At 37.8% G+C, this 60,948-nt stretch overlaps 1 protein-coding gene and 2 pseudogenes across 9 annotated transcripts; all 3 read left to right on the forward strand.

Annotated features, from left to right (window-relative positions):
• Positions 1–20,126: 20,126 nt before the first annotated feature.
• On the forward strand, positions 20,127–20,540 carry LOC308639400 (histone H3.3C-like; annotated as a pseudogene). Its single transcript has one exon. The product of its transcript is annotated as a histone H3.3C-like (transcript).
• Positions 20,541–33,295: 12,755 nt separating this feature from the next.
• Positions 33,296–51,003, forward strand: LOC308639130 (KRAB domain-containing protein 4-like). Of its 7 annotated transcripts, none has more exons than XM_081277157.1 (7): positions 33,296–33,401; positions 34,121–34,230; positions 36,029–36,073; positions 38,781–38,907; positions 39,225–39,335; positions 46,736–46,779; positions 48,365–48,499. In XM_081277157.1, the coding sequence occupies exons 3-6, from the start codon at positions 36,059–36,061 to the stop codon at positions 46,777–46,779; spliced, it is 297 nt and encodes a 98-aa protein (XP_081133283.1). In that variant the 5' UTR covers positions 33,296–33,401; positions 34,121–34,230; positions 36,029–36,058; the 3' UTR covers positions 48,365–48,499. The 7 variants fall into 7 exon arrangements, 4 of the variants coding, with proteins under 4 accessions (XP_081133283.1, XP_081133284.1, XP_081133281.1 ...); XM_081277158.1 differs by having other exon boundaries at positions 39,225–39,320; XM_081277155.1 differs by lacking the exon at positions 46,736–46,779 and having other exon boundaries at positions 48,365–51,003.
• Positions 51,004–59,280: 8,277 nt separating this feature from the next.
• On the forward strand, positions 59,281–60,082 carry LOC308639402 (mRNA decay activator protein ZFP36-like; annotated as a pseudogene). Its single transcript has one exon. The product of its transcript is annotated as an mRNA decay activator protein ZFP36-like (transcript).
• The last annotated feature ends 866 nt before the right edge of the window (positions 60,083–60,948 follow it).

Raw genomic sequence — 60,948 nt, forward strand, 5'->3', positions numbered from 1 at the left:
CTTCCTTTAAGCTACAATTTAAATATTACTTTCTCTGAGAAGTCTTTCCCAACTAAATCAGATCCCCTATAACGTTTTTCATTGTTTCATTCAAATATTGTACTTCATAATAAGATGTGTGTGTATGTGCATGTGGGTACACATATATGATTCTTTTACACATCTGTCTACTTCACTTGACATAAGCTCTCTGAGGGCTGGGAGCTAGTTGATCTTTTTCACTGCTGTATTGGTATTCCCAATACCAAGCAGATTTCTTTGTAGGTATCTTTCTTTCTTCTCATTCTTTCCTGGGTCTCTTCCTACTTCATCATCTGCTCTTCCTCAATCTCCTCCCTATTTCCTCTTCATTTCCCTAACCATTAAGTGTTAAAAGGCCCCACAACTTAGTCCTCAGATGACTTCTCTTTCCACACTCACTTTTTTTTTTTTTTTTGGTACTGGGAATTAAATCCAGGAGTGCTCTACCACTGAGCCACATACCCAGCCCTTTTTATTTTTTATTCTGAGACAGGGTCTTGCTAAATTGTTGGGAGCCTCACTAAGTTGCTGAGCTGGCCTCAAACTTGCTATACTCCTGCCTCAGCCTCCTGAGTTGCTGGGATTACAGGCATATGCCACCAAGTCCAGCTTCCACACTCAATTTTGAGGTAATTTCATCTCATTTCATGGCTTTAACTGTTGCCTATATGCTGACAAAACTCAGCTTTCTATCTTTCCTAACTATAAACTTGTATGTCCAAAGACCTACCTCATTTTTTGAAATCTCTATCTCATTTTTTGTTAGAGTGTCCTGATCTGTTTTCTATTGGTATAACTGGACACCACAAATTGGGAAATTTATAAAGAATAAAGTTTTATTCAGATAACAGTTCTAGAGTCTGGGAGATCCATGATCAAGAGGCTGTATCTGCTGAAGACCTTCTTTCTGGTGGGGACTCTGCAGAGTCCCAAGGCAGCACAGGACATCACATGGTTAGAAAGCACACACAAGAGACAAAGCCCAACTGAATTTTATAATAAACCTACTTTAGAGATAATCAATTAATCCACTAGTTCATTAATCCCTGAATGGATTAAGGAGGGCTCTGCCCTCATGACCTAATCTCCTCTTAAAGATCCTACCTGGTCATACTTTAAATTTTTTTTTCTTTTTAGTTGTAGATGGACACAATAACTTTATCTTATTTGTTTATTTTTATGTGGTGCTGAGGATAGAACCCAGTGCTTCATATATGCTAGGCAAGCACTCTGCCCCTGAGCCCTGGCTCCACTTTTTAATACTTCATAATGGAGATTGAATTTCAACATGGATTTTGGTGAGCACATTCAAATCAGAACAGTGTTTTATTTCTGTCTAGATAGGTAATAGGCACAGCCACTTTGTGAACTTTTAATGAGCACTTGTCTGTTAGAATGCTATAGTTTAATTAAGAATGGTTTTTAGAACAAAGCGTGTGTGTGTGTGTGTGTGTGTGTGTGTGTGTGTGTGGTGCTGGGGATTGAACCCAGGGCCTTGTGCATGCAAGGCAAGCTCTCTACCAACTGAGCTATATCCCCAGCAAGAATTGTTTTTAAAGTAAAAACAAATTAATAAGTCCAAAAAACAAAACTCTTCACCTGCTCCTGGCACCATCTTCTCCACCTTGGTACCCAGCAACTCCATTCTTCCAGCTTCACAGGGTAGAAACATTGGAGTCATACTTGAATTCTGATACATAAACCCATGTCCAATTCTGCTTTACCTTCAAATTATATCCAGAATATAACCACTTCTTCCCACTTCCCAGTGTAAACCACCATTATCTCCTCCCTTCACCCACTCACAGACTATTCTGCATCCCTGTCACTCCTCTGCTCAATATCTTTCAGTGACTTCACATTCCACTCAGAATAAAAATCCAAGTCCTTTCCATCACCCAATCTTATCCCCTCTGCTTTCTCCCTCACTTGTTCCACATCACTGTCCTCCTTGCTCAAGCATGCCAAGTATCGGGACTGGGGTTTTAGCTCAATGGTTGAGCACTTACCTTGCATGTTTGAGACACTGGGTTTGATCCTCAGCATCACATAAAAAAATAAATAAAATAAAGATACTGTGTCCATCTATAACTAAAAAAAATATTTATAAAAAAGCATGCCAAGTATCATCCTGCTCTGGGCCTTTGTACTTGTTATTGTCTCTACTTGGAATGTTTTTCCCCCAAATACCTGCCAAGCTCAGTCCATCTGTTCCTTAAGATTTCTTCTCAAATGTCACTTTTCTGGGGAGGCATTTTTCAACCACACAATAAAAAAAAAAAAATAGCAACTTAGCCAGGTGCAGTGGTGCATGCCTGTAATCTCAGAAGCTCTGGAGGCTGAGGCACGAGGATCACAACTTCAAAACCAGCTTCAGCAACTTAGTGAGACACTGTCTCAAATAAGAAATAAAAAGGGCTGGGGATGTGGCTTAGTGATTAAACATCCCTGGATTCAATCCTTAGTACCAAAAAATGAAATTTAAAAAAAAAAAAACAGTAATTTACCTTTCCCTGGTACTCTCTAACTCCTTTACCTTGCTTTGCCCCCTCCCAATATTTATTTGTTGTCTGATATACATCCACTTCAGTCCACGAGATTGAAGACTTTGTCTATTTTTTTTTTGGGGGGGGGCGGGTATCAGGGATTGAATTCAGGGGCACTCAACCACTGAGCCCCATCCCCAGCCCTATTTTGTCTTTTATTTAGAGGCAGGGTCTCACTGAGTTGCTTAGTGCCTCACTGTTGCTGAGGCTGGCTTTGAACTCTGGATCTTCCTGCCTCAACCTCCCCAGCTGCTGGGGTTACAGGCGTGTGCCACCACCTGACTTTGTCTATTTTGTTTACTGTTCTATCCCAGGGCCTAGACAATGCCTGGCACATAGTAGATGAACAACAAAGAAATTAACATAGAAAGCACATTTAACCAGTTGCTAGGAAAGCTGTATAACAAAATAACTTTCAGAATACTGTAAAAGAAAGAATTTATTCTGGTATCTATGGAGAGATCAAAATCAATAATAGAGTAAAAAAAGAACTAATAGGGCTAGGGCTGTAGTTCAGTGTCAAAGCGCTTGTCTAGCATGCGTGAGGCACTGGGTTTGATCCTCAGCACCATATAAAAATAAACAAATAAAGGCATTCTGTCCATCTACAACTACAAAAAAAATTTTAAAAAGGAACTAGTATTTGAAAACAGTCATAGAAAATTAGTAGTATTTCTATTCTATAAGAAAGGATAGAAGCTATTCCATAATTTCTATATAAGCAAAAGTATCACACTATGACTAGAAATTAAAATCTGAAAGTAAATGAAATGAATAAAAGGAATTGTCACATATTATAAAACAGGATCTTTCCCTATCAATTGTGAGACTAAGGTAGTTTAGGGGCATCAAGATGGCAAAGTCAGGGTACAAATAAAATGCTGACTGGAGAACAAGATGGATGAGTCATCATGTTCCTGTTTACAATAAGTCCTATTACCATGACAACTTCTGCCACTGAGTGCTTATCATCCATGGCAACTCCTGCCACAGGTTCTGTATTCTAATTAGACAGAAATAAAGTACCTAATGGGAATAAATGAAGCAAGATATTCAATCAGGTCCATGCAGAGAGGGGACAAGTGGCTCAGCTCAGCATGTAAGACCAGATTCACCCAGACAGCAGGGCCTGGAGCCACTCCTTCGCTCAGCCCACTCTGCTCTACTTTACAGAATGTTATTCTCACTTTCACTTTCAATAAATCTATGTTCTGCCAGCTTCTTCTTTGTGTCTTGCTCAATTCTTTGTTCAGGAAAATCTGGACCCCAGCTGGATACTCCACTAGTATTAGGACTAGTTGAAGATAAAGGGCAAAAATTATGCTAGATTAAACAGTCTTAAGAAATGAATTTTTTAATACTGGAGATTGAACCCAGTGGTGTGTTTTATCACAGAGATATAGCCATTATTCTTTTTATTTTTTATTTTGAGATAGGTTTTGGTGCTAGGGATTGAATCCAGGGCCTTGTGCATGCAAGGTAAGCACTCTACCAAGTAAGCTATACCCCAATCCCCAATTGAGATAGGTTTTGGTAAGTTGCTAAGGGTCTCCCTAAATTGATAGGCTGGCCTCAAACTTGTGATTCTCCTGCTTCAGTCTCCCATGTCACTGGAATTACAGGCATGTGTCATCAGGCTGGGAACTATCATTCTTGTTTCTCCTTTTCTTTTTCTTTTTCTTTTTTTTTTTTTTTTTTTGTATCAGGAATTGAACCCAGAGGTGTTTAACCACTGAGCCACATCCCAGCCCTATTTTGTATTTTATTGGAGACAGGGTCTCACTGAGTTGCTTAGCACTTCACTATTGCTTAGGCTGGCTTTGAATTTGTGATCCTCCTGTCTCAGCCTCCTCAGCCACTGGGATTATAGGCATTTTTCCATTATGCCCAACGGAAATGTGTCATTCTTAATGGAATCTGTTTAAAGGTAAATGATTCACTAACTTAACTGTTCTTCAGAACAGAAATGTGTTAAGATTACATCATCAATGCCTCTTGAACTTGAGTTCATAAGTATGCCTCAATCTGGTTTGAATTTATTCTAAGACCATGCTATAGGAAAGCAAGCTTTTTTGACTACTGGCTTGAAAAGTAGTTTCTTATAATAAAACTAGATTAACTAAAAAAACCATGAACATTTATAAACATGTCTATTCTTCTAAGATTTCTAAACCTACCAATGTAAAAGCCACATAAAAGCAACTTCTTATATGTGCTTCATGTAAATAACAGGGCAGAAAATGGAATTGCAACATTTCTTTGTTATACCAGTGTTGGGAAGAAAAGGAGAAAAACATAAAACCAAATGACTCTAACATAGAACTCATTTGATAAATATATCACCTCAAAATTTAACACTGTTTGTGTGGCCAAAGTGGGTAAAACTTGCTCAGAAGACAAAGACCCACATTCTGATAGTCTAGTCTTGGGTTTGCCATTTATTCGTTTGGACAAGTCTCTGGGCCTCATTTGACCGACACTATTTACAAAGTCAATTCCTGCTCTTGCGTTTTATCTGTAGGAGGTAATGCATTTGGAATTAAATCAAGCAGTCATTACGGAAGCTTAAATGTTTTGAAATGCTGGTGCAGAAAATCATACACTTTCCCAAGGTAATCTGAGATTCAAGAGGAAGTTATTTTAATTGGTACGGATTCTGATGTTGACGTGCCTATGGCCTTACACCATGGGTCATTGTTTTCACTTCTATATTCTTCCCACAATGAACCATGGAATGTTTCCATCCATCACTGAAGTCTTAAAATAATCAATTCATATACCTGGTAAACGGATTGTGAATCTGAGAACCCCTATATGATCAAGATAAATTAAAAGACGCCAGGCTACATTCAGTCAAGTTAAAGTAAAATCACATGCTTTCTGTTTCTCCTCTAATTCATTTTCATGTGACAGCAGGTGGGGGGGGGGGCACCTCCTCTTTATGTTATGTCCCTACAAATCTGCTTCCTAACTGGTGTGGAAACAAACATAAGGGCATTATTCAAGTTGACACTTACTGCTTCTCTTGCCTTCTGCTTAGAAGACAGTACATGCAACAGCCTGAAACCTGACCTCAGACATGGTCTCTATGTGACCCATGAGCCTACCCTGGGATGGTTTAGTTACACACATTTATGAATCATGCAGCTATCAGTTTCCCCTGTCACAGCTAGTTAACCTCAGGGAATTACCATGGGAATGCTCTTGCCCCATCAAACACTCCCAAGATCCAGTGTAGATACTGTGTACCTGCCCCAGTTGAGCTCCTGGGAAAATGCTGCTCTTCTCCAAGCCTGTGTCTCAATAAGAGGAGAGCTTTGGGGCTGGGGCTATGGCTCAGTGGTAGAGCTCTTGCCTCACATGTGTGAGGTACTGAGTTCGATCCTCTAAAAATAAATAAATAAATAAATTGTGTCCTTCTACAACTAAAAAGTATTTTTAGAAAAAGAAGGCAGGCTGGGATTGTGGCTCAGTGGTAGAGCACTTGCCTAGCACATGCAAGGCCCTGGGTTTGATCCTCAGCACCATATAAAAATAAATCAAATAAAGGTATTGTGTTCAACTGCAACTAAAAAATAAATATTAAAAACAAGAAGAGAGCTTTGTGAGCCACCTATGCGCCCCAAGACTTGCACATCTGTAATGAATTCTGAATCCCCAAGACTTACTTCCAAGTTTTCCTACTGTTTAGATTTGAAACCTAGAAGTTTTCTCATTATTATATTAGCTTAGGAATTTCAAATATATTTTAAAAGATTAAAATATATATATATATATATTTTAGTTGTCGATGGACCTTTATTTTATTTATTTTTTATATGTCATGCTGAGTATCGAATCCAGTGCCTCACACATGCCAGGCAAGTGCTCTACCACTGAGCCTCATCTCCAGCCCAGGAATTTCAAATATTTTAATCCAGGTGCATCACAGGGGTAACTTCAATCCAGAGAGAGGGTCCTTCCTGGGTACTGAAGCCAGGATCATGCCAGTGGCTTCAGCATGCTGAGAACTCACTGTAGAATTTCCAATGGCACATCTACAGGGGTACAGTGCAAAAGAAGATTCTGAAGACCTATAGTCCCCTGATATTGCCTGGGTCTGGAAATAACTTGAAGTCTTTTGTTGCTTGAGTTAAGAATATGCTTAGAAAAGTATATCATTCAGCTCTCAAACAGAATGATGTAGGTGCTAAATAGCTCCCATGACAATCTGTCTCAGAAAAGAATGCATTTCACAGAAATATTCAGGGATTCCATTTTAAAGAGTTCTTGTAAGCCAGCAAGAACTGCACAATAAGATATTAGGAAAAAAAAACATGGAGAAAACTCCTTTAAAAGGCATTTCTGGGGCTGTGGTTGTGGCTCAGTGATAGAGCACTTGCCTAGCATGTGTGAGGCACTGGGTTCAATTCTCAGCACTACATATAAATAAATAAAGGTCTATTGATAACTAAAAAAAAAGGGGGAGGAAACTTCTGAGAAATTCAATTTAGAGTCTTTAAAAAATTACCACCATTCACCACAACCAGAGATTTTTTAGAGAAGAAAAGGTCCAGTTTGGGGAGAATTTTAATTCACTTTAGGAATATAACACAAAAATCAATATTGGTGGCATAGGTATTTACTTAAGATCATGGCCATCAATTGATATAACATTTACTGAATATTAAGTGCCCACAACAAATACTTAATGGCAACTTTCTCAGAAAGTGGGGCCAAATAGCTCCTCAAGTCATCAGCTACCACTTGCATACTCAAGGCGGTTCTGGAAGGCTCTGCCAAAGAACACATTGTCAAGCCACTTCTAAATTCATAGACTTTCACTACTACCTGGTTCAACAAGGCTTTTTGGAGATCAGAGACACAAATCCAAGCCAGAAGGAGAGTTCTTTGTCTACAGATAAGCATCCAACAACTGTGAGTCACCAAGGATGAAGGATGATGGACTGTGAACTTTTATGTTTACAGAGAAGACAGCAAACAAAATAATTTTCTTCCCCCATGATACAGACTTTAAACACTCTGTTGCCATTCATTCTTAAAAATGTCAGAGAAGATGTGATGAAGATAGTTCATGGGTAAACATAGGTTTGAGGGTAGAAAGAAAATATATGGTTAGAGATAGAAAAAAATGACTAAATAAAAAAAGCATTATTCATTCCAGAAACCATCTTCACTTATGTCAGGTTTCTTTATTCCAAAATCAGGCATGTGAGAATTCATTTAAAAGTAGAAAACCACCTATTCCCCACTAGATCATAAATTCCAGGAAATGCCAGGTGCTTTGATTATTATGGACCATATGCCATGAATTCATTAAAACACAGACCTGTTTAAGTTACAGGAAGTACAACTTTGTGGAATGAGCACCAGGCTGATTCCTGGCTTGACTGTTCTTTTTAAGTGATGCAAGGCAATTCACTTAAACTTTCTCTGTGTTCTGTCTCTCCAACTGTAAGAAGAATAGGGGGAAGGGGAGAAAAAGTGAGAGGGGAGGTAGGAAGGAGGGATAAGATAGGAGAAAGAAGAGAGGGCAAGGAAAGAAATTCTCCATTTCTCCTCCTTGTCATTCAGGGATCCTGTGGGAATTGAATAGCATCCTTACCACACTGAGAAGCTTCTGGAAGCTATTCACCTTTATGCCACAACATTGGCTGTTGATGACGTAGGGTCTCTCAGAGCTGCATGCCTGGAGCTGGACCATATCCCCATTGGACCCCACAGTGCCTAAGATTTTGACAGAGATTCACACTACAAACTTCCTCCCTCAGCAAGTCTCACTTGTAAATGATGGTTCATTGGTATTCTATGATGTTCCTTGTGTAGGAGGTAGAAGCTGACTGCTTATTTTTAAAATAATTTCCTAAGAAGAGTTTGAAAAAATTATATCAAAGCATTTTAACTGGGGAAAGAAAGGGAAGGGAAATATCTCATTCAGTGATAAATGGATTAATCCATTTACTCATTCCAAAAACATTTATGCTACAGCTCTAATGTACCAGAAACTCCTAGACTCTGGGGATGCAAAATCAAGTGAGGCAGGGCTCTGACCTCAGGGAGTTTATGATCTCAAAGGAGAAAATGAACAAGACTCTGATCCTAGTACTGTGTTGAGGATTAAGACTGGCTGCTATAGGAGTCCATTGGAGCTTCATCTACATTGTACTGGGGTTTCCAGAACAGGTCATGTTTTTTTTTTTCATTTGTTCTGTTTAGATATATATGACTCTAGAGTCATGTATATGACATATTATACATACATGGAATATAACTTATTCTAATTAGGATCCCATTCTTGTGGTTGTACATGATGTAGAGATTTACTGTGGTATATTCAAAGGCCATGTCTTGAGCTGGATTGTAAAGACAAATAGGAATTATATTAGGGGAAATTAGATGGAAAAGAATAAAAGAGTATTTCAGGCAGAGGGACAAGCATATGAAAACAAATGAAGGAAACAGCTTTGCTACACAGCAAAACATTAAATGAGATCATGTATGAGGTACACCCAAGGAAGAGTAGGTATTTAAAATACATTGAGGGGCTGGGGCTGGGGCTCAGTGGTAGTGTACTTGCCTAGCATGTGTAAGGCACTGGGTTCGATTCTCAGCACCACATATAAATAAAAAATAAATAAATAAAGGTCTATCAACAACTAAAAAATTAAAATAAAGAAATAAAAATACATTGAGACAGAGTTGCAAGTGTAGTTCAGTGGTAGTGTGCTTCTTTGCAGGCTGAAGGCTTTGGGTTCCATTCCCAGTACAACACCAAAACAAAGCAAAACAAAACCTCACTGAAAGAAATGGGGGATGTTAATTAAAGGGCCAGGCAGCAGCCAGTGCTGCCACAAGTATCTCATCTCATTCGTGAGGCCCCGAACTTGGACTACTGGGGAGTGCTATCCATAGGATGCCAACCTTGCCCCTGACACCTCATCTTTCACTCCCAACCATCCAACTGGAGTTCCTGCCCCAGCATCATGTAGGGGGGAAAAATGACTGTGAGCCAGGCTCAGCGCTGCACACCTATAATCCCAGCTACTGGGGAGGCTGAGGCAGGAATATCATGATTTTGAGGCCAACCTGGGAATCTTAGAGAGACCCTATCTCAAAATAAAAAATAAAAAGGGCTGGGGATGTGGCTCAGTGGCAGAGCACCCTGGATTCAATCTCCAGTACCACCCCCCCCCCCCGCGTCACACACTGTGTATCAAATATGCTTTTTCCAGAATTATCAAATCACAAGGCACTGTGAAATGCTGGGTACTGAATCATATCTAGATTCATGAGGGTAGAACTGTAGAAAATGTGCAGTTCTGCTGGACAGTGTGAGCACCCTTAGTTAAAGAGATGCAGCCCCCACTGGATGAGGTGATCTATATAAGAGATTGTGCTTTAGTGATTTGGAGCAGCTGCGTTTTGAGAACACCAAGGACAATTCACATTTATTGAGCTCTCACTAAATGCCACCTGATAACTAAGAAACAGTTCTGGACCCTCAATGACCTCTGAGAAGCTAGCCATCAGAAGGGCATAACACAAGGTTTTGAGGGCTGGGGGTATTGCTCAGTGGTAGAGCACTTGCAGCAAGATCTTACCAACCACTGATGAGCATGTGAAATTTCTGGTGCTGATATTTTAAGGATAGTCATTTCTTCCAGTTGGGCAGTCTGGAAGGCATTTAAATCAAAGAGAATCATGTGGAAGGTCTCCATTTAGTATAGTTCTGAGAGACAGTTTAGGAAAATCAGGTATCTGCTGCCCCCAAGTGGCCATAGACATCAATTGCTTTCTGCTATTACATGGAAGTACACCATCAGAAGCGTGAAATTAAGAATTTTGATGAATAAAGCTACAGCCTTCTCTAAGAGTTTTTTCCTTTTCCGTGTACCTAGGGAAATCCTATAATAAAATTAGAAAAAATCTTTCCAATACAGCCTAGAAGATCCCAGTGGTAAATCCTGGTTTATTCTTTTTGAATTGAAGACCTTATTCTGGCTCTTTAACATTTTCTGTAATGTCCAAACTATTAAAGCGGTTCATTTTCTTGAACTCAGTAAACAAATTCTGGAAGCAATTTTAGTCACTGTGAAAACTGAAAAGAATTTCAACCAAATTTCAATTTGGGTATTTTTTTAGGTCTTCAACTCTCCTCTCCATCCTACACACACCCCTTAAAAATCTGTCACAGAATAAACTTAGCCAGACAAATACATTTGTCTTTTTCCATGCATAGGTTATCAACTACCAAATCAAATTTCCCACCACATTTGTTTCATTTTTTTCTTGAAATATTTATTTGTTTTACCACACCAATTCCTTCTATTCTAGGAAATTTCTACCCGGCAATTAATCTGACCGACCCAGAAATTGTGCCAGACTTCACCTAGAAACTTTTAGTCAAGCCAATGACTTCAGCATATTCCACCTCAAGGTAAAAAAACTAGGGACAGAGAAAGAGATTTAAAAAAAAAGAAAGAATAATAGGAAGTTTTGTTATTAATATACCTGCATATAAAATACTCAAAAGCAAGAACTACTTCTAGTCTTTCCAACTTTATCTTTTCTTACACTGTTTTACACACACACACACAGACTTTTTCCTTATGTTTCTTGGTGCATTATGGTTGTACATAAATGGTGGGATTTACTGTTATATATTCATACATGCATCCAATATAGCAATATAATTTGGCCAATTATCATCCCTCAATAGTTCCTCTTTTCCTCCCCTCTCTCCTGCCTTGGGTCCCTTTACTCTACTGATCTCCCTTTGATTTTCATGAGATCCCCCATCATACCTTGCTTTTTCTTTTCTTCTCTATCTTCCTTTCATGTGAGAGAAAATATAGGACCCATGACCTTCTGAGTTTGGTTTATTCTACTTAACATAAAATGGTCTCTAGTTTCATGCATTTTCCTGCAAATGGCACAATCTCATTCTTCTTTATGGCTGAATAAAACTCCATTGTGTATATATACCACATTTTCTTTATCCATTCATCCACTGACAGACACCTACACTCCTTCCATGGTTTGGCTATTGTGAATTGTGCTGCTAATAAACATGGGTGTACATGTATCACTATAGTATGATGACTTTAATTCTTTAGAATGAGTGGTACAGCTGGGAGAAAGGAAGACTTCATGAGAGCATAGTAGTTCAGGATGCCACCTTTTCTAAGAACTTTGGATTTTGAGATCAGGAATGAAATGTAATGAGGAAGAAAAAATAATAGCACTTTGAATATACACATACAAATAAAATTAGTTCAAAATATTACATTTGTTTTCAGGTATGTCTGCCTCCTCTGTTAAATACTAGGCACCTTGCACCAAGTAAGAACCATGCTTCCTCTTTTTAAAAACAGATTTGTTGATGAATAATTTATATGCTGCAAAATTTAAGCATTCTGAGTGTACGATTTCATAATTTTTCATAAATTTATAGAGTTGGGACCTAATCAATACAATCCAGTTTAAGAATATCATTTTAAGAATTTCCATCATTCCAAAAGGATCCTGTATGACATTTTCAATTGATACTCCTACCACTTAGGCAGCCATTAACTTGCTCTCTGTCCCTATAGATTTCCCTATTTTGGCTATTATGTCATAAATGGATTCATACAATATGTGGTCCTTCGCTTCTGACTTCTTTCCCTTCATATAATATTTTTGAAGTTCTTCATTTCTTTATTACTGAATAATTTTCTATTGAGTGATGTTCCATTGTATGGATATAACATATTTTGTTTCTCCATTATCATGTTGATGGACATTTGGATTCTTTCCACTTTTGGACAATTACTTAAAATATTTCCATGAATGTTGGTGTACATATTTTTGCATATTATGATTTCATTTCTCTTGAGGAGATATCTACAAAATTGCAAGATTTTAAAGTGAATTCTTAAAAAGAAATTGCCAAGGAGTTTTTCCAAAGTGGCTATTACATTTTACATTCTCACCCAAAATGTGCGAAGAATCCAGTTTCTCTACATCCTTACCTACATTCTAATGGGTATGAAATAGTGTCTCATTGTGGTTTTTATTTGCCTTTCCCCAAAGATTAATGATGTCAGCGCTGGAGTTGTGGCTCAGTGGTAGAGTACCCTCTTAGCATGTGCGAGGCCCTGGGTTCGATCCTCAGCACCACATAAAAATAAATAAATAAAATAAAGATATTTTATTGTGTCCAACAACAACTAAAAATAAATATTTAAAAAAGATTAATGATGTCAAGCAATTTTCCATGTGCTTGATGTTCATTCATATATCTTTTTTGGGAAATATGTAAACTTCTGCCCATTATTTGAGTTGCTTGTCTTCTTATTATTGAGTTATAAGACTTTTTTGTACATTCTAGACAGAGATCCTTTACTAGCAATATAATTTGCAAATATTTTTTCTGGTCTGTGGATTATATTTTCATTTTCTTTCTCTCTCTCTTTTTCTTTTTTGAGGTATTAGAGATTGAACACAGGGCCTCGCCCATGCTAGGCAAGCACTCTACCACTGAGCTATATCCCCAGCTCTTTTTAAATTTTTAAAAATTTTGAGACAGAGTCATGTTAAATTGCCAAATTACCAAGGCTGACCTGCAGTTTGTGAACCTCCTGACTCAGCCTCCTGAGTAGATGGGATTATAGGTACATACCACTGCAACTGACCTTATTTTCTTGAGAGTCCTTTGAGACACAAAGTTTTATAATTTTTATGTTCTACTTATCAATTTGTTCTTTTTTTTTTAAAGAGAGAGAGAGAGAGAGAGAGAGAGAGAGAGAGAGAGAGAGAGAGAGAAGAGAGAGAGAATTTTTTAATATTTATTTTTTAGTTTTCGGTGGACACAACATCTTTATTTTTATGTGGTGCCGAGGATCGAACCCAGTGCCCCGCTCATGCCACATCCCCAGCCCTCAATTTATTCTTTCATGTATTGTGTGTTTGGCAATATATTTAAGAGATTTTTGCCTCACCCAAGGTCACCAAGATTCTCTCCTGTTTTTCTTTAAAAATGTAGCAACTTTTGAGTGAAATTTGTGTATATTGTAAAATTAAAGTATAAATTCATCCTTTTGCATGTGGATATCCAATTGACCCAGTACCATTATTGAAAAGACTATCCATTTCCTATTAAATTGTCTTAGCACTTTTGTCAAAAATCAGTTGACCATAAACTTGACAATTTATTTCTGAACTATACCGTCTCAGTTCTATACCATCATCTATCCCCATGATAATATCATATTGTCTGTTTTAGAGAGAGAGAGAGAGAGGTTTTTAATATTTATTTATTTATTTTTTAGTTTTCAGCAGACATAACATCTTTATTTTTGTATGGTGCTGAGGATAGAACCCAGTGCCACACGCATGCCAGGCGAGCACGCTACCGCTTGAGCCACATCCCCAGCCCTATCATATTGTCTTTTTGTTGGAGTTTTTAAAACTTTTTAAAGTTTACTTTTTATTTGACAAATAAAAATTATATGTATTCATGGTGCACAACATGTCATCTTGAAGTATATATACAGTGTGGAATGGTTAAATCAAGCTAATTAACATATGTATTACCTTATATACCTATCATTTATTTGTGGTTAGAACATTTAAAAATCTAATTTCTGAGCAATTTTCAAATAAACTATATATTATTATTAACTATCATCACTATGCTATACAATAAATCTCTATTCCTCTTATCCAATTGAAATTTTGTATCCTTTGAACAATGCTCTTTTTTTAAATTTTTGGTACTAGGGATTGAACTCAGGGGCACTTGACCACTGAGCCACACCCCCAGCCCTATTTTATATTTTATTTAGAGACAGGGTCTCAATGAGTTGCTTAGCACCTTGCCATTCCTGAGGCTGGCTTTGAACTCTTGATCCTCCTGTCTCAGCCTCCAGAGCCACTGGGATTACAGGTGTGCACCACCACGCCAGGCTCTCTTGATTACTGTAGCTTTATAGTAATTTTTGAAATCAGGAAATAAAAGTCCATCAACTTTGTTTTTTTTTCATCTAGGCTATTTTATTATGTCTCTTTAGATTCTCTATTTCTACTTGAATTGGTTTCGGTAATTTGTGATTTCTAGCAATGTGTCCATTTTTATCTACATTGTCTTTAAAATCCATTGTTTGAATTGTTTGATATATTTTAAAAATGTATTTTCTTAGTTGTTGCTTTAAATATTATACTGTCTCTAAATTTACTTGTCACTATTTCATATTAATACTAACTTATCTGGTAAAATATAAAAAATTGCACTAATATGTATTTATTCCCCCCTCATGGTAACATTTTCACGTATATTACAAATTTATATGCTATCAGCATAAAAGAGCTATAAAATTTTCATTTTATGCAATCATGTATTTTAAATCTGTTAAGAACATATTTTTAAATGTTCTGATACAGCTAGGTAGGATGGCATATACTGTAACCCCAGCTACTCAGGACACTGAGGATCACAAGTTTGAGGCTAGCCTAGAAAACTTAGCAAGACTCTGCTTCAAAATAAAAATAAAATGGGTTGAGATATAGCTTGGTGGTAAAGTACTTGCCAAGCATTTGGGAAGACCTGGGTTCAATCCCTAGCACTGCCAAAAATGTGTTTATTTTGCATATTTACCTTTTCTGAAGCTTTTTGTTTCTTTGAGTGAATCAGAGTTACCATCTAGTGTCATTTCCTTTTAGTATGAGGAACTTTAATAATTCCTAGAAAAATATATTTGTCTACAAAGAATGAGATTACTTTGGCTTTACAAACTACTGGCAACCCAATCCCAAGGCAAGTACAAGGCTAAAACAGGAAAGGTACCAATATTATATTTGTATTCCCATTTACTCCAGGCACTTTCATGTCCTCATGTAGTATCATTACATATTCTGGAAAATGTAACTCTGAGGTTGCCAACAAGTCCTTGGATTATTAGCCCATCATCCAATGTGAGACTGGATTGAACATTCTTTTTTTTAACAAAGTATTTTTGAAAGAAAAATTTGCACTAAAGAATACTTTGTGGGGGCTGGGGTTGTAGCTCAGTGGCAGAGCCCTTGCCTAGCACATGTGAGGCACTGGGTTCAATCCTTAGCACCACATAAAAATAAATAAATAAAATAAAGACATTGAGTCCATCTACAACTAAAAAAATTTTTTTAAAAAAAGAATACTTTGTGGGCTGGGTTGTAGCTCAGTGGTAGAGTGCTTGCCTAGCATATGTGAGGCATCTCAACACGACATAAAACTAAATAAATAAAATAAAGATATTGTGTCCATCTACTAAACAATATTTAAAAACAATACTTTCCTATAGACCTCACTACAACTACCTGAAGCTATGAGATAGCTTAGCTTGATAACTTAGACTAATAGAGGTGGCTTTTCACATGGGGAGATTGACATCTGCTGAGCTGTAGAAGCACAAACTACTCAACCCTGTCTCTGGGATACAACTTGAGATAGTTCTGATAAAACCTGACATGTATCTCAGGGTTTTAGGATGTAGGTAAGGAGAAAGACTGATGACTACTCCTACCTGGATGAACCTGTAGAGAAGACACTGGTATAGTAACCTCACATGGCAGGGTGAGGAAAGAGAGCAGCATTCTAGACAGAACACATCCAAAGTTTGGTGGGGTGAGTGTGTGTGGGTTTTCCCAGGGGCCAGGGAAATGCCACAGAAGACAGCCAGCTGGAAAGATTGTGAAGGATCTTTACCCAAGTGGATAGCCTTTCAGGTGGAAGATTGGAGCTGGGGATAACTCCTATAGTAGAATCTGAAGTGATAAGTAATTAAACTAAGGAGTGTTTGTAACATGCAGTGTTGTTGAGCTCTTAGGACCATGAGAATTCTTCTATATTTCCTCTAGTATTCTTTTGGTTTTTTTAATTATTTTTTATTTTTTTAACTTTTTAATTTTTTTTAATTAGTTATACATGACAGCAGAATGCATTTCATGAAATTGGACACAAATGTAGCACAAATTTTCATTTCTCTGGTTGTACACAATGTAGAGCTGCACCATTTGTACAATCACACATGTACCTAGGGTAATGATGTCAGTCTCATTCCACCATCTTTCCTGCCCCCATGTCCCTTCTCCTCTCCTCTTCCCTTTGGATTGCCCTCTACCCCCATTATGGATCAGCATCCACTCATTAGAGAGAACATTAGGCCTTTGGTTTTGGGGGATTGGTTTACTTCACTTAGCATGATATTCTCCAACTCCATCCATTTACCTGCAAATACCATAATTTTATTCTCATATTTCTAGTCCTTTTCAGGTTTTATTTTGATGCTGAGTAATATTCCATTGTGTATATATACCACAGTTTCTTTATCCATTCATCTATTGAAGGGCATCTAGTTTGTTTCCACAATTTAGCTATTGTGAAATGTTCTTGGATAGGAAGAATTAATATTGTCAAAATGGCCATACTACCAAAAGTGTTATACAGATTTAATGCAATTCCAATTAAAATCCCAACAACATTCATTATAGAAATAGAAAAGGCAGTCATGAAATTCATCTGGAAAACTAAGAGACCCAGAATAGCCAAGCAATTCTCAGCAAGAAGAGTGAAGCAGGAGGCATCACACTACCACACCTTAAATATACTACAGAGCTATACCCTCTTGTATTGCTGCTGAACCTGCATAGGATTCACAAAGGTCTTGCAATTATTAATGGTTTGGTTGCATGCTGGGGTTCCTGGGGATGCTTATCACTTCATTTTGTTCAAACTGCAGTCTGTTATTTTTTAATTTTCATTTCTTGTTCTTTTTTTTCCCTTTTGTTTCTGTTTTTAAGATATTCTTTAGGGAAATGAAAGACTATGCTGCCATCATTACCTCGCCCCAACCTGTCAGTTCAATTTTGTTAAGAGTTGGCTTATAGAATGCCTCACATTCTGTATAATTTGATTGTTTCTTCATAATGTCATCTAACTTTTCATTTATATACTGTATTTTCTGTAGACTTTAAATTAAGTCAAGGGGTTTGATTAGTTTTAGGTTAAGCATTTTTTAGGGGGGGGGGACCAGGGTTTGAACTCAGGGGCACTTAACCACTGAGCCATATTCCTAGACCTTTTCAGGTTTTATTTTGAGACAGAGTTTCACTGAGTTGCTTAGGGCTTCACTAAGTTGCTGAGGCTGGCTTTGAACTTGTGATCTTCCTGCCTCAGCCTCCTAAGCCATTGGGATTACAGGATTGTGCTACCAGCCTGGCTAAGGTTAAGGATTTTTAACAAGAATACTTGGGGCTAGAGATGTAGCTCAGTGGTATAGCACTTGCCTGGCATGTAAAAGGCTCTGGATTCAACCTCTAGCAACACACACACACACACACACACACACACACACACACACTTAATAATGGTCAAGAATGCTTCAAAGGTAATAATCTACTTTAATGATGTTAAATTTTCTAATTAGCAAGTAATCTGTGGAATGATATTTTGGTTCTATGTTAGTGTTCTATTCAAAAACAACTTTTCATTGAATGCTTTTAACATCACCTAAGGTCCCTGTCTGAATCAATTATTATACTGAGTCTTGCAAAAATAGTGATTTACTAATTATGTCATTCTTTCTATGCTTATTAGGTGGCATTCTTATATAAATAATTGCTACAGCAAATACTGTGGTTCTTAGCTCAGATCTCCTACTCAGGATCAACACACCATCACCAGGCTTCTAGAAAAATCAGATACTGGTCTTACAGCTATGCCCTTCATTGGGACTTGCCCTCAGCTACATGGAACTGCCTCTTCAAGGTTGCCTATCCCTCCCACCTCTCAGAGAACAAGTAAGTCAATGAGTATCCGATGTAGGAAGCCAAGAATGCAATCCACTCTCCTCAATTTGAGACTACTGTGAAGGGCCATCTCAGCTCCAGAACTCCCTTGTAGGAGTATCTCAGGCCAGAGTTGTAGCTGTGCCATGGGCAAGCTTTTCCCTCTGTACAATCCTGTCTTCCTCACACTCTTATAGATGTCTGTTTCATAGATCTTTCCCCAAATAAACCCTCTCTCTGTATGCATCTCTCCATCTTAGGGTCTGTTAACTTGGAACCCATTCTAAAACAATAAGACAAAGAACTTGCTCCTTTTTCCCTTTCAATTTTTCCTCCTTTCTGTTCTTGTGGTTTTTGAAGTATCACTTTGAATTAATGAACTTTTATTTATCTGACATGTTACAATAAATTGCAGACATTATTGTTTGACATCCAGATGATCCCAAATGTGGCCAGTGAAGGCCTTTAATGATGCTTCCTACATCCTTTAGACAGACCTCATTAGTCTTTAAGTGCTTCCTTGCTTTTTAGCACCATAATATAGGCCATGATCATCATGTATTCTTCCACTCCCTAGACTCAGAATCAGACATTTCCCTAAAAACCTCTGGTTCCATTTTAATGGGAATGGTGGTTAGAGATCAAGATCAAGGCACTAAGTGTAAAATATTCTAATTTCATTTTCTAAATGTCTTTTTGCTGGTATACAGAAATACAGTATACATCTGTACAGGTCACATTAGAATTAGAGTCAAGTTCTGATGAATCTCAATCTATATAAGGAATATTTTCAGCTGCAAATAATAGGAAGCTAACTCATAAAGGCCTAAGGAAACAAGATGTTTAGTTAACTCACCTAATAAGGAGATCCAGATTGTTACTATTTAGCCACTTAGTTTACTGTTTGTCCTCATGTTTCTTGACTTGTTACAAGAAAACTGGCCTGCTAACATGTATTGTCTACTTGCTGGGCAAGAACAAGGAAGGATAAAGGAGATAGTGGTTAAAAGGGAAATAATGGAGAACGATATTGGCCTAATTATATTGTTATACCATGTGCATGTGTACACATATGTAACAATGTCACTCTTATGTCTAATTGTAATTAAGCAATAAAAATATGGAAAAATAAGATAAAAAAGAAAAGAAAATGAACATTTTCTATGTGTATATGACATTGGCAGCAGTAGCATGTACTTTTTTTGATTGACATTTTATTAATAACTGCTGCTTCCATCACCTTTTTGTAAACCTGAAAGTGGCTAAAACCAGTATCTTCTAAATTATTATATATGCATCCCCTTTTGTATAATTTGTAAATTGTTTTTCAAAAAGTTGTTCCTGAGGCTGGGGTTGTAGCTCAGTGGTACAGTACTCATCTCCCATGTGGAAGGCACTGGGTTGGATCCTCAGCACCACATAAAAATAAAATAAAGGTAGTGTGTCTATCTACAACTAAAAAAAAAGTATTTTTTTTTTAAAGTTGCTCCTGTTTTTTAAAAGTTGATGTCCAAAAGAAAGGAGCTTTTAACTGTTTTCAATATGCTAAATATATTTGATATGACATTTTAAAGGAAAATATCATTTAAGCCTGTTAAAATACAAGAACATGTTAAAATTTAAATCTGTGATTTCAAAAGTTATTGAGGGCAGCTGCTGCCATGCTGCCATCATTCTCTAAGCCAGCACTGCCTCTAGCTTGCAGAGCTCCAGCCAAAGGACAAGAGGGGTGAGTAAGGATGTCTTTATACCATGGCTTGTACAAAGCAGACTGCCTGCAAAGCAGACTGGTGGTAAAGCACCCAGGAAACAATTGGCTACAAAAGCCACTTGCAAGAGTGCACCCTCTCCTGAAGGGGTGAGGAAAACTCATCATTATGGACCTGGTACTGTGGCACTCTGTGAAATTAGATGTTATCAGAAGTCCACTGAACTTCTGATTTACAAACTACCCTTCCAGCATCTGGTGCAAGAAATTGCTCAGGACTTCAAAAACACATCTGCACTTCCAGAGTACAGCTATTGGTGCTTTGCAGGAGGCAAGTGAGGCCTATCTGGTTGGTCTTTTGAAGGCTATCCATGTGTGCTATCCATGTCAAAGGTGTAACAATTATGCCAAAAGACGTCCAACTAGCACACCACATATGTGGAGAACATTCACAATGATGGGAGCTGGGGATGTGGTTTAAGCGGTAGCGCGCTTGCCTGGCATGCATGCAGCCCTGGGTTCGATCCTCAGCACCACATACAAACAAAGATGTTGTGTCCGCCAAAAAAACTAAAAAATAAATATTAAAATTCTAAAAAAGAAGAATTCACAATGATGGAAAACATTTCATTCTCAAAAAACATTTTCTTTCTCTTCTTCCTGTTATCAGTAGTTCTGAATGTTAGATATTTTTTTCCATGGGGTCAAAAGGTACCTAAATATATGATTGCAAATGGAAAAATAGGCGACAGAAATCAAGTATTGGCCATTTTTCCATTTTCATTAGTGTGTGGGTTTTTAATATAAATGTTGGGATGTAAAGCATTAATGCAAGTCAGAACATTTCAGTGAAGAAGTTTCAATAGTTCAACTTTATAACAATTATAAATAAAACTTAAATTTTCCTGGACAATGCCAGCATTTGGATTTTTTTAAACAAGTAAATTTCTTATTGATGGCAACTAAATGGTGTTTGTAGCATTTTTATCATACAGTAGATTCTATCCATTCGCTATACTTTTCTGGGTTGTCCTACATGCAAGTACATGTTTTTAATGTCTTCTGTGCTGTTCCTGTAAATTTGCTATTAAAATACATTAAACTATAAAAAATGTTATTGAAGATGTCATGGAATAGCAACTGCTATGCTGTTAATCTATACAGTTGTGTAAAACTATACAGCTTTATTAAAAGCAGTCAGGAGAAAATTTGTTTGGAGATTGAACCCAAGACCAAGAAACATGGGGTCTGCAGGTGATGTAGGAGACTAAGAATTAGTTCCCCACCACAGAAGTGGAACCCAGAGCAGATCCCTGGGGTAAAGTCTTCCAACATGGACCAGCAAGTACTGGGCCCTGGAGGTGTGCTGATTTCAAATCTCTAGACCAATTGGCATTCAGAGAAGAGCCTGGACCCCACATAAACCTAAACCCTGCCTCCAGGAATTCCAAGTACGGGATTACCTCTCACTCCAGCAATCCAGAGGGTGGAGCATCACTCTCCAGAAGACCCCACCTAAAACTGCTGAAAAGAGAAGCAGAGAATATTTTGAATTCCAATGGAAATAATTCTTTAACTTTTCATCAACATTTTTTTCTTTTCATTTTTTTTTTACTCTTTTTCTCGGTTTAATTGTGACATTGAAGGTCATGGACATTTGTACATTTTCATATTTTTTCTAAATTCTAGCATTTTTAAGCCAGCTTTTTTTCATAGATTACTTTTTTGTGAACTAAGATGATTGATTAGTATATATTAGTTTTGTTTTTTATTTTTATTTTTAATTTTTACTTCATATATTTTTTCCTACCTGTTTCCCTTGATTCTCTTTTCTTCCACCGACAGCAAATCTCTATTTTTCTCACTTTCTCTCTTCCTTTAATCTTTTACTTCTGTCCTCTCTCCTCCTCCTCATAATCATCATATCCTACATCACTTCTGTTCTCTCCCTGTCCACCATTTGAAATTGTAAACACTTTTGTGAATTTTCTGTTTTTATTATAGGAAACAACTGATCTTATTATTTCTGTTTATTGTGATAATTAACATTGTAGACATCATAGTAGGAACTATTTGGTTTAATGCTATATATTGCTTGCTTTGGTTATTGTTATTATTTGTCTCCCCCTAAACAATGAGGTACTGGAAACTTTCAGGGACACTTTAAGTCCACAGGGTAGAAACTCTACTGCTTCAGATCCATACTGTTAGATGGGTAGACACACAAACAATATGAAAAAGCAAGGGAAAAAATCATCCCAAGCAAACTAAGATACTCCAGTAACAGAATTAATCAATACCAAAGTAGAAGAAATGTCAGAGAAGGAGTTTAGAATGTCCATAGTTAAACTGATCTGCAAAGTAAAGGATGGTATAAGGAATGAAATCAGAGAGAAATACAGGAAATGAAAGATTATTTCAATAAAGAGGCAGAGATAATGAAAAAAAACAAGCAGAAATCCTCAAAATGAAGTAAATAATAAACTAAATTAAGAATTCAATAGAAAGCATCACCAACAGACTAGACCACTTGGAAGACAGAACTATAGGCAATGAATACAAAACATAGAATTTTGAAAATAGACTTGACCATGCATGGAGAGAAGATGTTAAGAAAACATGAACAGAACTTCCAAGAATTATGGGATAACATGAAAAGACCAAATTTAAGATTTATTGGGATAAATGAAGGCACAGACATACAAACCAAAGGAATGCACAATATTTTCAGTGAAATAATATCAGAAAATTTCCCAAATCTAAAGAATGAAGTGGAAAATCAAATACAAGAGGTTTATAGGACACCAAATGTACAAAATTACAAGTGACCCACACAAAGCCACATTATAATGAAAATGCCTAGCATACAGAATAAGGATAGAATTTTAAAGCCTATGAGAGAAAAATATCAGATTACACATAGGGGGAAACCAGTTTAGATCTCAGCTGATTTCTCAACCCAGATACTCAAAGCTAGGAGGTCCTAGAACAACATATACAACTTCTTAAAGAAAATGGATGCCAACCAAGAATCCTATATCCAGCAAAATTAAGCTTCAGATAAAGACGGAATAAAAACATTCCATGATGAACAAAGTTAAAAATAATTTGTAACTAGAAAGCCTGCATTACAGAATATTCTCAATAAAATACTCCATGAAGATGAAATTTTTTAAAAGTAAAGACCAGTGAAGGGAGGAACTACACTAAAGGAACTGTCAATCAAAGAAGAAATTAATTCAAATTAAAAACTAGAAATAAGCCAAAATGACCAGGAATACAAATCATATCTCAATAGTAACTTTGAACATTAATGGCCTAAATCCATCCATCAAAAGACATAGACTGGCAAATATGTTGTCTCCAAGAAACTTATCTCATAGACAAAGACATCCACAGCCTGAAATGAAAGGATGGGAAAAAACATATCACTCATAAAGATTGCATAAACAAGCAGGGGTTTCTATCCTCATATCAGATAAAGAGGACTTCAAGCCAAAGTTAATCAGAATGGACAAAGAAGGACATTTTGTACTGCTTAAGGGTATTAGACATCTAAAAGTTGTAACAATAATAAATATGCCCCAAACAATGAAGCATCTACATACATCAAACAAACCCTTCTCAATTTCAAGAATCAAATAGACCACACACAATAACACTGAGTGACTTTAACATACCTCTATCACCACTGAGTAGATCCTCCAAATAAAAACTAAACAAAGAAACTATAGAACTAAATAATACAATCAATAATGTATACTTAACAGACATATATAGAATATTTCATCCATCAACAAGTGAATACACTTTTTTCTCTGCAGCACATGGATCCTTCTGTAAAGGAACTCTTAGAAAATACAAAAAAATAATACCCTGTATTCTATCATACCATAATGGAATTAAATTAGAAATAATGGGGCTGGGGATGTGGCTCAAGTGGTAGCGCGCTCGCCGTGCATGTGTGGGGCCCGGGTTCGATCCTCAGCACCACATACAAACAAAGATGTTGTGTCCGCCGAAAACTAAATAAATAAATAAATAAATATTTTAAAAAAATAAAAATAAATTAGAAATAATGATAAAACAAAAAGTAGAAGCTACTCTAACACCTGGAAACTAAATAATACACTATTGAATGACAAATGGATAGCAGTAGAAATCAGGGATGAAATAAAAAATATTTACTGGTAAATGAGAATAGTGATAAAACATATCAAAATCTCTGGAACACTATGAAGGCAATGCTAAGAGGAAAGTTCATTGCATTGGGATCATTCATTAAAAGAATAGAAAGTCAATGAATAAATGACCTAACATTTACATCTCAAAGCCCTAGAAAAAGAAGAACAAATCAACACCAAAAGCTGTAGAAAACAGGAAATAATTAAAATCAGAGTGGAAATCAATGAGGTTGAAACAAAAGAAACAATTCAAAAAATTGATCAAAAAAGTTGGTTCTTTGAAAAAATAAATAAAATTGATAAACCCTTAGCCATGCTAGTGATGAGAGAGAGAAAACTCAAATTACTAAAATTTATAATAAAAAAGGAAATATCACAATGGATGCTACTGAAATACAGAAGATAATTAGAAGCTATTTTGAAAATTTATACTCCAATAAAATAGAAGATCTTGAAGACATCAACAAATTTCTAGAGACATATGACCTACCCAAACTGAATAAGGAGGACATACACAATTCAAACAATGAAATAGAAGATGCCATCACAAACCTATCAACCAAGAAAAGCTCAGAAACAGACAGATTCTTAGCCAAGTTTTACAAGACATTCAAACAAGAATTAACACCAATATTCCTCAAATTATTCCATGAAAAAGAAAAGGAGGGAAGCCTTCCAAATTCATTCTATGAAGCTAAACCAGATAAATATACATCAAGGAAAGAAAACTTCAGACCAATATCCCTGATAAACATAGATATAAAAATTCTCAATGGAATTTTGGCAACTAGCATACAAAAACATATTAAAAAGATAATGCTGGCTTGGGAGGCTGAGGCAGGAGGATTGTAAGTTCAAAGCCAGCCTCAGGGGGCAAGGTTGTAGCTCAGGGGTAGAGTGCTTGCCTAGCACCTGTAAGGTGCTGGGTTCGAACCTCAGCAACACATAAAAATAAATAAATAAAAATAGAGGTTTGTGTCCAACTACAACTAAAAAGTATATTAAACAAAAAAAGCCAGCCTCAGGAAAAGTGAGGTGTTAAGCAACTCAGTGAGACCCTGACTCTAAATAAAATACAAAATAGGGCTGGGGATGTGGCTCAGTGGTTGAGTGCCCCTGAGTTCAATCTACAAGACCAAAATAATAATAATAACAACAACAACAACAACACACCACAATCAAGGGGGATTTATCCCAGGGATACAAGGTTGATACAACATATGGAAAACAATAAACATAATTCAGCACATCAATAGACTTAAAGACAAGAATCATATGATCATCTCAATAGATGTAGAAAAAGCATTTGATAAATTACAGCACCCCTTTATGTTCAAAACACTAGAAAAACTAGGGATAGTAAAATCTATATAGCCTAAACTTAAGGCCAACATTATTCTAAATGGAGAAAAATTGAAAGCATTCCCTCTAAGAACTGGAACAAGACAAGGATGCCCTCTTTCACCACTTTTATTCAGCATTGTCCTTGAAACTAGCCAGAGCAATTAGACAGAAGAAATAAATTAAAAGGGATACAAATAGAAAGAAGAACTCAAATTATCACTACTTGCCAATTACATGATTCTATATTTAAAAGATCCAAAAATTCCACCAGAAAACTTCTAGAACTAATAAATCAACTCAGAAAAGTAGTAGGATATAAAATTAACATCCATAAATCAAATGTGTTCCTATACATCAATGATGAATCCTCTGAAAGAGAAATTATGAAAACTACCCCATTTACAATTGCCTCAAAAAATAAAATATTTGGGAATCAATCTAACAAAAAAGGCAAAAGACCTCTACAATGAAAACTATAGAACACTAAAGAAAGAAGTTGAAGAAGACCTTAGAAGATAGAAAGATCTCCCATGCTCTTGGATAGGCAGAATTAACATTTTCAAAAGAGCTATACTACCAAAAGTGTTATACATGTTTAATGCAATTCCCATTAAAATACCAATGATATTCTTCATAGAAATAGAAAAAGCAATCGTGAAATTCATTTGAAAAAATAAGAGGTCCAGAATAGCCAAAGCAATCTTTAGCAAGAAAAGTGAAGTAGGATATACAATTCAAGTACTAATCAAAAGAAAGTTACTATACCTGTGGGTTGAATGATTACCCAAAAGACATGTCCATGTCCTAACCCTGAGAACCTATGAATGTTACCTTATTTGGGAAAGGGGTCTTTGAACAATTAATTAAATTAAGGATATTGAGATGAGATCATCCTGGATTACTTAAATGAGATGTAAATACAAGGATAAACTGTCCTCATAAAACACATGAGAAGAGAAGACAGCCGGGTGTGGTAGCACATGCCTGTTGTAATCCCAGTGGCTTGGGAGACTGAAGCAGGAAGATCATTAGTTCAAAGCCAGCTTCAGCAAAAGCGAGGCCCTAAGCAACTCAGTGAGACCCTGTCTCTAAATAAAATACAAAATAGGGCTGGGGATGAGGCTCAGTGGTTGAGTGCCCCTGAGTTCAATCCCGAGGAGGAGGAGGGGGGGGAAGGGGAGGGGGAGGGGGAGGAGGAGGAGGAGGAGGAGGAGGGAAGGGGAGGGGGGAGGAGGAGGAGGGGGGAAGGGGAGAGGGAGGAGGAGGAGGAGGAGGAGGAGGGAAGGGGAGGGGGGAGGAGGAGGAGGGGGGAAGGGGAGGGGGAGGAGGAGGAGGAGGAGGAGGAGGAGGGAAGGGGAGTGGGGAGGAGGAGGAGGGGGGAAGGGGAGGGGGAGGAGGAGGGGGGAGGAGGAGGAGGGAGGAGGAGGAGGAGGAGGAGGAGACAGAGATGAGGAGAAACCATGTGAAAACATAAGCAGAGACTGGAATTATATACTATGAACCAAGGAGTGCCTGGAGCCACCAGAAGCCGGAAGAAAAGGAAGGAAACTTTGGAGGGAATATGACACTGCTAACACCTTGATTTTGGACTTCTGCCCTCCAGAACTGGGAGAATCAATTCTACTTTTTTTTATTAGTTACACATGACAGAATAATGATCTTGACATTTCATAATTTGAATCAAATGGGGTATCATTTCTAATTTTTCTGATTGTACAGGTTGCAGAATCACATTGGTCATACAGTCACGTATATACATACAGCAAATTCTATTTTTTAAGCTACTAATTTTGTAGCAATTTGTTATGGCAGCCCTAGGACACTAATACAGATTTTTGTACCAGGAAATAGGGTACTCATGTAACATATGTCTAAAAATGCAGAAGCTGTGGAAATGGGTGATAGAGGCTGGAAGAACTTTGAGAAGCATAATAGAAAGATCACAGACTTATTTGAAGTGACTGTGGAATATGGACTATGATTCTGGTAAGGGCTTAGAAGTACATAAGAAGTATTAGTAGTAATTAGTAGTATTATTAGTAGTATAGTAACCTTTTATCATCATGGAGAATTACATATATTGTCATAAATAGAATATTGGTAGACATAGGAACATTAAAGGCACTTCTACTAAGAATGCAAAAGGAAATGAGGGACATGTTATTGAAAATGGAGGAAAGGGGATCCTTGTTAAATAGTGGCAGAAAATTTGGCTGAGTTATATTCTACTGTTGTGTGGTAAGCAGAACTTCTAAGTGATGAACTTAGATATTGATCAAGGAGATTTCCAAGCAAAGTGTTAAAGGTGTAGCGTAGTCTCTCCTCGATGCTTAAAATAAAATGCAAGAGGAAAGAGACAAATTGTGAAAGTAATTGTTAAACAAAAAGGAAGGAGATTTGATGATTTGGAATTTTTTTTAATATTCAGTTTGTAAATGATGCTAAAATTAAGAAATTCACTGTCCAGAGAACATGCTCTGCAGAGAAGGAAAAGGGTATATAGCTAGATAAGTTTTTGCTGAAGAGATTCAGTGTGCAACACATGAATCTACTCAACTATTTCAGCAAAAGTCAGGAATCAAAGGGCAGAATCCAGCACCTGTAGTGATCCACCAGTAAAAGTTTTGTTTCCCATCCCTGTGACCTTATACTTTACTGGCATAGAGTTCTTAATTTCAAAGGGAGGAAAGCTTCCACCAGGAATACACAACAATGATTGCATTATACTGGAAGCTACAACTACCACCCAGATGGTTTGGCTCCTCATGCTTCTAAATCAACAGGCAAAGAAGGAAGTTGCAATACTGGCTGGGATGACTGTCTTGATTACCAAGGAAAAATTGGGCTGCTACAAGACAATGGAGGTAAGGAAGATTGTGTCTCCACTGTGACACCAGGGTATTTGCTGTCTGAAATGTGAGTCTGTGAGTGCAAGATTCCTTAGGGCATCTCTTAGTACTACTACACCCTGTGATCAAAGTCAACAGAAAACTATAGCAACCCAATTCAGGCAGGATTGCTAATGAGTCAGACATTTAAGAGATGGTTTTGGGTACCAACACCAGGCAAATAACTAAAACCAGCTGAGCTGTTTGCTGAGGGTAATGGGAACATGAAATGGTAATGAAAAAAGTTAGTTATAAATAGGTACCTAATTATGACCACATGACCCATTTCAAGAATGAAGACTGTAATTGTTACAAGTATTTCTTCTCTCTTTTGATATGAATATGTGATGTATATGTATATGTACGTGTATATATACATATGTATGTGTGTATAATATTTTTGTCTTCTGATTTCTTATCATCTTATCATCTAACATAAGGCCAGGTGTGGTGGTGCACATCTGTAATCCTAGTGATTCTGGAGGCTGAGGCAAAAGGATTGCAAATTCCAGGCCAGCCTGGGCAAGTTGGCTAGATTCTGTCTCAAAATTAAATAATAGAACTGGAGATGCAGTTCAGTGGTAGATTGTCCCTGGGTTCATTACCCGGTACCAAAAAGATCATCTAGCATATTAACAAGAGTTAATTTTTACATCACAGTAACATCACCACTCCAGTGTTTTGAGGCTATTATTAAGTTATAGGATATCAAGAAAAGTGAGCATCATCCAGAGAAAAAGTTTGCATCTTCCTCCAGAGAAAAGATTGGTGTATTTTTTATTGTATGCAGGAGAGTTAGATCATGATAGGTAGAAGTATGACTTTGTTCTTGTCCTTATTTGGAGATTAAGTATAGTTCAAGGAATTGTAATATGTTGCCAAGGTGCCAAGGGGTGAACTGTGATGGTTAGTTTTATATGTCAGCTTATCTGGGCTATAGTATCCACTTTTCAAACAAATACAAATCTAAGTATTGCAGAAATATGATTAACATCTAAAATCAGATGATTTTAAGTAAAGATTATCCTCAGTAGTTTGAATGGAGTACAATTACAGTAGTCTCCCCTTATCCACAGGGGAAATGTTTTAAAACCTCCGAGTAGATGCCTTAAGCCTCAGATAGTACCAAACCCTACACAAACGCATACAAATCGAATGCCTTTTCTATCTTAATCAAGGACTCATTATGCACTGTGGATATAACTCTTACAGTTTGAGGTATGATAAGTACAACTAGCACAAATTGGATAGAAGATTCATTTTTACCATAAATCTTACCAAATTCAGCATACATTTTTTTTCTTTATTAATTCAAGAACTTTCACCTTTTCACTTAAAGGAAGTACCTTACAGTTTCTCTTTTGCCAGCATCACTACACTTGTGTTTTGGGGACATTACTAAGTAACATAAGGGTTACTTAAACATAAGCACTTGCAATACTACAACTGTTGATCTGATAACCAAGATAGCTACTAAGAGACTAACAGGCAGGTAGCATATACACTGCAGATATGCTGGACAAATGGAATGATTCACATCCTGGGCAGAATAGAGCCAGACAGTAGAAGATTTCAAACATGCTACTCAGAACAGCATGTAATTTAAAACTTGTAAACTGTTTATTTCTGGAATTTTTCCAATTGATATTTTTGAATCACAGTTGACCACAGTTAACTGAAACTACAGAATGTGAAACCACAGATAAAGGGAGACTAATATATTGACAAATGATAGCTGCTGTGGATGTAGAAGACTGTAATCACTCTTCTCAATCCAGGTTCTTTAGCTTCATTTCTCTGGAAAGAGATTCCTCTAGGTCAGAATCAGTGACTCAAGAATTCCTTAAACAGGAACCCAACTCATGAAATGGGAGTCTTATTTCTTTATAGTTTGTTTATGTTTGCTGAATATTCACTGGGTAAATGGGGCCCTCAGGAGGGCAAACAGTTTCTTTCCATTGATGGGTATACTCTTGACAGTGCCATACAAAATAAACCCTGGACTCTTTCTCCAAGCTCAGCATACAGGAAGATGTTCCATGCCTGATGTTTCTATGACTGCAAACTCAGCCTCCGACCTCCATGGCATTTGGGAAGAATCTAGGAAGTTCTCCCAATTCATCTGAAGCATCCTAGGTCCTGTCCCCAATGAATTAGTTTAGGGCTTCACCATGACACCAGGGGATTTGCTGTCTGAAATGTGAATCTGTGAGTGCAAATACATGCTCATCTACAAGGACAAATGTGTACAAGTGTATATCAGAAGAATGGGGAGCACAAATTAGGACTCAATATCTAGGGGGACTAGGGTCTGGAGAAAAAGACAATGACACAAACCAGTTTTGCTTGCCTCAGCAGCTGATGCCTCCATTTGCGGAGTAACACTGAAGATTTCTGCTGGCCTTGAATTCAATCTGGAAGAAGGAAGAAGGAGTCAAATATTTCAATTTTAACAGGATTCTCAAATATGTACCAAACATTATCTGTTGGCATTCCGCAACATTCCCACTGCCATCTTCTTCTCTGGATTATAGGAGCTGAAAATCTTGAGACACTTCTCATACTCCCTTGTCAATGAAATCTCTCTGTACAAAATTTGGTAAAGGGAGGTAGAAGCCATACTTTTGCTCTAACAGGAAGAGCAAATAAGTGTTTTTCAGTAGATGTGAATTTCCATGGCATCCTGCTGAACTCCTTTCTAAGCTTGGAACCATGGGACATTCATGCTATCAGCAATAGTTTTCTGCAGTTTTCTGACCTCTGGGTGGCAGAAACAACTTCCTGACTTTCTGAACTGTGGTGATTCTGAAAGCTGGTGGTGATTCCTGATCTATGTTCCTCCATACTCTTTCTCACTTCCTGGACTGGTGATGAGCAGAGTGCCTCAGAAGTCTTTTTGAGGAAGGCAGAGTTCACAACAGCCTCTTTAGTGTGGTTTAGAACACTAAAATCTATTCCTCCTATTTAACAGCTTTTTGCTACTCCTATCCATACTCCCTTTATCCTTCCTGTTTAAGCTTAACTTTTGCATAAAAATGTTTGCAGCTGGATGTAAGTGGTGATCCAGGGCAACAATGGTGCCAGGAACAGACACAATTGTGCAGGGAGAGGGCAATTTCCCACAATATGGAAAAGTCCCGCCAAAGTACCAGCATGTTTCATATTGCGGGGGAGAGGATAACAAAAACTAGCCCCATTTACCAGGTATCTGCCAAGAGCTATTCTTGGGGTTGGAGTTCTAGAGATGTTTAAAGGAACATCAGCAGGCTGTCTAGGGAAGGTGGTACTTGGCTGAGGCAGAAAAGAGGCCCAGTAAACACTGGATCCACGCCATCTCCTCCAATAGATTAGTAGATCCCAACAGCCCAAACAGTGTTTAATTCATGTGTTTAATTCCTGAATGCTATGCCCTATCCAAAGCATTAACCCTTCTCTTTGTGTAAGAACCTGTTCCTGCAGAATGGGGACAATCTGGCTAGCGCCACAGACCAGATGCTTCTGCAGCTTGGGGTTTCTCCACTGTCCTCAGGACACTGTCATAATAACATAAGTATTTTCTGCCTAGTGGAAGTGATGTATGAAAAGACAGTTATTTGGACACCTCTCCTCTAAAAATAAATAGGTTGGTATCTCTAAACCTGGCCATCCTTGACATATGCACAGAAAATAGAGTGAGAAATAATTCATTGCTCACATGTCCTAGTGAAAACATGCTCTTTTCCTAGGACTTCTGCACATGGCTTAGATGGAACTAGTTCCCAGGAGATTTCTGTACTGAGTTTTCAGAACTGGGCTCTAATTCATCCAAAACACCTGGAGAATATGAGGGAAATTGCTGAGGGTAAAGAGAATGAGGAGGAAGATACATATGTAAATAGAAATTAAATATCTGATTGATTCCATGATCATCTTTGACACGTCTATGAAAAGTGCCTGGCATGTGTTAGCTCCAGCACAAAAGGTGTACCTCAAGGTGTACCTGGGCTGGGACTCTTTTATTCCTGACCCAAGGAGGCATGTCAGTGACCAGTCAGTTATAATAAGCACAGAGTGCACACTTGGCTTTTTTCTCCCAGAAAGTGACAGGCAAAAGAAGACTTTTCTCAAAGCCACTTTGTCACTGGCTAGCACCCCCCAGAGCACACAGTTCTCTGCTACTTTACAATGTATTTCCCCCAAAAAAGTAAACACCAGATTGTTCCAGGACATCTATGGTGTCAGGAACCTTCATTTATGTTACAGGAGAATGATTCATCTAGATTTCTTCCCTCATTTCAGAAGGTTCCTGGTCCTGCAGCACAACTTCAAAGCCCCTCTTCCTGGGCAACTTCCCGCCAGAGCGGGAAGTTGTGCTGGGGCTGCCAGGACTCAGCCTGACCCAGGTTCTGGCTCCGCACAGCCCCGCACGGTCTGTACGTGGCCTTGCCCTCCTGCTGCTATTGACTCCAGAAGCGTGACTTCTTCCTATTCAAAGGAGCTAAAGGAAGCCGAAAGTGTGGTTTCGGTGATAGAACAGCGCGGGACTACAGATAGAAAACTGGCTTTTGCCCCGGCGCGGGAGGGAACAGGGCCGCTGGGAAGTCCGCGCGGCGTCGGCTCCCCTCTCCTCTCTCCAGGCCTTTCCTACAACTCGCTACGGAATACGGTCGCAAGCTCTAGTCGCTCCCTCCAGCCTCAGTGTAAACACTCAGGACCACGTTCCCTAGCAGGCGCCAAGCGCGCCATTGGCAGTGTTGCCACGCCCTCGCCTCCCGCCCCCAAGCTATGGCGCATGCCCAGTTCGGCTAACTCATGTTCCCAGGGGGTGACGGGAAGCGGAAGTACTCGGAGCGCCCGGGAGGGAGGCTCTAGTTCACAGAAGCTGTTGTCATACGCCACTGAGGTTTTGGGACTTGGCAGAGAAGTAAGGGGAGGGGTGATGGTGATGGGCTTGATGGGGAGGAATGGCGGGGCTGTGGGGTCGTGTGTTGGCGCACCTTTGGGGATTGAGTGACCCCGGCAGTGGGGTATGTTGGAGGCTAGGCTCTTGGGTCAGCGAGTCATGGATGGACTGATGGCATTGAGTCATTCAGTGACTACTACTGAGTCCTACTAAAGGCCAGGCTTCCAGACCGGTTCTCACACTAATCTGCACGGGAGCCCTATGCAGTGGTGCTACAATTAGCTTTATTTTAGAGACAAAGCAGGACAGTGTGGCTCAGCACCTGTCTGAAGTCACGTGGGTGTTAATCTCTAGAGATCCTTTTTCTTTTCCGGGTAACACTTAGCCCTTTCCAATGTGTCCTGTCCTTTATTTATTATGTTTATCTTTTCCTGTCTCCCCTACTAAAATTAATAAGCTCCAAAAGAGAATGGAAATCAGATTTTGTTCACTTATATGTCTCCAATACATAAAAGAGGCACATAAAAGTTACACAACTTATGCCTTAAATTAATAGAAGTGGCACAGCTGGCCATCAGTTGGTTCTAGAGTCTGGACTCCTAGTACAGCAGTGTTGAACTCTGGCAATACTGGAGCTCATCATGAATGTTAAATCTTGAAACTAGAAAGAGTCACTATGCCTCCATGAAAAGTAGCAGAGGGGTCGCTAATGGAATCTCCTGTGGTCATTGTGTTTCCAGGGCAGAGTGTACAACTGAGACCACTGCTAACCAACTTCAGACTCCAGCTTATCAGCACCCTGGCTTCCTCAGTCAGTCTAAGAAGCCCCAGCCTGAGACCTCTGGAGGAGGTGAGCTCTCTGGGTGGGAGGCAGAAATCTACTGCTGCAATGATGGCCCCAGCCATTTGCATTTGTCTCTGAGACCCTTGGTACTGCCTACTTGGGAACAAGAGAGTTCCTCTTGGGTGAGTTGGAGGAGAAGCCTCAGCCCAGAGTTGGAGACTCACAGAACAGCAGTCCTAGAAAAGTTGGACCTACAGTGGCCTTTGACCCTCCATTCAGCTGAGAGAGCAAGGCTGACTTAACTTCCATGTGCCATCAAATTCCATGTGCCAGTAGGTAGTTTGATCCTAACAGGGAGAAAGAGAGATGAATGTCATAGGTGGCTGGAGGCATAGATGGAACAGCTGCCCTGCTACAGTGGCTGCAATGGCAGGATGAAGCTGGGAACCATTACACCTTTCTCCTCTCCCTAGCACATATAAGTTCACAGCATTATGCTCCCTTCTCTTGTCACTGAGCCTTCTGGATTTGAGTTGGTCCCTTAGCATTAGCATCACACACTCTGAAGTACATGCTGAATCTCCATCCTGACCAAAATGAAGAAATACATTTTATATTTTTAGAGTTTGGAATTTCAGAGCAGTCTCCAGGCATGCTGTCATCCAGTTCTGTTGCCTCTTTCTGATGTTTTCGAAATGGCCTGAGAAGGTGCCTTGTTAAGCTCCCCAGGGCTGACCCTGTTGTCCTGATGCTGCCATAGTGACTGTTGCAGTGTATGATGGTTACTCTGCACTGGAGCTCCTTGCTGGAACTTTCTTTGGAAAACTGCCCAACAAGGAAGAGCGTGGCAATCCAAATGCCAGTGGTGTGAAAGGAGAAAGCGACAGGGTAAGGATAGATGGTGAGGAGCCAGTAAAGAGTAGAGGGCCAGGAAGGCAAACACAGATGCACAGTAGTTTTCAGCTTCCCAAAGAACTGACAGTGCTGGAATCTGACCTGTCCTCAGCTGTCCTTTTCCCCAGCCCTGTCAATCCCATTTCGTTTCTAAACCACATCAAGGGATTCTTCTCATTCACCGTCTGTCTGCCAAAGGTCTCTTCATCCGAGTGTGATTATAAGTGATGTTTAATATTTTTAAATTTTTATATTTCTCAAATAAAAAAAGAAAATTGAAATCATCATTCAAAGGTAATCAGTGCAATTTAAAAAACTGTTCTTTGGAACCATACACATATATTGATTAACATAAATGAGATCACATTGTACTTGTTTTTTTGTAACCTGATTTTAAAATTCTAAGCACAGTAATTTAAAAAGCCTATGTAATGGGCTGGGGCTGCAGCTCAGTGGCAGAACACTTGCCTCGCATGTGTGAGGCACTGGGTTCAATCCTCGGCACCACATATAAATAAACAAATAAAAAAAAGGCATGCTGTTCATCTACAACTACATTTTTTTAAAATAAAGCATATGTAAATGTGTCTTTTTATATTTCTTATTTTTAATAGTATCCTTTGCTGGAAGTTTAGTTGCTTCCAAAATTTGGAAATGACTACAGTGAACATCCTTGCAGATTTGTGCACATTTATTATTGTTTAGTTCTGATAAATTTCTTGCAATAAAATTGTGGAGATAGAGGAGGTATCTTTAAACGTAAGTCATACTTCTCTCCAGTAAGGAAAACAAAAATCCCTGTGTAAAACCCACATGATCTTAGCGTAATCCCAAGGAAACAGACTGGGTCTACCAGGCCATGTTTCTAGATCATTCTCCCCAGGGTTCAAAGATGACTATTATTAGGCTGGTACTGGTGGTGTTATGGCTGTCCCCACTGATATTGACCTTCCTAATTCTGCCCTTTTAGGCCTCCATCCTTTGTCCAGAGCAGAACAGGATGGCCATTTCCCAGGTAAGTCCCTGATTTCTCCCTACTTTGTCTTCTAGTAAAATTGAGCAGCTTTTTGTAATGTGTATAGTAAACTTAAAAAAAAAAAAAACACCTAATTATCCCCTCTGTCCTGTTTTCTACTGAACCTATCTACCTCAGGGACAGAGAGATGAAGACAGAGAGATAGATACAGGGGAAAGGGAAGACAGATTCTCTACTCCTTCCTTTGGCATATGTACCTCATCTTTCCATATATTTATCAAATATACATTTCCTTAAATCTGTATTTACCTATATAGACTCATCTTGCTTTTTCCCTTTCTTCACTTCTAGGTCACTTGTTCTTATTCATTACATTTAAAATATAAAGGTAAATTTGCCCTTAATGTTTTAATGTACATACACAAAAATAATAGTCAAAACTATCAATTTCTCCTCCCCCAGTCCCACATTCTTCCTCAGAGATGCACGCTATTAACATGTTAGTGATATCCTGGTGTAGATGCTTTTATGTCAGTTTAATTAAGCAAAAATATATATGTGTATGTGTATATAAATGTACACGTTATATATGCATATGTAACTATGTATGTGAATACCTATAAGTGTTTACATTACTGCCATCATACTCTCCTATCCATCTTTTACCACCTTATTATTATTATTATTATTATTTTTTTATTGTTGGTCGTTCAAAACCTTATTATTATTAATAGTAGTGTTCCTTGTCAATATGTAAAGATTAATTCAGTTCCAGTTTTATAGAATGGATATTATCATTTAATTATTTGTCTATTGATAGATAATTAGGTTTTAATTTTTCTTTTAATATTAAAACAGTGCCTCATAAGCAATATGCTACATTTCTATTTGTTTTGTAACATGTTTATTGAGGATATACCTGAAAGTTGGATTTTTGAGACAAAGGTATTCATACTTTAAGTTTGCCCTAAGTCTTTACTAATTACTACTTTCACAGAATGTTAAAATACCAGATAATTTCTGTGTTCAAGGTTTCCAGGCTAATGAAAGATCAAAGGGAATCAAATTTATTTTATGAGTGCATTTAACCTTAAATGTGATGAAGATATTACAAAAGAGAAAATTATAGACCAATTTCACTTAGGATGTAGATGTCAAAATTCTAAAACCATATGCTGAGTTGAATGTGAATAAGTGTAATTGAGCATGTTTCAAGGTAATTTTTACTCATGGCAAAATTTCAAGCAAAAGCTTTGTTAAACAAAAGAAGAAAAATAATTCTTCCTGTCACCCATCCCCAAGTCTTTCTCTCCTTCAGTTTTCATACATTCTATCTAGATACATGAATCAGTTTTTCGTTTCTTTTTCCTTTTTTTTTTTTTTTTTTGATACTATGGATTGAGCACAGGGGCACTTTACCACTCAGTTACATCCCCAGACCTTTTAATATTTTTCTTTATTTTGAGGCAGGGTGTGGCTAAGTTGCTGAGGCTGACTCCAAACTTCCTGTCCTCTTGCCTCAGCCTCCCTAGAGTAGCCAAGATTGCAAGCATATGCTACCATGTCTAGCTTCTTTCTCTTTCATATGTATAAGTGTTATTATTTTTCCTTTTACCAGATTTAATCTTCACAAGTTCAGGAGATTTATTTATTTTATTAATCTTGACATCCACAGGACCTAACACTTTGGTGTCTATTCAGTAAATATGCATTGAATGTATAAGATATTTTAACAATCTACTTCCCCTACAAAGTTTAACATAATTTAAGTATATAATCCTGTGTATACAGTAGTCCCACTTTGCCTATGGCTTTGCTTTCTGTGGTTTCAGTTTCATGCAGTTAACTTTGGTCTGAAAATATTAAATGGAAAATTCCAGAAATGAACAATTTATAAGTTTTAACTTGGATATAATTCTGCATAATGTGATGAAATCTTGTGCTCTCTTGTTTCAACCTTGTCAAGCTTACATCGTCCCTTTATTCAGTCTATCCACATTGTGTATGCTAGCCACCCATTAGTCTCTTATTAGTCATCTCATTTATCCGATCCACTGACAGACTATCACAGTACTTGTGTTCATATAACCCTTATGTAGTAACATTATATTAGATGCCTATGTCATTTTCCTCATTTCATCTCATCATATAGACACCATATCTCACATCATCATAAGAAGTATGGTACAGTGAGATATTCTGAAAGAGAAAACACATTCACATAACTTTACAGTCTATTGTTATAATTGTTTTGTTTTATTATTGTTGTTAATCTCTCACTATACCTAATTTATCATTAAGTATGTCTGTATTGGAAAAAAACAGTATGTAAAGGGATTCAGTATTATCCATGATTTCAGGCATCCATTGGAGGTCTTGAAATATATCCCCTGCAGATAAGGGAGGACTACTATAATACTCTGCCATATTGCAACTAGTGAACAACATAAGAACAAATGTATAGAGAAAGACAAAATACTGTAGTGTCTTAAAAGGGGGTGCTGAAGACAGACCACATAGATTTTAATCTCTAGTTCCAAGCTATGATCTGGGATAGTTACTTTATGTTCTGTGCACCTTATATTCCTCATCTGTCAAGTTTCTCCTAGGATGGTGATGAGGATTAAAATCTTTAGTACAGGTAAAGGTCTTAGAATGGGCACAGAGTATGCACTCAGTGTGCATGAGGTGTCATGTCCCAATTCCCCCACTGATCCCTGTGTTAAAGAGGAATGTGCTGTTACAGGAATCCCTGACCTTCAGGGACGTGTTTGTGGACTTCACCCTGGAAGAGTGGCAGCAACTGGACCCTGCTCAGAAAAACCTCTACAGGGATGTCATGCTTGAGAACTACAGCCACCTGGTGTCTCTGGGTGAGGGACTGCTGCACAGGGTGACATGGAATGCCCCCAGGAGTATCTCCCTCTCCAAGCTGCTGCAAGCTCAGTGGCATTGAAACCCTCAGTGAATTTGGGCAGGAGGCTCAGTGTCAACAATTCATAGTTCCATTAGTTCACTGGATAGGACATTTGTGCCCTCGCCTTCTAGGTGACTGCTCTGTACAGGGGCAGGTTGCTGCGTGCATGGGGTAGACACCAGGGCTGCACCATCTTCAGCCTGAAGGGATGGACCTTGGTCTGGAATGCCCGCAGCATTAATGCCACAGTCTTATGTCATTTCCCCTGAACAGGGTATCTACTTGCCCAACCAGATGTGATCTTCAGGTTGGGACAAGGAGAAGAGGCCTGGAGGGCAGATGGAAGGACTCCGATACAGAGCTGTCCAGGTGAGCAGAATCCAGGTGCGTCAGGCCAGGATAAGGAACCCAGTTGTGTGTAAGAGCTGGGCTCCTGGGCTGCACTTAGGAGCTCTTCTCAGCCCCCAGACTTGTGACATGACTCTGGTCTGAAGAATGAGCTGTGGTGATATCCAAATGAGGCCCCTACCTTGTTGGCCTTTTGTGGTCTCTTGTGTTCTTCACCTGGCATTCACACAGAGGGTGGTCTTTCTGATTCTGAGATCCCACCTCTCTTCCAGCCTCCTGGCTTGCTAGGGAGAAGTGCCAAGCCCATTTTCATCCCTTTCCCTCTCCTTTCTGGAAGCTTTTAAGACTTTATTCCCCCTTCTTGGACTTTTGTGTTTTTACTGGAATAATTGTAGGCAAAACACCAATTTCCTGTCTATTGAGCATGCTGTACAGGGGCAAGTTGCTACGTGCATGGGGTAGTCACCGGGGCTGCACCATCTTCAGCCTGAAGGGATGGACCTTAGTCTGGAATGCCCACAGCATTCCAAGCCCTTTCAGTCTGAAATTTGGAGTCTTTGTTTTAGCCTCAAGAAAATTATTCTACCTGGTTACTTGCCGTTGGTATGGACGACAAAGGTTTGCTAGCGACCTTTAACTCTTTTAGGCCAGGTACCCACTATGTTCTCATCTGTCTTTGCTTTGAACCCAGGTACCATAAACCTTCACACTGTTTCTGTTTTCTTATTTCTTCTCAGACTCTTACAAATCTGACTTGATGCCACTGCCATCCATCCATTTGCTTCTCTCAATAATACTTCCTTCCTTCTCAACTCTTTTTGTATTATTCAAAAAATACATAAACTTGAGAAGCCATTGCTTCCAGGTAGAATATTTCATTGAACCATGTTTCAGTCCTGGATGGATGGAGCTGCCTTTTTCTTTGATTAGTTGATTGTTTATTTTCATTTTGAGCGGCTTGTGGGGATCCAGAAACTCCAGATCTATTGGTCTCCTTTTGCTCTCCCATTTGTACTAATCCTCTCCATGAGCCCATCCCAGAGAAATTTGATTAGAATGCTCTTACTCTTCATAGTGTGGCCCATGAACCAGCAGCCTGTGAATTTCTGGGACTCTATGGTGTCAGGCCTCACTGAAGATTTACTAAATCAGAATGTATATTTCAGCAAGCTCTTCAGAGAACTTGCAGGCACAGGACAGCTGAGGATACTGCTCTATTTTTCTTTTCTTTATTTTTTGTGGTGCTGATGATAGTATCCAGGGCCTTGCACATGCTAGGCAAGTACTCTACCATTGAGCTACACCCACAATCTGAGAAGCACTGCTTTTTAGAGATTCATTTCAGAGCAACATTCTTGGTCAAATGTTGGCCACATGGACCTATAGGTGATTCCCCAGGTGGTTTTCCCAGTGCCTAGTCCTACTGGGCAAATATACTCACTCTCTTAGAGGCACCCTGGACCAGTTTTTGTGGCCCCCACTGCTCTCCTGCTTCTCCTTGTTGTTTTTTTTTTAGCTATAGTATTGTTGTTATAGCTCAGTGCACCACCATATCTGCTGTCTCACAGAGATGCATGAGGATTCCAGGTGTACTGATGGCACAATTTCTTAATTTCCAGTGATACCTGGAGTTAGAATGAATGTTCTCATTTCACTGGTATCCTGAAAGGGATGAAAACTATATTCAGGATAGTCCACCCTCCTGAGTCACAATGCCTATTTATTTATTTAGTACCAGGGACTGAATTCAAGGGCACTTAACCACTGAATTATATCTCCAGCCATTTATATTTTTTAATTTTGAGACAGGGTCTCTCTAAGTTGCTTAGGGCCTGGCTAAATTGCTGAGGCTGGCTTTAAACTTGCAATCTTCCTGCCTCGATTTCCCAAGTCACTGGGATTACAGGTGTATGCCCCCACACCCAGCACAATGTCCTTATATTAAAACTGCATTCTATTAAAATTTAATATAGACATGCACATGTACAGTCTGAGTGCAGAACATAGGATAAAATGTAATCTTAGATTCATTCCCAGTTACACCTCCCAAGAGCAGCCTTAACTAAAGGTTTCTGTTTTCAGTTCTTCTGTTGAGCACCACCCTAGGTCTAGGGAATATCTTTATTCCTACACTTCTTGAATTTTCATTTGTATCTCCCCTCAATGAAAGATAAGAATTAGCTTACTTACCCTTTGGCTTTCTGCTCTCAGCTCTTCATGTTACTTAAATTCTTATCTCCTTTGTTACATTTATAACTTTAAATAACATTTTTTTTGCATTCCACATGGTAATTTCAAATGCAGTAGCTCAGGAGGCTGAGGCTAGAGGATTATGAGTTCAAAGCCAGCATAAGCAACTTAGTGCAGCCCTGAGTAACTCAGTGAGGCATTGTCTCTAAATAAAATACAAAAAGGGACTCAGGATGTGGCTCAGTGTTAAGTGCCCCTGAGTTCAAATCCATGGTACCAAAAATAAAATGCCTAGCACACAGAGGAGTGTGCCTGTAATTGCAGCAACTTGGGAGGCTGAGGCAGAAAAATTGAAAGCCTGAGGCCAGCCTCAGCAATTGGTGAGATCCTGTCTCAAAATAAAAAAGAAAAAGTCTGGGGATGTAGGTCAGTGGTAAAGTCCCTTGGTTCAATCTCCAGTACCCCCCCACACACACACACACATATACAAAAAAAAAAAAAAAAAAAAAAAAAAACTATAGCTTATTTCTCTACTGAACACACAGAACCCTAGATAGAAGAGTGTGCATCTCATTCTTATTTACCCAGTGTTGGACTAGTGGAAGATAATGAATAAATATTATATCGTTTTATACCTGGGCAGAGGAAGGAGACTTGTTATTCATCCACACACAAGTGGCTAAGAGTATGGACTTTGTGGCCACATAGTCTGGGTTCAAAATCTGGCCATTTCTCTCAGTAGCTGTCACTGTGGACAAATGGCTTTGCCTCTCTTCACTCATTGTAGAAGGGGGCTAATGATAAAACTTAGTGATTATCAAAAGTTAATGTATTGATGTATGTAAAGCAACTGAAATGGTACCTGGCATAAAGTAAGCACTCAAAATTTCATCACTGTTTTTACCCATACAGAAGGGGAGTTTTTTCTTTGTTTTGTTTCATGGAGTGATTGTTAACCAGAGATATATTACATAATTGCTATGGAACTCTCACAATAGTCATGAGTAGGCCCCACTCTCTAGAATTTTTTTCAGAAACCTGGAGTAGGCCTGGTTAGGATTTTGAATAACATTCCAGAGAGTTCTAATGTCCATTTTTAGTTAAAGGTATGTTGCTTAACATATCTGCTAGAGGGATTTCAAGGAAATGGGAGACATAGCAAAGCCAGCATCCAAAAGCATGGGATCAGGATGGGATAGGAATACAGGAGCATGTGGACTTGCTCATAATTCCCAAGGGTGGATGCAAAAAGCAACTTGAATTGCTTCCCATTCTTCCATACTTAATCTATTTGGGGACTGTAACCCCCCCCCCCCCCATGCCTGGATAGGTCTCTGATAGTTCTCTAGGTTAATTTCAGATAATAAAAGTCTCCTAGGAACTGTTGGTCTCAAGAGTAACCTCACTATAATAATAAAAACTATCATCAAATCCCATGTAGTAGTAGAACCTCTGAAATTTATGTAACATTTATTGATCTTTTCACAGAACGAATTTTTAGCTTTGTTAATTTCTCTGTGGTTTCTCTTTGTTTTGTTGATTTTTCTTCTTTTACTTTTATTTCCTCTTTTCTATTTAGGCTGGATTTGCTTTGCTATTCTTTACCCAGATTTTCCCCCCAACATTTTATTATGAAAATTTTCATAAAGAGCAAGTAAAAGAGTTACAGATTGAATGCACATATAATATCTCCACCTGGATTCAATAATTAACATTTTGCTATATTTGATTTGTCTCCTGTCTGTCTGCGAATTCCTCTGTCCTTCCATCAGTTTACCTTTTTTTTTTTTGCAGTGCTTTTCAAAGTAAGTTGCAGAGACTAGTACACTTCACCCCCTGAATTCCCTATAGGCATATCATTGGTGCTTATGAGGTATTTTAATAAAAGGATATGCTTTATTGGCATGTGATCTTTGGCTATATGTTGTAATATTCTAATATAATTCTCTGTATATATTTTCTTTGTATGGTCATTATATATTTATGCTGATGTTACTGTGTTGCTTTTTTTTCCAAGTGAGATTTATTGAGGTATAATAATGTCCAGTGTGAAGTTAACCTTCCCTAGGTACACAGTTCTATAATTTTGACAAATATAATTATGTAACTATCATCACAATTAAGATATTCAACATTTTCATCTCTCCCAAAACACCTTTGTTTCCTTTTATAATTAAACTTTCTCTCCACCCCAGGCTTCAACTCTTTCCCTTCTAGTTTCTTTCTTTCTAGAATTTCATATAAATGAGTCATATATGACTTCTTTCACTTACTTTAATGCTTTTTAGGTTCATCCATGTTGTGCATACATCAGCAGTTTGTTCCTTTTTATAGCTGAGTAGTGTTCCAGTTTATCGATGGACCAGTTAATGCACATTTGACTTGTTCCCAGTTTTTGGCTATTATGAATGAAGCTTGTGAACATTCTTGTACAGGTATTTGTATGGACCTATGATTTCATATCTCTTGGGAAATATGAGATTTAGAGTGGGATTGCTTGGTCTTATGGTAAGCATATATTTAACTTTGTAAGATATTGCAAAGTATTTTCTAATGTGGCTGTATCATTTTGTTTTCCCACCAGCAACACACCTTTCTAGTGGGTATGTAGGGGATCTCATTGTGATTTAAATTTGCATTTATATAATAATTAATTATATTGGGCACATTTTCATGTGCTTATTTGCTATCTCTGTACCTTCTGTGGTCAAGTATCTGTTGTAATATTTTGCTATTTTGGTTTATTATTAAATTGTATGGGTTATTTATATATTCTGGCTATAAGTTTTCACCAGCTATGTGTTTTCCAAGTATTTATTCCCAGGCTGTGGCTTGTTTTGTTATTAATAATATCTTTCATAAATGTTTTTGTTTTTGATAGAGTCTAGTTTATCAAGTTTTTCTTCTGTGATCATACTTTTTTGTGTCCTATTTAGCAACCTCTAACCCAGTAACAAAGATTTTTTTCACATGTTTTATTCCAGGAGATTTATCATTTTAATTCTTATATTTAAGTCTATGACTGATAAGGAGTTAATTTTTGTATCTGGTGTGAGGTAAGGGTTAGCATTCTTTTATATTATTCTTTGCATATGCATTTCCAAATGTTCCTGTAACATTTTTGAAAAGGCCATTCTTTCTTAATTAATTTACTTTGGCATCATTTTTGAAAATTATTTGAACACTTATGTTTCAACCTATATACCAGTCACACTGTCTTAATTACTGTAGCCTTATATTAAGTGCTCAAATCAGGTAGTGTGAGTCCTCTAACTTTCTTTCCCTTTTCATAATATTTTGGCTATTCTAGGTCCTTAATATTTTCTTACAAATTTTAGAATCATCTTTTCAACTTCTGTCAAAGGCCTGCAAAGGATTTTGTATGAGATTGCATTGAATCTGTGGATCATTGATACGTTAACAATATACAGTCCTCTAATTCATAAATATGGTATATCTCTCCATTTACTTATGTCTTAAATTTGTTCTCTGTAATATTTTGCAGTTTTGAATGAACAGGTCTTGCAATATTTTCTTCAACTTACCCCTATATTTTATGTTCATAGAAGGTAATATAAATGGTGTGTTTATGCATATACACATACATATTTGTTTTATATTTCAATTTCTCATTGGTCATTGCCAGTTATAGAAATATAACTGATTTTTTATGTGGTTTTGTATCCTGGAACCTTTCTAAGTTCACATATTAGTGCTAGTAGCTCTTTTATATATGGCTTGGCATTTTCTATATAAATTATGATGTTATGAATAAGGACAGTTTCTTTCTTCCCAATCTAGATGCCTTTACTTTTTTTCTTGCTTTATTGTACTGGCTACGATCCTCGCTATAATATTGACAAGGAATAGGAAGGGCAACATATTTGCCTTGACCCTGATCTCAGGACAAATACATTCACTCTCTCACCATTAGGTATAAGTTTACTTATAGGATTTTTCATAGATGACCTGATAAAAGTTGAGGATATTTCCTTCTAATCCTGGTTTTCTCCAAGTTTTTATCATTAATGAATGTTGAACATATTTTTTATGGATCAATTGATACATTGTATTGTTTCTCCCTAAGATAGTTGCATTTTATATTATTATTGATATTATTAGATTTAGGCCTATCATTATTTCTTTTCTGTTTGACCTCCTTCCTTTTGTTTGTTGTTCTGCTTCACTGTTCTACTCTTTGGGATATTTGACTATTTTTTTTTAATTTAACTTTTTATTTTTATGTAATTGTAGGTTCTCATGCTCTTGTAAGAAATACTACAGAAAGACCACATGTACCCTTTATCCTGTTTTCCCCAATGGTGACAGCTTGAAAAACCTTGATACAAATCACAGCAAGCATATTGATATTGCTAAAATCAAGATACAGAATATATTTCTATTACCACAAGGATCTCTATATTGCTATTTTATAGCCAGACCTATTTCCTTCCACTCCCAACTCTTCCGTATATTATTAATTTATTCTCCATTTCTATGATTCTTTCATTTCAAAATTATTATATAAATGGAGTCATGTGGTATGAAACTATATGGGATTGGAGCTTTTCACCCAGCATAATTCTGTGGAGATTCACCCTGTTGTGTGTACCAATAGTTTCTTCCTTTCAATTACTGAGTAGTAATTCGCCAAATGGATACACCATAGTTTAACATTCCCCCTTTGAAGGATATTCCTATTTTCAATTTTGTTGATTTCTGTCCTAATTTTTACTCTTTTCTTCTGATGATCTTTCTTATTTCTAACATACACATTCAGAGCTGTAAATATCCCTCCAAATTCTGCTTTAGCTATGTCCTACAAATTATATGTTGTTTTTTAATTTTTGTTTCATTCAAAATATTTTAGATGTCCCTTAAGGCTTATTTAGAAGTAAGTATGTCTTTAAATTTCCAAATATATGGGGTTTTCCAAGTATCTTTCTCATTGATTTCATTGATACTGTTATTGCACATATTATTTCTTATAAATTTGTTATATTTTGTTTTAAGACCCAGAATATGTCTTATCTTGGTGAATGTTTGATATGCACTTGAAAAGAATGTGTATCCTGCTGTTGTTGGATGTAGTGTTTTATGAATGTCAATTAGTGGAGTTGGCTGATAGCGCCATTCACATTATCTATATTCTTGTTGGTTTTCTGTCTACTCATTCTATCAATTATTGAGACAAAGAGTGTTGAAGTCTCCAACAATAATTGTGGATTTGTCTGTTTCTCTTTCAGATGTATCCATTTTTGCCTCATGTATTTTGAAGTGCTGTTATTAGGTACATATGCTTTTAGGATTGTTATTTCTTCTTGGAGAATTAACCACTTTATCATTTTGTAATGTCCTTCTTTGTCTTAGAAATCTTTCTTGTTCTGAAGTCATTGTCTGAAATTATTCTAGTTACTCCAGCTTTCTCTTAGCTAGGTTTTCATGTTATATATCCATCCCTTTACGTATTTTAAATTGAAAGACTTTATTTTTAGTACAGTTTTAGATTTATAATAAAATAGACCAGCTAGTACCAAAAGTTTCCTTATACCTCTCCCCGACCCCAATTTTTCCTAATAGTAACATCTTGCATTAGTGGAGTATACTTGTTAAAATTTATGTGTGAATGTTAATACATTATTAACTAAAGTCCATATGTTACATTAGGGTTCACTCTTTATGTTGTACAGTTCTATGGAAATGCTCAAAAATCCACCATTAATGCATTATACAGAATAATCTCAGTGCCCTAAAATTTCCCTATGCTTCACTTTTTCATCCTTTTTCCCCTCCCTCCTGGCAAGCACTGATCTTTTACTGTCTCTGTAGTTTTGCCTTTCCCAGAATGTTATATGTTTGGAATCACACAATATATAGCCTTTTCAGACTGGCTTCTTTCAAATAGCATATGTATTTAAGTTTCCTCTATGTTCATGGCTTGATAGCTCATTTCTTTTTATTGATGAATAATAATAAAAATAATAATTCCATTGTATGGATGTACCAGTTTGTTTATCCATTCAGCTACTAAAGGATATCTTAGTTGCTTCCAGTTTGGGGCCATTATGAGTAGAGCTGCTATAAACATCCATGTACAGACTTCTGTGGACATGTTTTCAACTCATTGTGGATCATTTCCCTTTGAAGTTTAGGATTATTTTTTACTGTGAACTCCTTTTCAGTGAGAGTTCTTTTTTATGAAAGCTATGGAAACATCACTGTAGAACGGTTTAGAAATGGAGCCCACTAGTTTCACTAATGTAGAATCAATTTAGGTGTATTTTTCAACTTTGGGGGTCTTGTATGATACTTCAAATGTCCATTTGGGATGTACTCCCACATGTGGTAGAGGAGTAGGGTTCTGATTTCTTATAAGTAACTCCTTATTCTTCTTACCATTTTCATTAACTAGTGGGTGACATCACTCTAATTCCTATTTCACAAACCGAGATGGCTTTCATGATTCCCAGCTTTAAACTGGGAGCTCAATTCTAGTTCTCTGCATATTTATGCCCTGTGGCCTGGAATTCACACTCATGATTAGAGCCTTAAACTCTCAACTGCAAAGCCACACAGATTTGGTTTTCATTCACCCTATCACTTTAAATTTCTTCCTCATTTTTGTCACCTAGTAAATTTCTTGGTTTTTAGCTTGGCTGCATATTGCATTTTTTTGGTTAAATTTGGGCCAGCATTTCTTTGCATTTGCAGTCAGCACAGGTAGGGGTGGTGGAACATGGGGAGGATCCATCCACATCAGCTCAAGTCATGTTGATAGGAGTTCACCACAGGGCATTTAGGGCTTAATGTTTTCCCATAATATTATAGTTTTAAAAGACTTACAAATTGAAGGACTTATCATATTTTTCCCCTAGAAGTCTGGCAAGTTGATGAGCAGATAGATAACTACAAGGAAAGTCAAGACAGACCTCTGTGGCAAGCTGCAATCATAGACAAGGAAACACTGAAGGATGAAAGTAATCAAGAATTCAGAACATGCAGAAAAATCATTTATCTGAGCAAATGCTTTGTTTCTGTAAGACGAAGACTCCCTAAGTATTATTCATGGAAAAGTTGTTCAAACCATAATTTTAATTTTCTTAGTCAAATCAGAAGCTATATAAAAAAGAAAAATGATGGTGTAAGGTAAATTGGAAATTATGTCTGCATTCTAATCTTGATAAAGCCTAACCTGCAGAGAAATTTTTTGAACCCAGTCAACAAGGAAAAGGCCTCCACCAGAAGCAAGCCCTTAATAAAAGATAATTCAAACTGGGAAGAAATTCTATAAATATACTGAATTTGGTAGTGTTTTTCTAGAAAACCAACCTTGTTGCCCATCAAAGAATTCACACTGGAGAGAAGCCTTATGAATGCTGTGAATTTGCAAAAACCACCAGCCAGAAGATAGCCCTCATAGCACACCTGAGAACTCATTCAGGAGAGAAATTCTATGAATGCAGTGTATGGGAAAACCTTTTTCCAGAAGGCACCCCTCATCAAAAATCAGAGAATTCATATAGGAGAGAGACACTATAAATGCAGTGACTGTGAGAAAGCAGTCAATAGGAAATTCACTCTCATTTAATATCAGAGGATTCATACAGTGGAGAAAAATTATGAATGTAATGAATGTGGAAAACTTTTCAGTGTGAAATCAACTCTCATTGTGTATCATAGAACTCATACAGGAGAGAGGCCCTATGATGACTGGGAAAGACTTCAGTGGGAAGACACCTCTCACTAAACACCAGAGAAGTCATACAGGACATAAAACCTAAAGTCTACAAATAAATTTTCAGGTGGAATAACTATTCTTTAGTTATACATTGTTACACACTGTGCATCAAAGAATTCATTGAAAGTAATCATGTAAATCCAGTGAATATCAGAAAGCCTTCAGATATTGCTCAGCCTTCATTTGATTTAAGAAAACTCAATGTTGTAATATTTAAAGAATGTAATAAACATAAATTTCATTTATGAGTTGTAATATATTGTTCATCAAATAATCTATGAAGGGCCAAAACTATGAATATAGTGAAATTTTGGAAAGAAAATCTCATTTTATATCAGAGCTCTTATGTTCAGGAGATGCTATCAATTTCATAAGTTGAAGAGCCCAGTTTTCCTAGGTACTGTGAGGAAAATCATGTGTCAGATACCTCATTATACATTTTATAGAAAAGACCACAGGTTTATTGTTATATAAACACTCAATTATATACATATTCTTTGTGAATATGTTATAAACCTTTTGAAAGTATAAATATTCCAGGAAGACTATAAAAACAATCCTTGCTTGGTTGATCTGACCGATTAATTTGTAATAGAGAATCTCTAAATGAACCAGGTATGGTGCATGCATGCAGGAGGATCAAAAGTTCAGTGTCAGGAGCTGGGGTTGTAGCTCAATGGTAGAGCACTTGCCTGGCATAGGTGAGACACTGGGTTCAATTCTCAGCACCACATAAATAAATAAAATAAATAAAGGTCTATCAGCAACATATATATATATATATATATATATATATATATATATATATATATATATATGTATGAATGAATATATATGAAGTTCAAGGTCAGCTTTAGCAATTTAGCCAGACTATCAAAATGAAAAAAGGGTAGGGGATGTGACTCAGGGGTAGAGCGCTCCTGGGTTCAATCCCCAGTACCAAAAACCAAAAAAAGCAAGAATCTTTAAATAGATTGAAAGGGGATGAGCTAGCAGGATCCCCAAACAAAAGGGACTCAAAAAGGAGCAATTACCCATGGATTTTATCTGTCAAAAAAAGTACAAAAGTGTAAATATCTTATGGGGGAAGGTTATACCCTTCTGGGATGCCTTTCTTAGGAAAAGTCATTATATTCTATTTTAAGTAATCTAATGATGGAGTAATAGGAGATTCAGGATTTATAGGAAAGATTCTATAAGAGCAATATTTTTTTCTTTTTTTGCATAGTATTTAGGATTGAACCCACAGGTACTCTACCACTGAGATACATCCCTCTATCCCTTTTCTTTTCTTCTTTTTTTTTTTTTAGAGACAGGGTCACACTAAGTTTCCCAGGCTGGCCTCAAACTTGTGATCCTCCTTCCTCAGTCTTCAGAGAAGCTGAGATTACAGGCATGTGCCACCAAAGCCCAGCAGTATTAATTGAAATAAAAATTATTAGCCAGTTGAATATCCAATGATAGGTGATTGAGTATTGATACATTCTTAAGTTTGAATAATATGCTGCCATTAATGCATTCATATATTAAGAATTTTAGAAAATGTTCAGGATTACAGAACTGTACTTTATGATCTGTGTTGTAAAATGACATTTGGGAATGATATGCACTATTTGATTTCAGTGTATCTGGGTTGTGTGAATGTAGGCAAATTTAAAAATTATATACATTTATATTGCATTTATGTCTTTTGTGTATGTGTATGTGTTTATCACATATGTGGAGAGAGGCACAGAAAAATAAGAAAAATTCATTCCAATATTAACAGTGGTTAATTTGGATATTAGAATTGCTGATTTTTATATAATTATTTTAAATATATTTTGCTTAGTTTTCTGATTTTTCTTTCTCATGTTTTTCTATCCAGAACTCTTTTTAATACATGACTATTCTGCTACTTTCTGTTCTGCTCATATCATCTTACTTTGACATATCTGCACATATTTACATATTTATTACTTTCCCATGTGGTCATCTGTTTGATTTCAATGTTAAAATATCATACACCTTTGAGAATGGATATCTCACAATTTTAACATGTAGAGTGATTTTTCCAATGAGAATTATAACGTCTTCATACTTTCTTTTACACTTTTTCCTCACCAAATCCCGTGACCAAAATCATAAGCCACCTTATTTTATAGATGGGAAGCCCTGCAGTGAGTGATTCAAGGTCCCACAGGTAATAAGAACAAACCAATGCAAACCCAAATTCCCATATGAAAAGGCAAAGCCCTTTTCATTGTGCTCTTGGTGATTGCCACTGGATACTCATTTTCTTTTTCCTCTTTTATCCCCACTTTTTCTCATTAATTCTCAAAATGCACTGTGGTTAGTATCTCTTAATATTGACTGTTTATGAAAGTAAAGGCTGTTCATTTTATAAAAACTACATTGTGTAATGGTGCTGCCATGAGAATCAGGAATGAATTCCTCTGATTCTCATGGCTACACTATTCAGTAAGGAGGGTAATGACAGACTACACACATCTCCAACCACACACAAATCCTAATATTTTATAGATGAAACAAAATCATAGTATTTCTACTTAAAACTTGATGTAAGCAGTATAGCAAGCATTAGCATCTATGATTCACATTCCAAGGCTCAATGAAAGTTTTTTGTGGTTTTTACAATGTTCATCCCTCTAGACCTCACCCAATAGAAGAAAGGAGGGGACATCCTATCTGGTTATTTAATCTCTTCATTTTTATTTTGAGTTTAAACATTTAAAAAGAAAGTAATGGTCAGGCTGGGATTGTAGGTTAGTGGTACAGTGCTTGCCCAGCACATATGACACAGGGTTCGATCCTCAGCACCACATAAAAATAAATAAGAATAAAGGTATGAAATTTGTTTAAAAAAAAGAAAGTAATGGGGCTAAGGGATACAATTTGGTGGTAGAACTTATGTGAGACCCTGAGTTCAATCCTCAGCTCCAAGCTAAAAAGTAACAAGCAGACTTTCATTTCCATGTATACTGTAGTTAGTCTTGCCAGGCAAGCAATTATGCTGCAACAATTGGCACAGGGGTGGGGGGAGAAGTTGAAAACATATTTAAAAGTCATAGAGCTGAAGAAACAATGAGGTCTAGATGAAATAAAATCTGAGAAAGCGAAGTGCTTTTACATATGGTACTGGGGATTGAACCCTGGGATGCCATGCCATTGAGCTACATTCCCAGCCATTTTTATTTTATTTTGAAACAGGGTCTCACTATAAGCTGCCCAGGCTGAAACTGAACTTTTAATCCTCCTGCCTCAGCCTGCAGAGTCACTGGTATTACAGGAGTGTGCCACCATGTCCAGCTGCAGTAGTTTTTCTAGATCAGCTGACAAGTGCTTTCCATTATCTTATCTGGGAGCATTTGCTGATTCTTGGTGTGCTGAGGATAGGGTTTGGCTCAGGCTAATGAACGGTACAGGTGGAAAGAAATTCACAAGTGATTCCAGAAGTTATATAAGTCTAGAAGATCTCTGAGCATGTCTTTTTTTTTTTTTTCTTTTGGTCCATAGAACATTTACTGAATTTGTGATGGTATTAGAGGCTTAGAAGCTGAGTCAGAAAGGTAAAGTGAAACCTGCAGTTCCACTGTATTTGGAAACAGTCCAAATAAAAGAAGGGGCCTGCTACAGTCATAGTGAAATAGGATAAGAACTTAGCTCAAAACCAATGATGGGGAGAGCTAAAATTCAAGCAGTCTTCCAGGTCTGAGGAGACAGAACCAACAGGCTCTCAAGAAAAAATTCAGAAGAAAAATCCCGAGGAACAATGATGAACAAGAGCTGGGTTGTCATTCATATATATATGAAGTATGTATGCTACAACTAAAAAAATGCAATAGCCTAAATCTTACTGTATGGGTTTTAATACCACATTGGACATAATAGAAAAAAAATGTGTGTGTATATATATATAGTCACAATACCTTTATTTTATTTGTTTTTATTTTTATGTGGCGCCAGGAATACAAACCCAGTGCCTCATGCATGCTAGGCAAGTGCTCTACCACTGAGCCACAACCCCGGCCCCTGAGTTGCCTTAATACTTCAAATCAGCCCTCATTGGATTATAGTGATCAGTTCTAACTCTACCTCTTACAGAGGAAAAAGGCAAACAAAACCAAATGCAGCCAGCCTCTGTTTTATTTTCAGTATTGGGAATGGAAACCAATGTGGGAAGCCATTCTCGCAAGTGATTGGGCACCTCCCGGATTGGGTGTGAGGCGCTCTGGCCAAACTGTGTGGGAGCTTTCCCCACCCTCTCCAGGTGCGAGAGCCTGTCCGTGTAGGGGTGTGACTGACCACTGACCCTGAGGACAATCACTGACCCTAACCTTGGAATGCTGCCCCCCCCACCTTCATTAGATGGAATTTTCCCCTGAATTTCTTGTTCCCCAATAAAAGGCCACTCCCTGGCGTGCTCTCTCTCTCTCCTGCTAGCCCTGAGTAAGCCTTGCTGCCCTACGGGGTGGTTTGAGGTAAGAGCCGTCTTGGACCTGAAAAAGGTAATTGAGTCTGTGTTTTATTTTGATCTCACTAGTTCTATGCCACGAACCTCTTTAATGAAACCAGCGTGCTGGTCGCCTGGTGAAAACCAAGGCCTCACACATGCCAGGAAAAAACTTTGCTACTGAGCTACACCCCAGACCACCTCTATATTTTTTAAATACACAATGTCTGACAAAAACAGACAAAAGTATTACTAGGTATTAGAAAAGGCAGGGAAATGCAACTAAGAAAATTAACAACAGTTGCAGTAGTTGAAATCATAAGAATGAATGATCTCAAAGGACCCCTCTTTCTTCTGTAATCCCCTGCAACCTGTGAATGTAATAAAATATTTCTTCTCTGCTTATATTTTATTATAATGGCCAAAGGGCAATTATCTGAGTGAGCTTAATCTTTTCACACAAACCTTTTCTTTAAAGCAAAGTTTTCTCTAGCTGGTTGGCAAAAGGAAATCAGAGATTGGAGGGATTCAACACATGGGATATTTTCTATTCTTGAAATGGAGAAATCTCATGGCAAAGAACTGTAGTGGCACTCCAGGATCTGAGAGTATCTTCTGGCTGAGGCAGCCAGGAAATGAGGACCACAGTCCTAACAGCCATAAGGAACAGAATTTAGCTAACAACCTGCATGCACTCAGAAACAGATTCTTCCCCATATACCTTCAAATACCAGCCCAACCCGGCCAACATCTTGATTTTCCCCTTGTGGGACAGAACTCAGCTATACCAATCTGAACTTCTGACCTACAAAACTGTTGAGTTAATAAATAGATATTGTTTTAGGCCACTAAGTTTGCAATTTGTTTTGGCAGCAATAGAAAACTAAGTAGGCAAATTTAGATGGTTTTGATTCTGAAATTACAAAGCACTTTAAATGCCATGCTAATGGCAAAAATAAAGCAAAATGGGTAAAAGATGGAGGATTTAAAAATATTTGGAATATCTAAAAATGCATGAAGTATGTATGCTACAACTAAAAAATACAGTAGCCAAAATCTTACTGTATGGGTTTTAATACCACATTGGACACAACAGAAAATAGGATTCATGAATTTGAAGACAGATCAATAGATTGATTTCAGAGGAAAATGCAAATACAGACTATGAGAGGCATTTGTGACACAGCTAAAAAGTAAGGCATATATAATTGGGATCCCAGAAGAGAAATATTAAAGACAGAATAATAATTGAGACAATGGTTAAATATTTTTGAAAAGCCAGTGAAAGATATCAAGCTAAGGAATCAAAAAGCTCTGAGAATCCCAAGCATGAATCATAACACCTCAAATTTAATTTCCATTTATGATGGAGTAATGAGGTCCAAGTTACCCACCTCCTATAAACAACTAGAAATAGTAGATGATAATATTTGAGGTAACTTTCTGTATATCAAACAAAAGCAACACAGTATTATAAAACTGAAAAAAGGAATACAAATGATGTGAGTCCCACACTTGCCCTGGTTTTATGCCTGGAGGCTCTTTGTAAAATGAGATGGGTGGGGGAGCACTCCCTAGAAGAGCGTGGTGGTCAGAGTTGAGGAAAAAGATTAGTGTTTGGGAAGGCTGAGACAGCTGGAAATTTCAGGGCACTGTACTGCAAAGAAGGGAGTTGTTGACAAGAAGGAGCAATAGAAAGGTGCATGGGAGATCCTTGAGTTTGTTGTTGAATATTTAGCTAAGTATGTGAAAAGTGAAACTTCTCAAGGCCAGGAAAAGAGCAATTGGGGAACTATAACTGAACAGTTTCCAGAGGTCACATGGGGTTGGAGTGTGTGCCAGAGTGGAGAATTCTCGTTAATCATCCCAGGCCATCAATGGAGACCCTAGAGGGAATTATGTCTTAGTAATGGGGATACTGAGCTCTGGAGTGAAGGCAACCATAAACCTAGCCTAATAATGCTAAAATTAAGGCTTGAAGGAATGAAATTGATTCACAAGTATCATAACTCCTTATTAGAATGAAGTCCAATACGCCTTAAAAATATAAAATTCAAACAATGCATTCAACAATGTAAATTTATTATGTCTGTCATTCAGATACTAAAGAATGAAGATATGAGAAAATGTATTGCATATCTAAGAAGTAAAAACAGATGATAGAAACAGATCAAGAGTTATGTTTTGGATCTTTAGTGTCCCCCAAAGGCCCATATGTTAAAGGCTTGGTCATCACCTGTGGCACTATTAAGAGGTGGAGAAATCTTAGGGAGGTGGAACATAGTGAAAGTGAGGTCACTAGGGGAGGCTCTTGGGACCCCCGTTCCTATCCTATCTTTCCTTTGCTTCCCTGACACCCTGACATAAGCAGGCCTTCTCCACCACACACCATTGCCATGATGTACTATGCCACTACAGACCCAAAGTGATGGGGCCAAGTGACTATGGACTGAAAATGAGCCAAATTAAATTTTTCCTCCTTTAAGTTTATTTTCTAAGATATTTTATCACAGCAATGGAAAGCTGACTAACACATCAAGAAATGACAAATATTAGAAATGTTTACTGTCATCAAAAATGGTACAATAAAGAACACTACCTCTTCATAAAATTAATGAAAAGACTATAATGGAGTCCACTTCATGCTTTGAATATAACCCTGGTTGCTCTACCAGTGGTGGCTTACTTTAAAATTGACATGATTTTTTCTTCTCTCTCTCCCTGTCCCTAACCGTGGGATAAGCAAGATTAACCTTCAAATTCTAGGCCTTTGGCTTACTGACCATAGGAATGAAGAAATCCAGACTTTGGGGCTGGCACCTGTGAATCTAAGAAATGGCTCTATCTCAAGGATACAAATGAATTATGATTCCTGACAGGACATAGCCTTTATATTTCCTCCTTAAAAGTCCACGGTCTCCCTCTGGCAGTTAGAACCACAGGCTCTGGGAAAGGAGTCCCCTGTTTTTCTCCTTTGCTAACAAAGCAATAATACTTCTTTTTTTCTTTTTCTCCAAACCATGTCCATGTAATTGGGTTGACCTTGGGAATAGACTGAGCACCTGGTATCAAAACTAGCAACTTTTTGACCCTCTCGGAATAAAACAAATAGCTTGTAGCAACTCAAGAAGCATGTATTCAAGGAAAAAAAACCTGAATCTCAGTAAAAACAGCAAACTTTGTGACATTTTAACTTACCAGAGTCCCATCCTTTCTTTCTTTCTTTCTTATCTTTATTTTGCTTATTAATTTTTATGTGGTGCTGATGATCAAACTCAGTGCCTCACATGTGCGAGGCAAGCACTCTGCCACTGAGCCACAACCCCAGCCTTCCATTTATTGATTCTTGATTTTACTTTGTGTGCTTTAGGAGTCTTGTTGAGGAAGTTGGTTCTTAAGCTGACATGATGGAGAGTTGGGCCTATATTTTTTTTTTTATAGTAAGGTCAGGGTTAGAGGACATGTTTCTAGCTTGCTATTGATGAAGTATCTTTGTGCTTACCCAGTCCTTCCCTCAAAGTGAGTAACTCTAGAATTCTAATACCAAGGACAGAGAAGGGAAATTCCAAAGATAAGAGTATGTTTGAGACCCTGGTGATCCCAAAACAAAGGGCAATTAGAAACTCAAATAATGTTAAACTATTTTAAAAGAAACTTAGAAATAACTCATTTTATGGATTTGATCATGTATTTTCTTCAACTTATTATGCAGTTAAAGTGCATGACTCATAACTCCTACATATGAATGACTTGTGGGTTTGCTTCTAACTTTTCATTTCCAACTGGAAATTTTTGATTGAATGCCACTCTGCATGAGAAATTGTACAAGCTCTAGATGGGCTTTAGTTTCTGACAGGTAATTATGGTAGTGACAAGTTACCTTAATTCAGTTATCTATTGATCTAATTCAAAGTGGGGCATTAGTCAGGTGTAGTGAAACATGCCTGTAATCCAAGCAATATGGGAAGCTGAGGCAGGAGGACTGTAAGTTCAAGGACAGTCTCTGTGACTTAATGAGGCCCTCAGAAATTTATCAAGGCCCTGTCTCAAAATAAAAATAAAAAGGACTAGGGGATGTAGTTCAGTGGTAAAACACCCCTGGGTTCAATTGCCAGTACCAAAAGAAAAAAGAAACAAAGTGGGTTATTAATCTTTGTAAGATCCTGTCTAAGGGATTTGGGGATGTAGCTGAGTGGTAGAATGCTTTCCTAGCGTGTATGAGGGCCTGGGTTCAATACCCAGCTCCATAAAAATAATAATAACAAATAAATAAAATATAAGATCCTGTCCATATTGACTTTCCTCTAATTGTTAGGTAAAGTCCTTCAGAAGTTCAAACTGAAAGCCTGTGTTTTTTTTTCAAGACCCATCATCACTGGTACAAGTTCTGCACTTAGCCACTGTGCACCTCCAAATTTGCCCCATGCCATTCACCAATCACTTAACTCCTTGTGGGAGAAAAGTTACTTGGTATATTGGACATGTTTCTCTTCACTTCTTTGTGTCAATGATCTTGCCACTCAAGTCCTACTGTCTTAACTTAGGGCTCTCTTATGGTAAAGAGCTAGCTACAACATGGCTGCTTACTTTGTTGCACTGCCAAGGTAAAGCTGCCTCCATATGCTAAGATAGAGTCTTAAATAATTTAAGATCATGGGTGTAACATCCTGTCATCTTTGCCATAATTTATTGATAAGAAACAGTGTCATTTCTGCCCACCTTCAGAGAGGGGATTATATAGGACATAAACCATTGAAGGTCACTGAGGATGTATCTGCCACAACTGTTGACAAAGGAAAAGAACAAAAGAGGAACTATGAGCATTTAGTAGTGCTCACAAATGTCATGGTGAAGAAAGGTTTCTTTAGAAGTCAATTTATAATTTTGTTTCATTGCTTTTGGTACATTTAGTGTTCACTACATCTCTCATCTGCAAAATTTGTTAGCTGAAGTTATGTCACAGGATTTGATGGTCATAGACTAAAATGCAATGGACATGCATATATATATGTATATATAAATATATATACATATTTTTATATATGTATATTTATATATTCACATATAGATATAGTGTTATTAAATCATAGGATATCAATTGTCAGGATGTGAAATACAGTGCTGGATGTGGTGCTGAACACCTGTAATTCTATGGCTGGGGCAGGAAGAGGCTAAGGCAGGAGGATCTCAAGTTCAAAGCCAGCCTCAGTAACCTAGCAAGGCTGTAAGCAATTAAGCCTGTCTATATATAAAATATTTTAAAGAGTTGGGCTGGGGTTGTAACTCAGTGGTAGAGTGTCTGCCTAATGTGAAGCACTGGGTTCAATCCTTAGCACCACATAAAAATAATAAATGAATAAAATAAAGGTATTGTGTTCATTTACAACAAAAAAAATTTTTAAGTGCTGGGGATGTGACTCAGTGGTTAAGCACTCCTGGGTTCAACCCTTAGTACCAAAAAAAAAGAGCAAAATATAGACTCAATGCCAAAGATTCACATAATCACATGGAAAACAAATATGAAGCATGTATACATGTGTGAAAATGGGATGATTTTAAGAAGAGGATGTCATGTATTAAAGGTAAAACTGCATGGGAGAATGAGTGGGAAGAGAGAGTCACTAAGCATCCACCGCTGTGGCTTGGTGCCTGTACCCACTGGCTTTGCATCCCTTGTGCCTGGCCTGGGCCCTGAGCAGTCACCCTCACCCACTTCACCTACTGCCTCCCCTACTACCTTCTCCCACTACAAGACTGAGCTCTGTTGAACCTTCTCAGAGAGTAGGCACTGCTGCTATGGGGTGAAGTGCCATTTTGCTCATGGTCTGGGTGAGCTGCCCTAGACCACTCACCATCCCAAGTAAAAGATGGAACTCGCCACAAATTCTACCTCCAGAGCCGCTTCCCCTACGGCTTAGAATGAGACTTCATTCACAACCCTAAAGAGGACCTGGCGGCCCCTGGCCATGCCCATGTGCTGCACCAGAGCATCAGCTTCTCTGGCTTGCCCTCTAGCCGCTGAACCTCTCTACCACCACCAGGCCTGGCAGGCCCTTCTCTGTCCTCATGTTACTTCTCACCCTACAGGTCTTCACCACCATCTTGGGATCTTCCACTTGCACCTTCTGCCTACTCTGCTACCCCTAGGACCCCTGTGGCTTAAAGGGACCCTACCCCAGCCTGTTGCCCCTGTAACTAAAGGGTCACTCCAGGCAGCATCTAGGGGCCCTTGGGTGCACATTTCTGCTTATTACCTGAGATCTGACCTGATGACTATGCCAGCAGCAGCAAAAGCCTGGGGGATCTAACTCACCTGTCTTTGAGGCTGGGGTTTGGGGGCCACCTCAGCCACCTGCAGCCGCATGACTCCCTATCTTCAATCATACCTCTGTTTTTGAGTGAAAAGTACCTACATAGTATGCATCCCCTGGATCTTAAGGGGAGACACTTATGCTGTGGGAACCTGGGGGACTACTAATTTAATCAAATGTCCCTCCCTCCACATTCCCTAATGCATTAATCCACTCCCCTGATGCCACACTGGGGCAGGTCCCCAGTGTGCAAGCTCAGTGTTCATGGTGTTGGGGGACAGTATTTTCTGGGGTACTTAAAAAGATGCAGCATATTTGAGGAAACTGGCAAGCGCTCTCCCCTGCCCAGTTCTGTCTCCTGGAAGCCTTTGTGCTGGGAGTAATAGGCCCCCATGGCCCCCTCCTATTTTTTTCCTAGAATCAAGGTTCAAGTGTTTGGTGACTGGAGCCTTCCTGAGGGAGAATTCTGGTGCTCAAATTTCCCTCCACAAGTAAGTAGCCAAAGTCTTTGCCAAATCCCTCCTCCCAAACCTGTGGGCCCTATATTTATGATGACTTTATGTATTCTAATAAGATTTTATAGTTTTTACATATATTGGGTCATCTGCTGCCTTTGTGTTTTTCTTATTCTTTTTTGTAATATTGGAAATGATGGTATAATTATTATAAGTATTCTATAATAATATATTAAGTAATACATATTGTTATCTTAAAAGTCTGTTTTGTGTTTTTTTTTAATTTTTTAAATACAAGGAATCTGCATGTAAATGAAAAAACTTAAAAAGTAGAAATCATTAATAATCTCCATACCCAAATGTTAATTTATTTAATAACTTGATGTATTTCCTCCCTGGCTTTTACTCTATGTCTATCTTTATATACATATACACATACAATATAGTGTGTGTGTATATATACATATATAAATGTATATATATACGCATATATATACATACA

Source organism: Spermophilus citellus (assembly GCF_964194105.1).
Source record: "Spermophilus citellus genome assembly, chromosome: X".
In the NCBI taxonomy this organism is placed as follows: Eukaryota; Metazoa; Chordata; class Mammalia; order Rodentia; family Sciuridae; genus Spermophilus; species Spermophilus citellus.

Bases quoted from the DNA above. Each gene is read 5' to 3' on its own strand.
- LOC308639130 (XM_081277155.1), top strand. The intron at 38,908-39,224 runs GTGAGGGACTGC...TCCCCTGAACAG, and splicing joins CAGCCACCTGGTGTCTCTGG to GGTATCTACTTGCCCAACCA. The intron at 39,336-48,364 runs GTGCGTCAGGCC...TTTTTCCCCTAG, and splicing joins TCCAGGTGAGCAGAATCCAG to AAGTCTGGCAAGTTGATGAG.